This window comes from Thunnus maccoyii, chromosome 11 (genome assembly GCF_910596095.1).
Source record: "Thunnus maccoyii chromosome 11, fThuMac1.1, whole genome shotgun sequence".
NCBI lineage: Eukaryota > Metazoa > Chordata > Actinopteri > Scombriformes > Scombridae > Thunnus > Thunnus maccoyii.
The window spans coordinates 7,179,973-7,246,462 of record NC_056543.1 but is presented as its reverse complement, the minus strand read 5'-3'; the positions used below and the strand labels follow the sequence as shown (position 1 = coordinate 7,246,462).

The 66,490-nt window shown below is 39.7% G+C and overlaps 2 protein-coding genes across 2 annotated transcripts; one reads left to right on the top strand and one right to left on the bottom strand.

The window, feature by feature from the left end:
- Nucleotides 1-5,895: 5,895 nt before the first annotated feature.
- igfbp2b (insulin-like growth factor binding protein 2b) lies at nucleotides 5,896-27,988 on the top strand. The gene is made up of 4 exons (XM_042426580.1): nucleotides 5,896-6,256; nucleotides 17,724-17,875; nucleotides 21,528-21,668; nucleotides 26,436-27,988. Exons 1-4 carry the CDS (start codon nucleotides 5,896-5,898, stop codon nucleotides 26,589-26,591), a joined length of 810 nt encoding a protein of 269 aa, XP_042282514.1. The 3' UTR covers nucleotides 26,592-27,988.
- Nucleotides 27,989-32,940: 4,952 nt separating this feature from the next.
- On the bottom strand, nucleotides 32,941-48,973 carry igfbp5b (insulin-like growth factor binding protein 5b). Its single transcript, XM_042427294.1, has 4 exons — nucleotides 48,225-48,973; nucleotides 38,316-38,530; nucleotides 37,861-37,980; nucleotides 32,941-36,311 (listed from the first exon to the last, which is right to left on the bottom strand). The coding sequence occupies exons 1-4, from the start codon at nucleotides 48,556-48,558 to the stop codon at nucleotides 36,180-36,182; spliced, it is 801 nt and encodes a 266-aa protein (XP_042283228.1). The 5' UTR covers nucleotides 48,559-48,973; the 3' UTR covers nucleotides 32,941-36,179.
- Nucleotides 48,974-66,490: the final 17,517 nt, after the last annotated feature.

Genomic DNA, 66,490 nt, shown 5'->3' with positions numbered 1-66,490 from the left:
GTTTGTTTTTTGAAATAGCTGTTTCCCCCTAAAACAGCTGCCTACTGCAGCTGGAAACAAGGTTAATGAGACTGAACCAAACAGTAAAGATGTGGGCTGTAACACAGAAACAATGAGCCAAAAGGTGCTACAACGCTCTGCAGAGCTGAGTGGCATTTCTTCTAAATTAAAATATTGATTAGTGCATTTTTAAATACAACCTCAATCTTCTCATTTAAAGAATCAACACATTTTTTTTTCATTTTTTTCTTTCTATAAACAAAATAAGTTATACAAGTCAAATCATCTGCTATGATTGTAGCACCACAGAGTGTATCCAGGTAGTCACATAGATGATGGTGGTAAAATAATCACTGGATACAAATTCAGTCCCCTTGCTCTGCTTGTACAGCCACTGTTTCAGAGGATTAAGGATAAACAGAGTCATTGATCTTGCTGCAGAACTGTTTGGTGTTCTCTCCCTTCTGTTTTATGCTATCTCTCTAGAGTAATTACATGATAATCTGCTTCCATGAATCTGCTGTTGAGCCTGCTTCCACAAGCTCCCAAAGAACACTGCAGACAGTTTTTCTTTTACATGGATAAAAGATTTGTGTCAAATATATTCTAAAGAACAAACAATCTCCTGTATGGAGAATACATAGGCTACAGTGTGCTTTTGTTGAGTCAGATGAGTTTCTTATTTCAAAATGATAAATATATTTAAACATATTTAGCATCCCATTCATTTCAATAGGTTTTTTTTCACTGTTCTTTAAGGTTGTGCAAACACACATACAAACACAAAGCCTTTATATATTTTAACTGCTTTTCATCCAAACAAAAATTACAGTAAGAACAGTAGGACATGCAAGTCTTTTGTGCTAAACCTGCTATTTTATTGACAATTATTCCAAGGTTTTTTTGTTTTTTTTTTAAAATCCTGTAACCTTGAAAGTCTCTTGTTAAGTGTTGGATATCAGAATCCTCCCAAATATATAGGCCTCTTTTTCATTCCTCTCCCTTGTATACCCATGACTGAGGAAAATGACTGAGTGTGGAAAATTTGACCACCTTTCTGTGGTATTACATTTGTCTTGACTAAATGACTCTTTGAAAGATGAATCTTTCAGGAGTCCAGTTAAAATATCTCTCAGCACTGTACTATCAGCTTGTTCCGCTTAAGTGTAAAATTAAACGTTCCAACATTGTTCAGCTATTGCCCATTCATTTGGAGTTGCTGAGCAACGCATACCCACAATATAATCATAATGCATTTGTGAGCAGAGAAATGTTGAAGAGTGGTCATAAGAAAACATTTCCATTTCCCTAAATTGAAGGCATAATAGTGCAAGTGAAAGAGCAAACAGAGTACACAGCAGATAGGTTTGGTAAATGCTCTGAGCCTGTGAAAGGGAACACACATGCTGTTTGGACAGTGTCTCTCATATACTGTAATGGAAAATGTTTCCTCAGGTAGGAACAAGAGATGAATGAGGAGTCCATGTGCTGTAAACTTGATATTTGTCTTAGAAAGGAGAGGAAAAACAACATAAATCATTGTCTAGAAAATACACTTCACCCTGCTTCCAAACAGTCGTTACATGTTGTACATGAGGAGATGTGACATTTCATACGATTATATACCATATGGATAGGATATGATCACCCAGACAGTAGGGTGGACAAGAAAATAGAGAAATATATGATAAAATGATGTATCAAAGACACCATTTTTATTTAGAATTAAACTTCATAAATTGTAGAAAGTATTATATGGGTTTACAGGAGCATTTATATCTGCATCACTGGCCAGTTTAATGACTCTGTAGCTTGCACATTAGTGATGTCCAACAAACACCAGTGTGTTATGGGGGGAAAAAAAGCTGAACACATGTTTTAAAATAATTTGTGACCCTGATCATATTGAGCCTAAATTGATAATGAGATGTAATTTGTTTTGCTTCATTCATGAGTTGATTTCATCTATTTGAGTCGATGAATAAATCAAACAAGCGGGCAACAATTCAGGTCTGGAACCGAGCTACAACTCACCTGCATTCGCTCCACAATAACCACTCATTTAGTTGCAGTCAAGTGCATGGATGCTCTATAGTTAGTTGTAAATTTAGGGGAGGAAATTTTGCAATCACAAGGAAAGATTGCTGATGGATGAAATGTATATTACTGAAGCTGATCAACGACTGATTTTGTCGCTACACCATCAGATCTGTGCCCAGCTTGGACCAGTCCAGTGGAGAGAGAAGCAGAGCCAGAGCCAAGTCACTTAAAAATGCACTATGTAATCTATGTGAAATCCAGAAGGATGTGCAACATTATTGACTGGTTCCAGTCACACCACTCTCCCTAATTTCAGGTACGGTGGCCGGTAAGTGATAACGCAGTGAAGTAATGTTTTAAAAAGTAAAATTTTAACTACTTTAATAAGTAATTCATTTAATGGCTAATTCAAATGAATATCCAATATATACATGAGAACGCCTCACCAGCCTTTTGGGGCTCCAGTTGTTCACTGGAACAAGTGTCTTCCATCACCATGCAGCTGCATATATGAGTGGGTGGGAGGGAAAATGTAAGTGCCTAGAAATGCCAGCGAGTTGGAATTTCTCGTCCAAATTGGAGTTTGGGCCAGAAAGTTGGAAATTTAATCACTGTGCAAAGTAATGACATGCGTTATTGTCTGACACAAAGTCTTTTTGACACTACCAAAGTAAGAAATCTTCCAATTCTACAGCTGGTGACTTTAATCAAAACCAAAATTTAATAACCAGAGCTGCTCTAAACTCATACCGTCAGCCGCTCACAGTGTTCTTTACTTTTGTTCCAGTAATGAGTTACTGGCATAAAAGTGTTTTTCAACATTTTGTGTTGCATTTTCTAACGCTAGGTAATGAGAAGCACCAGTTTATTTTGTCAGGGACTGATATCATGAATTTGAACATTAAAATTAAGTTGACTCCAAAAATAATTAAACTTTCAGAAGCTTTTCTTTATTCCCCATTGGTCTTGTAGCAACCATTTTTTAAGCCCAGAAATCTTATGCAAGTGGCAGAATTAGGCCAAGTGAGGATAGATGGCCCTGACAGACATTACTTCATGCTCCCAGACCAGCTAAGTTGAAGCATGTTATACAGCGAGCCACGCTGACATCACACTGGAGTTGCACTGCAGGGCTGGAAACCCAAGCGTGAATCCTCGGGTCAGTCAAAGATGAGGAAATATCTTTCACACGTAATGGGCGAGAAGTTTCCAGGAGGTGCAGCACGCGCTTTATCATATGACTGTGTTCTAGTCCATCATTACATCATACGCCACTACGTAATCATTCATGCTCTTATGCTCCTCATTAGGCATGACAGTAAAATCCTATAATCCTAACTTTTATGTTCCAATTAATGGGGCAAAGTTAAAACAATAAATATTAATATTACTTGTAATTATCCGGTATTTCCTTACAAATTCCTTGAGACATTCAGCATGAAGTAATACAGAAACAAAATGACTGATTACATTATGATTTCCTTTATAAAATGAAGAATCTTAAGACTAAAATTGCTCGTCTGTTAGCCTGATAATCACACTGTATTAAAATTTTGTTTCACTTTATCATTTACCTTCACATTCAGTCTACTTGCAGTTAAATAATCGGATTGTAGTCAGCTTTCTGCAGTAACCTGAGTTCTTAAACATCACGTATCATTACGCGTAAACACAGGCACTGATTCTGTTGGTGCTCTTGCATTTGGGCACCCATGGGTAATGGTGAGCACACATGCGGAAATCTAGCAACGTCAGGAGATAGGACATAGCAGAGAATAGGCAAAGTAGAGTTTTAACTGTGAGCTAAACCTGGGGTCATTCTGATATTAAACTTTCTTGGTGTCCTGACAGCCTCCTTCAGGTTTGGACCACTCTGTTCTTTCTTACAGTACATTGATATAAAAGTGCATCAAATTGCATCAACTTGTGAACCACTGCTGTCTGACTTGACCTGGCTCTAACACGAGCACAATAACTTTCAAACAGAGGTTGTTTTGGCCAGTATAACACATTCAGTCTATTAACAACTAGACCTTTTAAAAAAAATAAGTTTATAGTACAAAGTAGTACCTCCAAGGCCCTGACTGAGCATTGGCCTCCACTGGTGGCTGAGGATACTCTATCTGTCTTTGTACCAGTCACCTTTGATATCGGTTTATTTAAAATCTATTATCAGGAGCTGTGCGAGATTTGCTAATTATTTCCTGTTAGATACACTGTCACAGAGAGTTTTGTCTAAGCTTATGCTGATTTGTTGTGCCGGGAGTCTTTGATTCAGACAGATCTCCAGCAAGAACTAAGTAACTACTGTACATCATAGGCTATGGGGGGTGTCTCCAGAAGTCTAAAGTTGTATTGCACTGCCGCACATTTGACTATTTGTAAAATTCAGACACATTCTTGCTGTAAGGAAAAGTTGTGTACTACAGAGTCCTCACAAAGCAGCTCATTGTACCACCAGTTAAAGTAAGTCAGTAATGCTTCTTGTGCAGCCAGATTTCTATGAGTAACCTGCTTTCTTGTATGCATGTAAACACACTGATTGTGTTAATGTGAGATGATTTCTACAGCTTCACCATTTTCACTCTCGACACAGTTTTTCATGGATGTAGCTAGATAGCTAGCCAACTATGTAGGAACATGATGTTCCCTATTCTTAATGCTGCCTCCATTGTTTATCCAAACATCAATGAGTGCAACACTAGACCTCTTTGAACTGCTGAACAAACTAGAGATATGGTTAGCGATTCAGAGTTTTGAGGGGATTTCTCTAGTACAAAGCAGCATGTAAATAACAGCAGCCACATTTTTATCTCTTAGCTTTTGTGTATATTTTTACACACAGAAGGATGACGTGCTGTGAGGCTATGAAAATCCAACCAGAAGCTCTGCTGGCTGGGAAATTTATATGGTTGAAAGAAACAATGAAATTCCTCCTATAATCCAAGGTAAACATACTATTTAGCTATATTCTTTGAAAATTAAAAATAGTCCTACTGTGGAATTAATGACAAAGTCAGAGAATACCAAGCGGGGAAAAGTGACACCACACTGAGGTCAGTTCTATGTCACAACTGTCCTATCACCATGGGGGGATAAGTCAACAATCACTTGTTTGGTGCTGAAGGACAACCAGGCCATCATCACTTAGGTTTTCCAGCTGCATTTGGTAACACAGCACATTATGTCAACTACCACCACCAGGTCATATGATTGGGCTATGTAGAAATGGAGTGCAATGATGGCCCCCCTGGCTTCACCTTTAACTGAGTGCCAGCTGACATTCAGCAAATGAAGGGGCCACATCACAGACACTCAGCGCTAACTTTAATATTCCCCAGGAAAGATCTGGTTCTCTATGGTTTGCTTTGATTTAAAACATTATGTTATAAGGGAGTGTGCATGGTGCTGAGTCAGTTGTATTTATGTTTGTCATTTCAGCTTAGTACTGCACTGGAAGAATAACAAAAGTAAAGTTCCCCTTCTTTCTCTCTGTTAGGACATTGAATGTAATGTAATTATGCGCTAATGGGAATACTTTGTGTTTAGGGATTTTGGGGATTCCACACTACATATCTTCCAATGCACTTTTTAACCTTGCATATATTTTTATTTGCACAAATATACCAAACTATAGTCAATCCAGGATTTAAAATTTGACAGTGAGAGTAATGGCATCTCTTGTTTCTAACATACAGCCAGACAGTAATATGAGAGCAGATAGGACCCTGTCAGTGTTATCAGAATGTTTACCCACACACAGTTGACTGTCAGAGGATCCTGAGGTTCACGCTGTTGTCCTCCAGGGGTCATTTGGGAATTCATTAGTCTATTATAAACATAGGAAACGTTAGAATGGTCATATATTTCAATTACGGGTTGCTGTTTGCATTATTTGTGCTACCTGGAATCTTACTTGGGGATTTGGTTTTTCGATGCCCAAGTTGCACCGCTGAGCATTTGGCTGCATGTCCCAAAGTCACAACAGTATGTACAGAAATAGTGAGGGAGCCGGGCTGCGGTTGCTGTCCGGTATGTGCCAGGCTGGAAGGGGAACTTTGCGGCGTCTACACACCAAGGTGCTCCAGTGGCCTAAGGTGCTATCCGAGCATGGATGCTGAATTACCTTTGCAACAGCTCATCCAGGGTTTAGGAAGATGTGGACAAAAAGTGGATGTGGATGTCACGGCAAGTCAGACCCACCAGGCTACAAATGGTAAGTACTTTAAAGGAAAGCATTGAAAAGTACTGAAAGAGGGAAATTAAAGCTGCACTTGAAGTTTTTTTTAAACGTTGGATTAAGTGACTATGTGTAATGTAAAAGGGGTCACCCATAGTTACAAACCCACAGAGAATTATCACCCAGCTCTGCAGTTCCCCTCAGCTCTACAGAGCATGTTAGCATCTTTTAGATCATTGTTTTGGTTTTTCAACCTTTACTGACACACTTGTAGAAACAATATTACCGTTAAGTTCAGTCTCATCACTCTCATCAACCTTGTTCCAGCAGCAGCAGTGTTTTCAATGAAAAAACTCTGATGAACTCATTGCTACATGCTAGGCACTAAGAGTTAGCAACTAGCTGGTAAACATAGTGGAGCATCTGGCAGCTATATAGCCAGAATTGGTGGAGACAAAAACAAAGTTAAAAGGAGAGTAAATATTGGACTAATATATGTCAGGTGGCCAGACACTCAACTCCAAATTAATGCCAATGTTGTTCTGTGTCTGCTGAATATTATAGACAATTGTTTGTTAACATGTTCGCTGTGTTGCGCTGTGTTTTCTTGTGTTTTGAGCTTGTTCTTCTGTCCCCAAATGGCCAAAAATCAATGAATGCATTCTGTGTAGTGGTTGTGATGCTTATTAAAATGTGGATGCAGGAGATATCACCTTTTTTCTGTTAGCTACTTCACTGTCTCTGTTTGTTACATTATTCACAGTGAGAGGATGCAGATCTTTTACTTTTTTTCTTTTTTTTTACAACTTCATTCTTTCCAGTGTTATTGGATCAACTATGACAGTTGTAAATGTTTATTTTTCCCACAAAATCAACGAACTACCACTAAATATCAACTCAAATGGTCCCAAGAACAACATCTTCTCACAGTCTGGGTTGTACTGCAAGTACACAATAGTAGTTTTTCAAAGGATCCTTTGACAATGAACAAAACATTTAAGATGTAGCACTGAGATAAAAATCAGATTTCCAAACAAGCATAAGCAGTTAATTGTTTACAGGTTCTGCAAGACTTAAAACATGTTCTTGACTGTCTGAGAGGCAATGATTCTGTTTTCAATAAACCTCTAAGTCTGTAACTTTGATGAAAGGATGAATATCAAAATATATACCCAGTAAGCTAACCATGCAGCATCCTGTAGTTTCCGTTGGTTTGAGTGAGAAGCAAATTGAACCTTCTCAGGAAATCAGCCCTTTTTTCCGTAAATGTACTTGAATTACAGCTTCACTCAGAGTGTTAATTCTTGGATCATGAGTTTTTTAGTGATATTAAGTACTGCATGTGTTCTTTCTGTAATAACTTCTTCTGTAGATTGTGAGTATTGGTTTACTGCCAAATACTTGCATACTATAATTTAATAGAAACTCCTCAGAATATCCATCAGGGACTGGGACATATTAAATAATATTTTTGCAAGCGTGCCAGCATCATCTAGCCAGCTAGTTCTGACCTGTCATCATACCTGCATATAATGTTAAATCCATTAGATTGAAATCTCACAGAGAGGTTGTGCACTGAATCACAATATTTTCACTGCGGGACTCTTTTTAAGTCAGAAAAACCCCATCTACATCAAAAGTATTTGGTCACAATAACTACCCAAAATAAATAACCCAGAAATCCTGCAGGGACATAGAAATGTCAAGAGCTGCTCTCCCACATTACAGTTATTAGGGACAAAGGGTCACTATTGATTCCTGAAAATGAATGTTGACATATGCAATGTGTTTGGCAGGCAGTGGCAGGCCCACATCTGTGAGTGCAAACAAGCAGTATCCCTCCGATGAACCCATAACATGTCTGTAATCCACATATCCTCAAAGCTCTCCTACTGAGAGTGTATTATTTTGATGTAGTCTATTAGTTATGGTACTTGAGGAAGGTGATTTAATAAACATTTAAAAACCTAAACATTTTTAAACGTTTACATGCAGTAAATATGGAGGATGCCAACCATAGACTCCTCAGAATGGCGTTGGGAAAGTTGCAGGTCTCCATGGCAACAGGTGCAGCCTAATTATTCAAATGTATGTATCTGGACTCAACTCAAAGAATTTGCTTGATAAAGGTCATGCACTGAAATATTTTCAGATGAAAAAAGACTCAGCAAAGGTGAATTTTGTCTGCAGGAATCCTCATTTGTTTTTTAAGAGTTTTAGCAACCACAGACTTAACGTTTCTGGTGGGAGAGGGCAGTAAAAACAAAACCAATTCCAGTCTCTGTAACTTTAGCTAAGCGTGATGGACTTGTCTGCGCTCTCTGCTGTGATTTACCGTCTTTGGTATTCAAACCAGTAAGAACACATAAAGGCAAAGCTGAAAATGAGCATCAGTTGAGACTGTGGTTTGCCCTCAGTTCACTGTGTTATGCTTGGCTTTCCAAACATGAGTAACTGCTGGCTATCAGATGTCAACATCTGTCTCCTCTGTACCCATTAAAATGCACATTTTGGGGTCGTTTCCTGCAGTTGGTTGGGAATACATTCTCACTCCTAAGTAACCTCAGCTAAACAACCTTACTCCTGTTCACTTGAAAAAGACTGGAGACTTTTCTGGCGTTTTTGGTGTGGTTATAGTTCAAATGCCATTATTCTCACCTGCCTGAACCAAACACAGGTAAACAGCATAGCAGCCTGAGTAAACAGGCCAGAGCTCAAATGAGTTACTCAAGCTTTGCATGGTGTGAGCACACTTCATATCCACTTACAATTTTGACATTATTCTGCATGTTTATACAGATAATCAAATTATATGAATCACCTCTGCCTGCCTACACTTCTTTTGCTGTCTAATCATTGCTGTCTGTCCTTTTTACAAATTTCCACATAGCAAAGGTGACGGATAATAGCACTAATGTTTTTAAATCTGTAATTTAAATTCTTCCATTCACAAAACCTTGTAATATTAGAAATGGCACATCTTCTTCCATTTCCACTTGTAGTATTTTTGCAATTACAGTGGACTTGGGAAAGTTCTCCTAGTCATGGTCCTCAAAGGTTTCAGACTATATGAGCAGATGAGTGTCTGAGCTTCATTCTCTAAATCAATAAAAACATCTCTCTTCTCCTTCTTTGCATTATGGCAGTTCCAGGAAAAAAGAAATTAATTCACTGTCTCTGAAGTCCAAAGCATCTGTCAATGATGTGGATGTCCCGTTATACAACAATGGTTGTATTGGTCATTAACATTTCAACATGTACTGTATTTATGCAGGGAAGGTCTGTTGAGCAATGCATGCTCTTTGTTCAGCATCACTGTATCCATTTGACATGACTCGATAAGTTGAAACCCAATACTTCTTTTCCACAGAATTATTTTTAGTCCACTGCCAGCAGCAGTTTGGACATTTAATTACTCAATTATTTGTTACAGGGAGAGTTGCTCTGAAAGCTTATAATCACATAATCACCTATAATCAGTTGGGCAGAATCAGCTACTCCTTGAAAACACCTGCAAAAAAAATATTTTTTCTGTCCAACCAAGACCACGAAATCATAAAAGCATTAAATTAATAATTTCCATTTATATACTGGGGTTGATTCACTGTTGGTAAAACACTAAATTAAGGAGGGAAAATAGCTTTGCACTTTTCACCCTTTGAATGATGGATATTAGTCTCTGATAGCTATCTGACCCAGTGGTCTCAACTGGATATCATTGACAGAACTTCCTTAAAATGGAAACACAAATAACTAATTTTCTCCATACAAATTCCTGTACACTTCCTGTATGTTTTCTTTTTTCTTTTTTATACTCTACACGGTGCATGACCATAAAGCGGTAACTGCAACTTCACGAAACAAGAAATTCTGGTAACAAAAACAGCAATAACTGCTTCAGGCAAAATATCAGCTGAGTAAATGTTATTATTTGGAAGTTCTTTAATCAGTCATTAAAGCAGCAGTTATTTTTTCTTTTTTTTTTGGCCACTTGGTGTAAGCTGGAAACACAACATTAACATACATGTTAGCAAACAGTGATTTTTTACACACTCAGCATACATAGAGCAACACTGGCAGTCATTTGGAGTCACATGGCTAATTACAGTCAAATAGTCTCCATCAGCTCCTTAGGGAAATACAGATGAGTGACAAATTAAAGGAAAAACCAACATAGAGTGTCTTAGTAAGGTGACAGACCACCATTTGCCACCAGAACAGCTTTGATGCACCTTGGCAATGTTGCTAAAAGTCTACAGAACTCTACTGGAGGGATGAACACCATTCTTCCAAAAGATATTCCCTCATTTGGTCATTTGGTGGTGGTGGTAGAGAGTGCTGTCTAATGTCCAAAATCTCCCATTGGTGTTCAAATGGGTTGAGATCTGGTGACTGCGAAGGCCATAGCATATGATTCACATCATTTTCCTACTCATCAAACCATTCAGTGACCCTTCGTGCCCTATGGATGGGGGCATTGTCATCCTGGAAGAGACCACTCCCATCAGGATAGAAATGTTTCATCATAAGATAAAGGTGATGACTCTTTGCAGTGACCCTTCCCTCTAAGGGGACAAGTGGACCTAAACCATGCCAGCAAAATGCCCCCCAGAGCATAACAGAGCCACTGAGTCCCCTCACTGTAGTGGTCAAGCATTCAGACCTGTACCAGTTTTTCCTTTAATTTGTCATCTGTCTGTATCTTGCTCTGATCCACAATGTTCACAAGCTAGTCAGTAACTTTGTCTGCTGTTTGATTCTGGGTAGGTAGCATACAGTGTTTAGGATGTGTCAGTGTTTTTTTTTCCTAAACCTAAAGCTAAAGAGAAGAGACTAAAATGCTCCATAGAGCTGAGGGAAACTGCAGCGTCAGGAGTAGTTTTGTCACTACTAGCAGCTCTTTTCACTTTGCCGAATAATTGATTAGTGCAACAAGTTGCAAATACCTTTCTGGCAAACCTTATTCAAGTATTGTTCATAATGGAGTTGACCATATTAATGGAATCAAGAAATGCAAAAATTTCATATAATGACTTTTGCTAGCTCACGCACTTTAGACAAATGTGTCTGTCTCACCACTAGCTGGTGATAGAGGGTCGATTGAGTCTTCTTTGCTATTTAAACAATGCAGACCACCAATCATTCTACTGACAAACTTCCTTCTCAAGCGAACCTTGTATAATCTTTTTTTACACTTTCCTAGAAAATCTCTGTTTCTCTCATTATCCTCCCTCTTCTTTCCTCATGTTGTCAATGGTCTAAGACTATTCTTGTTGCCCTGCAGGGGATCCTCTGCTGAGACTTGCTCCTTCTCCTTCACTCGCCCTCTGAGGTCTTTAATTACTCTGTGTAGATGTGTGTGCAAACAGTATGTGGGCGCCCCACATCCACAGGAAAAGGTGAAGCCATAAGAGATCACATTAGGTGGGAACTGCATGTTGGCACCTGCCATTCTGCGAAAACTCCTCTTGAGATATAAATAGGAAGCCCTCCCCCCTTCATGCTGATCTTAAAACAGTTCATGTTGAAAAGTCACATGTTGCATAATATGATTACAACATTAATGAGAAAAGATTTATTGTACAACAGTAGTAGTGCAAGCATATTTACTCAAGTATTGTACTTAAATACTATTTTGAGGTAGTTTTTAGATGGTAGCATAAAAATTCATTTTATGCTACTACATTTCAGAGGGAAATATATCATATGCATACTTTTAACTTCACTAAGTTTATTTGACAGCTAAGATTTTACACAAAAAAATCACATGATTAACTTATGAATAAAATTTCACTGTTATGGATTCTGTTTTACAACAGAATCCATCCAGCTTTACCACAGCATTAAAATTCTCCATCCATGTTAATGCATCAGTATTACGCTTCTGATTTTTTGGCCACTTGGGGGCAGCAGAAACAAGTTAAAACCCTATGGTTGAAACAAGTGAACACAACATTATCACTTTTTAAGTTGATACGGTGTTGTTAGAAACAGTTGCTTATTTAAGCATCCAGCAGTTATGGAGCAACACTGTTTTTTGTGTGGAGTTGTGTTTCTGGGCACTTGATGATAAGTTCAATATTTATATTTATTTACATATTTTTTTTATTATCAATTTGAAGTATTCTTGCAGTGTGGCATTGATACTTTTATTTAAACCAGGTTAGTTGCCTTTATTAATTTGTCACAGGTTCCAAAATGAGAAACTTCCTTGAAGAATAAAAATGTATATATATATATGTACTCTGGTTCTCTGCACTTGTGTCTATCAACAGAACACATGTATGATTTCTTATGTCAATGGCGAAAAGCATACATTTTGTAATAGAAAATCACCTTGACCGTAGAATGTACTTATTGTCTTTTAAGTTTGAAAAACACTGTAGGAACACAAAGTGGCAACAGTTTTCCCCTTAAACTGCAAAAGCAGCTTTATTTGGTTAGGATGACACACATGGCCACATGGAAGCATAGCAACATCAAGAGTTGAAAGAACTAGCTAACCGTAAAAGGTTTGAAAGGGATCTCTGGCTAGACAAAACCTTCTTTATTATTCAATTGCTTTTTGTCTGTTTGCCAGCTGTAAAATGTTTGAAGTGGGCGAGTCTTGAGAGGAACCATTTACACTCACAATGTTTTGAAGTATTGTAGGGTCACTTTCTTAGCCGTGGAAGCACATTGAAGTTTTTGAGACACGGCTCCAGTGTAAACGATAACAGGGCAAATACATTCATGCTAAGAAACTCTGGAAAGACATTACTCATTCTGTGCTATGAGAGAACTGTGAAAGCATTGCTCAAAGGCAATATCCAGACCTGACACTCCCAACAGCTCAAGGCAGGTAGTTTCTATGGTGATAAAGACAGGATAAACAACACAGCATTTAGATGACAGCTGTTGGCTACAGACATGTTTTTTTCTTCCTAGAAAATGCTGTCATGAGTTCCTATACGTTCCTATTGAAAACAAGGTCTTGAACATGGCTAGAGAAATAGTCTTTTTCAATTCAGTGTAATATTTTGGGGAATACCTGTCTATATTTGTACCTGTTGTTAGCTTGTCAATAACGTTAACCTTCCTGTGCTATCACCTTTTGTACAAGTGTCAATGCAGTATCCTCACAAATCTATCCAACCTCTGAAAGGGAAAGAAAAACTACAGTAGTCTTCCCTATGTTGTTACAAGTGAATATAATATAATAATACAATAATAGTGAATATAATCTGATCTTGAAACATAAGGTTGTTTGTGGGCACACAGGGTTTTGGGGTGTGTTGCCTATTGGGTTCATCAGATTGGAAAGATTGCCCTGTGGCTAGAGATATAAAAACATATAAAGGAACAAGGATGTTATCTGTGACTGAATTTTTGCCAAAGTAGCAGCATGGCTCTAGGGATGGGAAAGTCAGTCAGTACGCCAGTTTGGTCCAGGGTGAAATATAACGACTTATTGGATGCACTTTGAACAGATATTCATTGATTTTGTTGATCCCCTGGCTTTTCATCTAATGCCATCTGCACATTTTTTGGTTCGAGTGAAATGTCTCAACAACTGGATTGTGATGAAATTTAGGCCTAGTACAAACATCCATGTTCCCAACAGGATGATCCTCCGTGGTCATGAGGTCAAATGGTGACAATGGTAAATATTACCTGCTAGCATGCAGACATTAGCATTTAGCTCAAAGCTAATTGAACTCACAGCTGTGTCTGAGTACAGCCTCACAGAGCCATGCTAGTGGCTCTGTGAGGCTATACTCTAGTCTTCAGTCTATGCAACAATAATAACTTTAATAATGACTTTATTTATATAGCACTTTTCAAAACAAGTGTTACAAAGTAACAAAACAATCAAATACAACATCACAGTTAAAAGTACTGATAAAATAATAGGTAAAAGTAACAAAATTAACAGATAAAATAAGTAACATAATAAAAAATAATTAAGCAAAAGCCATACGGTAGAAGTAAGTTTTGAGAGACAATTTCAAAGAAGGCAGTACATTTTCTAGTCTAAGTTCTTCAGGTAAGCTGTTCCAAAGAGTTGGAGCCCTAACAGCAAAAGCCCTGTCACCCTTGGTCTTCAGTCTTGAATGGGGAATAGCTAACAGGGCCTTATCAGAGGATCTCAAGTTCTGGGCATATGAGTAATGATTTAGAAGCTCAGCTAGGCTCAGCCAAAAGTCAAGAGTAAAATTTTAAAACCAATTCTAAAACGGACAGGCAGCCAGTGAAGGGAAGCTAAAAAAGGGAGATATGATCATGTTTTCGTGATTTGGTTAAAAGTCTAGCGGCTGCATTTTGGACACCCTAAAGCCGTGCAATCATGTTTTGGCCAAGGCATGTAAACACTGCATTACAATAATCCAGATAAAAAGTGATAAAAGCATGAATACCTCTTTGAAGATCATTAAAATAGATAAAAGATCTAATTGAAGAGATATTTCTCAAGTGGAAAAAACACAACTGAGCTAGCCTTTTAACATTGGACTCAAGAGTGAGGGTTTGGTCTAAAATAACTCCAAGGTTTTTAACAGTGGGTACCACATGCTGGGCTAGAGAGCAAGAGCAGGCAGAACTTGGCCATAAGTGTACTCAGGGCCTATAATGAGTATTTCCGTTTTATAGGAGTTAAGCTGAAGAAATTTTACTGCCATCCAGTCCTTAACCGCAGCTAGGCAATTATGTAGGGAAGATAACTAACTATTTCATTTCATTGCTTCTGCGTAGCAATGAAATGAAATATCATGCTGTTTGATAATGTGGCCCAAAGGGAGTAAATACAGAGAAAATAAAACTGGTCCTAGAATTGAGCCCTGTGGCACCCCATACATAGACAATGCTTGAGAGGAGGTAAAGCCATCAACAGACACAATGAATTTTCTGTAAGAAAAGTATGAATAAAACCAATTGAGGGCAGTCCCGGGGATATCAACCCATGTTCTCAACCTTTCAATAATAATGTTATGATCCACTGTGTCAAAACGCAGCACTAAGATCAAGCAGGACCTGTACCGAGCGTTCACCAGCAGCCTTCATGAAGATATCACTGACAACTCTTACAACGGCAGTCTCTGTGTTGTGCTGCTGTCGGAAACCTGATTGAAATTTCTCAAAAATATTGTTGATCAGGACTTCCAACAATCAATTTGAGACAATTTTTTCTAGAATTTTTGATATAAAGGGAAGCTTAGAAATCAGTCTATAGTTGCTATAATCAGAGGGATCAGAACCAGGATTCTGAGAAGTGGCTGGACACATCCAGAAAATAAAGAACTGTTGATGATTGAGAGCAGGCATGGGATTACAGGATGAGTCTTTGATTGAATGTCCTCAGTCTTATATGAAAAAAGTTAAAAACCTTTCACAATCTGCATTAGAAGTAATAGGGACACCAGGAGAACCAGGATTGACTAATTGATCAAGGGTCTTAAATGAGAACCTGGGCTTGTGCTGGTTGGATTATGGTCAATGGATGGTCAGTGGATGGTCAGACAGTACTCAGGCATTACTGTTTAGTTGAAAAATACACAGACACCATATCACTTGGAGATTTCACAGCATATAACTTCCTTCAAGCATCCATTATTTGTATTTAATGGTTACAATCACAGCTTCAGAGGTTCCTGCTGGCATCCTTTCAAGTTCAAGCTTTCAAGTTTAATTCTGTTCAAAGTGACAAGATCTGGTTGCTCGATATAAAATAAGTTTAAAAATAATTTTTCAAACCTCATTGGCAGAATTATTTTTTTCCAATAAGCATTTATGGATGAATGTTGAGACAAGCGTTTGTTGCAATGTTGTGTCCACACTTGTTCACACTTCTACACCTGGCTAAGTACACTCACATGCATGTGCATTAACACATGAACATGCATAGAAACATTTCAGACAGTGTCAAAGCATGTGTAAGTAGCTCTGAAGATTCACTGGGGAACCTTTCCCTCTCAGGCATGATTTACAACCTCAAAGTTCTGCTCCTGTTTTTACAATTCTAATTACAGATGCACACACTCTCACACACACAGCCTCTGGCAGGTAGTTTAGGTACCGAAAAAATCCTTACTCAGCATGAAATGCCTCCATCAGAAGTGCTTCCTCACGAGTCTGGACTCAACTCCATAACTTGCAGGCAAGCTCAGCACTTTAATTCAATCTCTGCTTTTGTCTTGGTTTTCCTGTTGAAATAAGTCAGACTAGGATCTCAGATCATCATGACCCTGATGACTAACGCTATGTTGATAAATGTCTATGCAATATTAAACCTTCCATGTGTTTTTTTTGTTTTGTTTTGTGTTTTTTTTTTACAGTCACAGTCATCAGCAGCAATTAGGTCTCAGTTTCAGGACTGATGTTGTGTATTAAGCTGCTATTATACTTTGTCTGTGTCTGTTCTGAATTAACGTGTTAGCTTGTTGTTTGTGTTTTGTCTCTCCTGTCTCCAACAAAACGATGGGCATACTTTGGTATAACAAGCAGCAGGAAACACACTGAGCGCGACCCCACCGCTCAGAGGAGATCTGTGCCAACTGCGTCATAGGTCCGGCATTATAAAGCTACATGAGCTGGATGTAGCACTTTGCTTTTTCACAGAAAAGATCTAGTAGGTCTCTTCACACTGTCGCCAACGTAATTACAGCAATTGCAACGGCTGACTGTCCAGTGTAGAATTTGTGACATGAGGTAGGGACACAGGATGCCTTAAGGACACAGAATCACTTTGTCTTCTAATCCCAGAACGAGACTGACTTGTAAAAGGACCTGTTAGTAGAAAAATGCTTGCTTTTAATGGCAGCGTTTAATTAAAGAATAGATAAATGTATGTGTGTGAGAGTATTTTAGAAAGCAGTAAATATGATGGATGTTGTTTGTGTGTCTAACATCTGTTCATTAAACACACAAAAGTTATGTTTACACTGAGTGTTACTCACCAGAACACATTGGCTGTATCCTTGAGGTCTAGCAAATGTGGTGAATGCATTTCCTTCCTCTTAAAATCCTGCATTGTTTACATTCATGTTTACTGGCTCACAGTGTTTTCTTCCCTGCCTTTGCTAGCACATTGCTGCCTGTCTTGCACTGCATTGCATTACAGCCACCTATAGATCACTGGAATAGTGTGAAACCATTGGCAGACCATATGTCGTGTCATCAGCTTGCACGTAGGCGTGCATATACTGTACATCCTGGTGCGCATGCCCGAGACAAACAAAACGGGGATCCACACATAAAAAAACTTCTCCATAGCACAGCTAGAGGTCAGAAATTCCACAGGGAACTTTTAACTACATGCCTAAAAGACAAACCACATATTATTTCCATGCCCAAACAACTGACTTAAATTAAGCATTTTTGTAAAGAAAAGCTGCAGAATCCTTCTCAAAGCCAGAAAGTATGCCAAAAGGTTGAAGGTTTATTTTTAAGAAGGCAGAGGGAGATTTTATATACTGATGCTGCAGATCAACTGAATGTCTATGTTGTTTTCTGTGTTTGTTTGTTGCAGAAGTGCATGGGACTGCGAATCCACTCACCAAGAGACCTGCCATAGACACTTGGTTTTGGCAGGAGTCTGCCAGGAAGCAACACCTGAATGAGCGCAAAACCAAGATGAAGTTTAATCAGCTAGAGGACCCTCGAACCCAGAGAGTGCCTCAGGCAAGTGACAATTCATGATTAACTTCCTTTAAAAATACTAAAAAACAAAAACAAACAAACTACTAAATCCTAAAAATACTTGTTCCTATCTTGTGTCTAAGACCAAGGGCTGTTTTACACCATTCCAAGGACAAAAATACTAGTTTACACTCATACATCTGGATTGATTATCTGAATCTGAAATTCAGAACAGTGTCTGTCCTCATTCTAAAAATAAACATATTTACACCAGCAGGACTGGCAGCTCCCCCTGTTAGTTACTGTCTTACTCCTCTATTTGGCTCTCATTCAGATAACAAACAAATTAGAAATTTCAATAAAATCAATATTTAGAGCAATATCATTTTTTGAATGGATATAGTGCTGTTGTTGCTTATAGCTCCTGTTTCAGCAGTTATGTGTGGCAGAGTGCTGCGAAACGCTCGGTATCAACATCAAAGGCGAGCAAACAGTGACAAAAGGTCAACAACGTGCTACTGTGTGAACCACCTTGTCTAGTACAGTAGTGCCCTCCTCTGGGCACCCTTTGACTCAAACAAACAAACATCAACACATTCACACACTCACAACACTTTTTGTCACTTACATTGCCGTGATTTAAATTCCTTCCCAAGGGGATTTACCCTGACTTTAACCTCAGCTCCTACCATTACTTTAACTTAACCTTAACTCTGACCTGAACCAAGACTTTTAACTTTTATGACCTACCTGATGGGGACCGCATCCCCTCTTTCCCCCAGCTTGGAGAACAGATGTCTGTACCAACAACACAATTAATACAAGTACATACACATGAAGATGAAGAAGGATTAGTCATGTAGTCGTGACTGATCTGGTGTTTGTTGTTTTATGAAACTTTTATGGTATGTTTCTATGTGAGTTGTTTGTTGTTGTTCTTTTGCTGCTCTGTATGTACTTTGTTGTTGAGTTTTGTGCTTAAATGTATGTATATGTATCATTGAGGCTTGCACAGTTTTATGTGCATATTACCGTTGAGTTTTATGTATTTTAAAAGTGCATCCAGGGACGGGCATCGTAAACTAGACTATAAATCGTGTGGCGTAAGTTCAAGCTATATACTTTTCCCTTATACAAATAAACATTAAATAAAATGAGCTTTAATAGAACCGCCTGAAGTCTTCTACTGATACTTTCAATTAGTGTCCCAGCATGTGAATATATTATGTAATACAACAACTGTTATTATTGTTAGTCAGATTAGACTAAGATGGTGAAATCTTTCTTAGCCCCCCTTTTTTTTTAGCATTACCTCTGTGCATATATTGGAGCATTTTCAAATTATGTGTGAAAATCGCAACGTAAGCTGCACTAAGACAGTTTTCTTAAGCTTTAACACCGTAATCTGTAATATCGCTTGTTATGAACATATTCGTGATGAAAAGCGTTAGTGTTTCGTTCTCCCCTGTGGAATGCACGACAACAGTGAACCCAATCTATACATTACAACGCTGCCCCCTCCCCTCTTCATTCTTTAACACTCACTCAACATTTCACAGTCTCACAACAACAGCTTCACAAATAATAAAAACCGTTCCTGGAAATCCCTTAATGGGAAGGCGTACAAACACAGATATTCTTTCTGTTTCATGCAAATGAGCTTGGGCCCAGGGGGGCTACGCATTTATGTCACTGCTTGGCAAACAATGATATGCATTTACTCATTTTCTCCCTCACTTACTCTAACTCACTCACTTGCAGCAAAACAAAACAAAATGAAACAAAAAATCATAAGCGGGAGGGCACAAAACAATTGTCAAGATCATTAGAAGCAACAAAAGAGAGAATGCAGTAAAAGGAGTCGTGCGACTGGGCAGGGGGAGGGACTTCAGACGGCTGGTGTCAAGCATGGATGCACTTCGTTGTGGGTGGTCGCGTGAGGTCAAATACGGTATACAAAATGCATGCTTCGCTGTCGGAGCTGGGGTCATGTCAGATATGTTATCTTTGCGCCACTAGTATATATAGTTGTTTTTTAACAATTAAAAAAAAAGTCTCTCTGGCATCATATTCATATTACTGTTGTCATATTAAGATCCTATAATTCCCGTTGTCTTGATTTGCATTTACATTCAAAAGCTCTTTCTCTGACCTTTGGCCTCGTTTCGATGCTCCACTTGATAAATTGAAAAATGTGTGTATGGTAATGAAGCGAAAACAAAGTGTTGTTTTTCTTTTTCTTTGTTCATGAAAAACAGATTTTGGGGGGAAAAAAATATTTTCATGGTGATAAAATGAATAGTGTGAGTGTGAGTCACTGACACCGAAACATCATAATCTACTGTAAGGTTTCAGTGTAAGTGCTACTAATCATTCCTCCTCTCCATAATGCTCATGATGCAATCCCCTCCTAATAATGCAATCAAAACGGATTTTACATGAAGTGAAAGAGGTGACCAGAAGCAAATATGTCCATTCTTCAAAGAAATTCAGTGGGTTCAAACCATAAGAGACGGAGAACAAAATCCACAGTCTTCACTACGTGAAAAATTACATTCTAAACTTTAAATGAAGAGGCTTCAGCATTCAGTCTGAATTAACCAAATCAAACTCACATGTGACCACCGCTCAGCAAACAAACACTGTGGAAACACACAGAGGACATTTTTAACTAAAAGGACTTTAAATTTGGAAGATCTTTATTTAACTCATTCAGAGTACTAAGCTTTATATTAGCTTTCACAGAACCTAAAATTCCTTTTGTTCTGGAGTGAGGGCTGCAGATTTTATTCCCTATTTCTCACAGTAATTGCATAATGAAAGAATTTCTTCATGACCATTATAGAAAGGAGGAATAATTACAACAACTAATGACTCTGTAAGCGCACATATGGCATGTGAGTATTGTACTATAGAAAATGTCCAATCCTGTCCTTTACTGAGAGCAAGGAGGTGAACAGTGAAACTGCCGGGTGCATGCACTGAGGGGTTGGGTTTATGTGTGTCTTTATTATGAGAGCCAAAGAGTGTAAAAGAAAGTGTGAAAGAAAGAGCCAGAGAGAGAAAGAGAGAGACAGAGAGAGAGAGAGAGAGAGGGAGAGAAAGAAAGAGTACTTTTCATCCATATGTTCAGATGTCTGATAAGGTTCGTGGCAGACTGCGCCTCCTCCTGCCCTTCTCTCTCATCCTCAGCCAACTAATCATAAGACTGGACCTCTTTGATCCCACTGGCAGCCTGATACACTCTCTGTGTATGTGTGTTACAGTAAAGTGTGTGTGTCTTTGTGTGTGCATGTGTATATATATGAACATATGTCTGCATAGGTTTTTATGTGTGTGTGTGTGTGTGTGTGTTGGTGTGTGGCCATGGCCACCTGCTGAGTTAAGCAGTGAAGCCACTCATGTTCCTCTCCACCAGACTTATATCAATAATGTTGGCTGGGCTTTCTGCCTGCCTGACTGCACCTCGTAAAAATGTTAGCTTTAAACGTGTGTATTTGTGACGTTTTTACAAGAGTCACATAAGTATTTGATTTCTCCGTTCTTTTTCTTGAACAGAGCACATTGCTTGGCCTGAAACTTAAGTCAAATGTGACCTTACTGTATTTCTTGTCTCCTCGTAAGTCACTTCAAGCGTTTAAAGATTCACGATTAGTGTTGGTGTTAATGATTGTCTCCTTCCCCGTCGTTTCAGAATGCCTGTCAGCAGGAGTTGGACAAGGTCTTAGAGGAGATCTCTAAAATGACCTCTGAAGATAACAGAGGCCCACTGGAGAACCTGTACGTGCTCAAATTTCCAAACTGCGACAGAAACGGACAGTACAACCTCAAACAGGTGAGCCATGGACAGAGCGCTGATCTCGGATCGCCACCGCTTCACACAAACACACACACACCGTTTATTGAGTGAGACCATTGTAGTTGGTTGAATTCAAAGAGACGCTCATCCACGACACGATCTATGCATTGAGGGGCGAATTCACAAAAGGATTGCGCGGCTTTGTTGTCCGTGTAATTTACAAAGCAGCCGCAAAGGGTGAAATGCACCCCTAACTGTGCTGCCAAGCAAATAGCGTCTCGGTGCTCCTCTGCTATTTGCACGTATTTAAATTAGGTAATATGCATACATTTGGCGCAAAATTGGCCCCTTTCTATGCAAATGAGCCTCAATGCAAAAACAGTCCAATTCTAAAAGACCTGCACAAACAGCCACACGCAGTTAGAGTGAAATTATTAGCGTTGGTGATAAACTGAAGTGCATTTATAAGGGGTGTGACGTCCTGACTTTCCAGTGATCACTGCAGCAGTGATTGTAGCCAGATGAAGGAATCGTCATGCCAGGCGTGCTGGTTGAAATTCCTTGCCTGAAGTTTTGAGGAATACCTCTGCACCTCGTCGGTCAGGACCTTTCTCTCTCTCTCTCTCTGCCAACGTCCTCTCTACTGTGTTCTTGGCGGAAAAGGCAACATTTTTGCTTTGCCACTTTGATAATTGCAATCAGACGCAAGACAAGGGCAAATTGCACTCAACTGCAAAGCTTTATGGGTGTGTTATGGCTGTAATATCATTAGCACAATATTTCATGAATTGGACCTTGAGATGGGGCAGATAGTTGTTGCAAATGATACGCAATTCATGGTGCTATCAGCAGCCGCAATTCGCCCCTTAGTGTAGCTACTTAACTCTTCTCACTTGAACAAACTTTCATTGGGAATAAAGTCAAGTAATGTAGAGTATACACTGAACACTGGATTATAGGTCATATACTTTATTAGACTGAACGTTACAAAGTTTGAACCCTACCAGTGACAATGGGTGACAATATTTTCAAGACACTCAAAATACAATGTCAAAAAACATTATATTAGATTTAGAAGTTATAAATAAATGATACATAGAATAAAAAATATAAAAATATTTTAAAATAGGATGCAGCACAATACCACTACTACTAATACTTATAATAATAATGATAATGATAATAATATATTATCATATATTATATAATTTGAGCACTTATTAAGATGCTTTACACAACAAGATAACTACGAACACACAATGACAACTTTGTAGTTATTCAGATTCAATAGGGAACAGTGACTGGGAGGAAGGGAGATCATGTGACTACATGGAGTAAATGTAACTATTCAAAAATCCAGTAAATAAGGAAACATTTAGGACCTGCAGAAGAAGAACAGGATATTGAAGAGATAAATCCGAAACATTTTGTGTTGAAGAATCATAATCTCTTTCTAATACCTACACCTTCTCACTAACAACGCAGCATCTGTACTTACACACATTTTAACAGTGATGTCCAAATGATGTCATTAATTTTTACTGTATAGATACCTATTTATAGCTTGGGTCCCAAAAGTTCCTGGCTTACTGTATGTCAAATGGTTTCTTTTATTTTACTTGGAAATTTGTTTTGAGAATATGCACCATTAAAGTAAATTACATAAAGGCCTTAAGATGGGGTCATTGCATATTCCTAAATTCACATTTTGTTAGTCAGCCTTTCAAACAATCATTCACGCAGCTTATCAGAGCAGCTCACCTGCAGCCCATTAGACACACAGAGTCACAGCAGGTTCAACAGAGAGAGAGAGGGAGAGAGAGAGAGAGAGAGAGAGAGAGAGAGAGAGAGAGAGAGAGACATCTACAACCACTCACAAAGTGGCTTCAAGCTGCTCATAAGATGCACACATATACAAATAGTATGTGACAATATGACCTTGGGGTCGTAATGCCACACAGCACACTGCACATTCACTGTGCACAGTGAGTGGTGAGGAACAGGAGTTTATGGGGCCCCAGCTCATATTTACCCCCAGGGCCAACAGGCTGGTACATCCAGAAAAACCGGTAATGTCAAAATGTTGCTTATTCAATCTAATAAAGTTCAAGAAATATAATCCACTGTGCATATACACCTGGCCTAAGTATATAATTAGATTTGCACACAAGTATTCTTCTGTATGTAAAAATGACAGTGCTGTATTGTCTTGTGTAAAAAAAAAAGGTCAAATATGTATTGTTCTTGATATTTGGTTTGTTGAATTAGTTTTGATAGAATACTGGCCATAGAAATCAAATTTGGTTTGATCTTAAGGCCCATTGTTTGTCTTTCAAAATCAGGGATGCATTAACACATGGTGTTTTTTATTAGATAAAAATAAATAATTCATACAAATATCTGTCTGAAATATCACAATTGCTCTCTTCTTTCTAGCGGTGCACACTGTAAGCAGCTGATTTCTGTCCTCGCTGTCTATGAGCAGAGAATAGTCTGAGCTGCGTACGTCACAGAGAACCTTGTTTACTGTAAATTGTGGTCAACTGTGTTCTCTGTGGTTGGGGAGCACAAACACTTTAAGATTTGTGGAGACATAAAGTCCTGGTAAAAAAAAAAAAAAATCAGTTTAAACCAGTCTGGTTCTTTTTTTTTTTTTTTTTTTTTACAAAATCTGGACAATTTTTGATGAAGATTGACCAAAAATGCCTCCACCTTGATTACAAGCACATGTTGTGCAGACAAGCATCATTCAAACCGATTTGCCAAAGTTTCCAGAGATACCCAAATACAGTATGTCAGATGGAATTTAAGGAACATTTCTATAAAATGACGCACATCTTAAAAACTATAAACACTGTTTTGGTAATAGGGTGAGAGAATGTCCTTTGACTGAATTTGGCACCTGATACTAGTTTGTGCCACTGGAAAAAACATCTCTTTTTATTATTCACATTTTATTCAAATTCCATTACTCACCTAGATGGTGGTTATTTCATATCATGTATTATGTGGACATATCTGTTATTATTTATACATTAAATTATAAACAAATCACTCTGCAGAAAACGGCTGTTCTCTATGGAAGGAAACTTTCAGGAATGTCACAATACCGACCACAATCAGTGATATCACAGCAGGGGTTGAAGGCAAAACACCTGCTGTGCCATTACTCATTAGGTTTTTGCCGGTGACAGTGACGTGTTTGAAAGTTTCAGCTCAGCGCAGTGTGGCAGCAGAAGGATTCACTGGTGACTTACTGTTCGACGGTGAGCAAGTAACACAAGAGAGAGGAGAGAGGCTGGAGTGGTTGCAGATGTCATCAGGTTTTAAATTCTGCTGGCAGTTGTTTTAGGTTGGATTATCATGACCGCTGACTTTGATGTAGGAAAAAGCTTCTGTTGTGATCAGTATCAATGAAAGATTATTGTGCCTGCACATGCAACAGGTTTTGGTTCAGTCCACTTTTTCCCACTTTCCTTTTTCAAATCGTTCTCTCTGACTTAGTCTTTCTCTCTCTCTCTCACACACACACACACATATTTTTCTTAAGTTCTTCATTGGATTTCCCCTCTCTTCTTTTTCACACTCTGACTCACACACATGCACACTAACACACACACACATACACACACACAAAACAAATCCCTAGTATCAGCTTGGCAAAATCACCCCAGAAAAAAAAAACAAAAAAACATCCTCTCTCTTTTTCCCACCTGCCACCACTTTCCACAACAACCCTCCTCCCTCCTCCCCCTTTTTTTTTTTATAAACTCACACACACCCTCCTCCTCTTCCTTAGTACTCTGCTCTGAGACACACACACACACACACACACACATGCGTGGGGAGATGTCATCATGAATGAGGCAACAGCTTCTGAGCTCAAGGTTACAAGGCAATAAAACTGTTTGGCGTACTTCATGGGAAGACTTTTGTTAAGCCGAGGAACGAACTGTGCTTCCGACTGGGGCCTTGAATTAGAATTCTGCTCATCCATAGAAATCAGACAGAGGAGGACAAACAAGGTCACATATCCAGTGTTTTCTTACGAGGATAGTAGAGCAGAAAAGAAGATTTGAATAGGCGCCACCGTTTCCTAAAGCAGGGCTCTCAACCATTCAGCCAATTTTCATCACTGGTCACAAACAACAGCATTGTTTCGGACTGGAGTCCTCGGTTCCCAGGGAGGAACACTGTACCTCCTCAACACTCAGCTCCCTTTTGGAGTTGTCCCTCCTTGTCGTGGAGTAATTACTGTAACTGTCACTTTTTTGTTCTTTCTCATCGAAGGAAGAAAATGGAAAGTCCTTTCTTTCCCCCCAGCTCTTCATTCTTTTCGCCATCCCCTACATGGCCACCCCGCGTGCGCGGCGTAAACTGTGTCCACTTCAATTACGACCTCATTTCTGAGGAGAGGGGGGGCTCGCTGGGGGTAGGGGGGTGGGGGTGGTGGGGGGGACTGGTCTACTGGCATGCCCCTATGTGTTTGTGTGAGTGTCTGTGACGTGCATGTGTGGCTGTGGATGGGTTGTGGGTTGTAAGTAGGGGGCATGACCTGAGGATGGGCTATTATTGGGTGAGTGTTGTCCCACCCGAACCATGGCCCACACTCTCATCCAATGGCCCCCCAACTACCAGAAGACACACAAGTCCACACATACACAAGCACACATCTCAAGCCCATCTCGTACGCCATGGTTCATTAATGCACCCTCAACTTCCCACTGCGTATCTTTACCCCTCCCTCTTTTTTTCCAGTGTTTTCCAACTTGTCTAGTTTGTGTTTTTCTTCCCTCTTTCCAGTGCAACATGTCCACCCACGGCCAGCGGGGCGAGTGCTGGTGCGTTGACCCCTTAACTGGGGTCCAGATTCCAGCAACACCAAGAGTCAGAGGGGATCCCAACTGTAACCAGTTTCAGGAAGAGCTCAGAGTGATGCCCACCGCAGCCTTCCGCTAACAGTGTTGAATTTCCTTCAAACTTCAAAAATCTGGGAGGATTTGGCCATGAATAGGGTTTCTTCAATATCAACATGTAAAGAAGTCACTGTAAATAAGGGCTTTTTTAATTGACACTGTGTTTAAGGTTAAACTGGTTTAAAGGATAAGGCTGGTGTTATTCTCTATTTTTCTCAACACGACTGGCTTTGGTTGCACAGGTAATACTTGATAGGGGGATGAATTCATTGTTTATTTTTGGTCTTTTCATGGGATTTGATGAAGACAAAGCTGCAATCATTTTTTTTTTTTTAATTTAATTTAATTTTTGGGCCACCTGGGGGCAGCAGAGCAAGCTGTAAACATAGTAATGACATATGATCGCTATGGTGAGAGTGTCAGAAAACAATAGTCCACTGCGACAGACACAGAGTAACATTTGTGACAGTTGTGTTTGTGGCCAGCGGACATGTAAGTACAATATTCACTCTCTTTTAGCTCTGTTTTGGTCTCCACCAACCATCTCACTATGTTCATTAGCTTGTCGTAAGCTTTGACGCTTATTTAGTGTAAGGCAGGTGGTGTATACTGGATTTAACAGAGCTTTTTTGTTGGCACCTGCTGCTGCTGGAAATGAAACTGATGAAAGTGGAGTTGGGGGGCCCAGAAATCTAAAACAATGAGCTGAAAGACGTGAAAAAGCTCCATACTGTGGGTAACCGCCAAGTCAGGTGATAATTCTCTGTGAGTTTGTCGTTATGAACAACCTCTTTCACATTACATTTTGTAATTTGGTTCATTGTTAGTATAAAAATACGGATCAATGCAGCTTTAAGGTTAAACTTCATGAGGCTTTCATCAGCATTCGGAACTGTTTTGATTTGATATTTCTGGGTACAACAGATAAAAAATATCCTTTTGGCCTGCTTTGGCACATTTCTGTTCTTTAACGCCCCTGTTAAATAAATCCATAATTAAAAACATGTTCACATACTTTTTAATACTACTACTTTTTAGTGTAATTCCATGATTTCCTAAAACGAAGAACTGCAACTCCGGGAAAGCCTTGAACATTTGAATGCTCACATTCACATCTGAACATCTGTCTCCCACCAGCCCCAGTCAACTGATACTCATGCCAGATTTGATGCTATGCTAATGAACTGCCACTGAAGTCAGTTCAGGCAGACAAGCCTCTATTTTCTTGAAATGTGAAAGACTTACAGGTGCTCCTTGAAATCCTTTGACATATCAGATCTGTACACACAAATCTACAACTAAGTTGATGATTGAGAAGCTTTTATTTTTGTATGATTATATCTTGTGAATTTTCTTGGTGAAGTTTGCTTCCTACATTGTAAGCTGTATATGAATTAAATGCTGCTTTGCTCTGACAGTCACTGAATAGAGAAAGTTGTTCTTTTTTTTTATTGCCACTTTTATGACATTTCCTGGTAAGACCGTCATGTTAATTTAACGCTAAATTAAAAGCATCACATAAGTGTTTCCATGAATCCACACCCATCGGTTTGTTTAGCAGAGAGTTGTTGTTGTTGTTCGTCAGCAGTTTTCCTATCAGCACTATCCAAATAAGAGTCACTGGAGGAAAAAAATGCACTTACGGTAATAACGCTGGAAACTCTGTGGCATCAGTATTCTTATCGCTGTGCGTGCAGACATGCGTGTGTGTGTGTGGGTGTGTGTACAGTATATCCATGTGTTGCTTGGGTTACTAATGAAGTGTTGACATGAGGAGGGAATAGGATGGGGGGTTGACATTGACAAATGTGATACTAAGTGGGTAAAGATGTCTATAAATAAACCAACCACAAATACACAAACTCACTCATACACACATATTTGTGCTACAGATTATGGTTTAAAGAGAGGTAGCCAACATGAAGACTTCCGTTGCAGGGATGCTATTGGTTATTCTGGACGCCCCTGCCAAAATGGGATACTGGGACCATCTTCGTAATGAAGTATAACTTTGTACAGTGTCGTCTCACTTTTACAGGCTGAGCTGGAGCGGTTCTGCCATACATGGGCTGTCAGCGATCCAGTGTTACTGTCGCTTCGACAGCCAAGCGATTTCTCATCATCATCATAATGGATGACATTACATGATGCCACCATCATATTTCAAAAGTGTAGCTATAATCCATTGCAGCCACAGTACACACAATTGGATTATTCAGCAGATACAGCATCACCAAGAAGTTGCGTTATATATTTTAACGTCTGCTACAATTAAGGGCGTATTTGGAAATGCTGTGACTGACAACGATAACTTCATAATCTTCTGACATGTCAACAAGTCCTTTTTAAGTTTAGATGACGGTAACATTCTCAAGAATTTCAGTGATATAAAAAAAGATTTATTTGCTTTTTCATGACTTGTGTGTTAAGGTGATACTCTAGACCAGACCTCCAAGGCACCTACACTGAGTTCAGATAGATATAATTTTACGAGTATTTACATGTGTAAATCATCTGTACAAACCTGAACAGACCAAGAACTGTAAATATGTAACATGAGCAACAGAAAATGAGCAACTCTTGAGCATATAATGGATGTGAGACAAATACATATGTGTGTGGATGTATCTTTCAGGTTAAACTGACTGACACAGGTTCAAGATATTTCCAAGTCTGACATAATACAATACTCAATACTTTTTTAAAATGACTACACTGTACAAAGTAAGGAAGAAAGTCCACTGTCTTTGGTGATAAACTTTAAATCTCCTTCGAGGCTATTCAAGTGGGTTTGTTCCAAATGTAAAGTCTTTTTAGTACCAAATTCCCTTTGTGTTTCCAAGGACAGTGTTTCCTTGCTGAGCTGCAGCAGAGACACACTTCCCGGTAGTCACACGTAGGTTTGTTGCCGGGAAACAACACCAGCAATAAAACTACACACGACTGCCAGGGCAAAGATACCCACTCAATGTGGCTAACTCAAATTAGCATGAAAGTAGCTTCAGCGGTTTGGAATGCAGTTTTATAATACTGTTTTAAATAATAATTTAATACAGAACAAAATTTTTGTTACAATGTATTCACTTCAGGGACAGAAGGAAGGACTACAGCAAACCATAACTCTATCAACATGCATATGGAATATGAGTATTATATTCAGGAGGAATCCAAGTCTATCCTAAAGGTCGATTATGTCTCTTTTAATGAGATTTTTTATTATACAGGCCACGGTTAGGACATATGTTAAGTTTTTATATGTTTTATATTTATTAAGTAGATTTTGCGTAAGGCTGAAATTGCAACACTTGCAAAAGTTGCCAACAAAAGTCACCACTGATTTGTGATCAAAATTTTTCAAGACTTGGGTGTAAAGAGAGACTTCTTTGAAGTTCTGGCCAAAAGTGTATCATATGAGACCACTCCTGACTGGCTTTGGCCTTGTAACCTTATACATGTGCCAGTGTGCCAGTTAGGCGAGCACAAGTCCAAGAGTGCAATTAATCATGCTGTGCAAAATATGAACACTCTTTCAGCTACAGCTTTACAGCTTTGTTCAGTTTTTGTGACATGCTTGCTTTTTTTTTTTTAATTACTTTTTATTTTGTCTTAATGCTTGGTCTTTGGCAGGGAGTTTGCTTTTGAAAAAATGACAGTTTGGCTTGGTGTCACACATGGGACTCGGGTGTCCTTGAGTTGTTCAGCACATTTAATGATATTTCGAGGCTGGCCTTTTTTTTTTTGAAAACAAATCACAACAAGTGTCTTTTGTTTTAGGTTTGATAGATCAGGAACAATGGGCTGAGGAGGGTGGTTTAGCAATGGGAGTAAGAGTGGGGGTGCGTATCTGTGTGCAAGCGTGAGTGCGTGTGTGTATGTGCAAAAGCACGTGTATATTGGCCTAGAGAGCCAAAGATCCGCCCTACTTCCAGGCTACTATTTCTTTTGTTAGTATTCAACAACTTCCCTTGATATGTTGATGGTGGGTCTAAGACTCACACAAGCTGTACTTGTTGAATGTTAACAAAATAATTGTTGTTTTATCTTTGTTTAAATGACAAGGTATTTTCAAAGTTAGAAGGAAGTACAACAGGAGAGACATTTATCTTTGAATATGGACAAAAAAGCCCAGTATCAAATTTCAGCTTCATAGAAAGAGTGATGAAAAACCCCTCTATACAAACGTCACAGTGTAATTGAAGCTGGTGGAACACAAGCTAACCTGGAGGTTGGGGAAGACTTCACCTCACTGTAGTTCTAATGTAACAGTGTCGGTTATGTACTTATATATTTGCACTGTGCAAAAGGGGCAAAAATAGAAGAATATACTGGATAAGTTAATATCTTTATGTCTCCAGGGCATAGAGACACACTCAAAGTTAAAAACATTTATCTTAAAGGAAAATTATGGGTTATTACAACTTTAATTTTTGTTGTCCTGGCCATTGGTTAACACAGCGTTGTACTCACCAAAGTAATTGCATGGATCTCAACCCCTTTTATGGCTTGTGGGATGTCAAATCTTAATCTCAAAGTTAGTTTACTTAACATGCCGCTGTGGTTCTCACAGTCACATCCGATCCACGCTGAAGAACCCCTCATTTGGGATTCCGGGTCTAAGTCCATCTTTGATGAAAGGGCTTGAATGAAGACTAGCAGACACTTGTCTGCCGTCTTCTACCACCGGCATCGGAGGATTCAACCACTAAGTCATGTGATTTACTCCCAACTGCTGTACATTCTTTCAAATATCCTTTCATCTCCATCCCGGTGATGAAAAGAACCACTATTACCTCTTTAAGAGATAGCATTATACAAGAGCACAAGCAGTGATTTGCAATTATGCAGTGTAAACATCTGCATGCCATTTGCTTACGTCTTTAAATGCCCCATCATCATTTCTAAAAGTCACATTTAATGATATGAGCCACGGGCGAATCGATGCGCCAGCTAGTGAAAGCATCTACAAAGCTATTGCTTGTGATTTTACAGCCCTAATCATTTGTTAAATCACATGAGAGGAAGAATATCCAACCTTTGTGCAAGACCTCGAGGTCTGAGCAGCACAGAAACGCTCGACACAGCAGTTTGACTGGCTTTAGACGGGAGAGGTGCGTGAGTTGACGTTAGATGCAGCCATCCAACATCGTTGGCCTAATTATGTAATAAAAGGGGCATAAATGCTTTGAAGTCCTAAGTGCAGTTGTCAGTTTCTTTGAAGGCAAATAGTAATTGTCATGTTCACTACCTCACAAATCAAATCTTCTACACATGTTTCCTCCTCCCCGAAGTCAAAGTCTGTGCCCTCCCTACCACATACACGCATACGCACACGCACACACACACACACACATATGCACACACACACAGACATACCACAACAACCTTTACGGCAGCCTTGATCTGCTTACTATACAGGAACTGTGGGCCCTCCACTCTTTCATGCCCTGAATCAGTCACCCACATCTGGAGTTGGTCAAAGTCCTGAGGTCCCTTGGGAAAGATTTTGGTGGCCCCCAAAAAGGAAAGTCCCATTCTGTCACTTCCTGGAACTGATGTGGAAATAAAGATGACCAGACAACCCACTTCACAGATGCATGCACAGATCCTTAGATCTTATTAGATGTTTTATCCTTATGAATGTCAGTGCATGCTGAGGAACAAACTGCTGATCATTGTTGTTGATTTGTTTGTTTGACCTTTACTGACCAGGTCATCCCACTGTGTTACAGTACATCAATTTTTTTGTTTGTTTCTTTTTAAAGAGACCCAATTAAAGAGCTGCTTTGTGACAAATATGCCTCACGTCTGATTTCCTGTACTCTAAATAGCTGATTCTTGCCATGTTTACCAAACCTTCCACAGCTGCTCATATTCTCCTCACACTGTGTGAGTATGTCTGGATATGCACATATGCATTTGTGCTTGTATGTCTCCGTAAATGGAGGTATCTCTGGGGAGTTCATTCTGCCTGTGAGTAGTAAGAAAGGTAGGTTTTCCATAACATGATGAAGCCTCCTCCAGGCTACAAATCCCGTCTTCCCAGTCATTTGAAGAGTGAGCTGGTCCCACTAGATTTTATCCCCCCTTGAAGTTCAAACTCATGTTAAATGACTTCCTTGTTCCTGTGCAATCTTTTTGACTATGGTGTTGAAAACCAGGTGACTTGCCCTCGGGCGAGGCTTTATAAAGTCACATCCTGCATGCTGCATGAGATCCTGTAGGCTAGCCTGGGTGTCTCAGACTTATGTCTAAGAGGTTTATCAGCTCGAGCCTTGGAGATTAGTCAGTGCTTACTATCAGGATGATTCCACTTCAAACTGTACATTTCAAGTCAATTTAGAGGTTACTCATTCCTTTTACAAATACAACAATAAAAAACCTCACCAGAGTGATTAAATGAATACATAACTTTATTTAAATAAATGCTTTGTCATAACAAAAAAAGACAAAGGTTAAAAGAGTACATAAATTACAAGTTGAATAAATATTACACAGTGATATTCACTTTAATAATTTGAGATTTTTTGTCTTTTTTTCTTATTTGTCTTATGTAGTTCCAAATACTGACCATTTTATTTCCCACTGTCCTCCTGCCACCGATGGGTCTATTTCACAAGCCAGTGAACACCAAATTATGATAACCAATTTTATTGTCTCATTACATCCAGAAAGTGTTATGTATTCAGAAAAAAGCTGTAGTTACTGTACTACTGAAGTATGAATTGTGAAGATGAGTTCAAACCATGTAGGAGATGAGAAACCTGAGGAAGTCACTACTCGCAAACAGGTGTGGGAAACAGGAAGTCACTGACATTACTAAAGGAGAGACTTTTTTTTGTTTTTTAACCCTGAACCTCAACCTGCTATCCAAACAAAAGAAATGAATACCTGGAACTTTGAAGTATTCACACCCTTAATGAATCTAGACAATAACTGGTCCCAGATATCAGATATTTCACTGTTTTTGGACTCAAGAGTATTAAAATGAACTTGGAACTCAATACTCTCCTGGTTGCGGTCCATGACTCCTGGTAACTGTCTTGCTAACTGTATCTAATGTCATGCAATTGGTGACCCCGTATCGGGGAAGTGGCTAGGCCCTGATTGTGACCACTGCCCATGGCGCTCGCTCTTCCTCTTTCCTCTCTCCTCTATCTCTTTCCCCCTCTCTATCTTTCCGCTCATCTCTGTGCAATAGGCCATGAGAACATCTCTAGCTGTGTGTTACTTTCGATCTATTTTTCCCTAAAAGATGTTGCTGTATTGGAGGTCCCAGGCATGGGCTGCACAGCCCCTGTCAACAAATATTACCTCAAAGCACCACCTTTAACAGGTAAGCACAAAATAACACAACATTTAGCTTTTGTGGCTGTTTTTTTTTTTTTTTTTTTTTTTTTTTTTGTGTTCCACTAACTTCATGATACCACATCTTAGGACGTTGTTGTGTATCAATATCAATAGTGAGTAACTGAAATAAGTGCAAGCTGCTTTTTTGTTTCGAAAGTGGTAGTGTGGATTTGGTGTTGGAAGTGGGGCAAGGAGACCTTGATAATATATTCACAACCGGAAGCCATTTTGGATGCACATATCATTTCTCTTTTGTTGAAACAAAGGAAATGGTTCGTTTACCTCCACACATCCTTTGGACTCCCCTCTCTGGCAATCATATACATTGGCATTCACAAGAAAAAGCAAGAATCTTAGCTTATTGGTTGTCAAAGAAAGAGAAGAGGGAGGTTTAACTGAGTGCAGTTACACAACAGTTCCTCACAAATCATTCTTGATCAGAATTGCCCCCGAGGTACAGGTGGAGATCACAAATGGATTCGCAATGTGTTGCCGAAACCATTCAAAGGACCTACCACATTCATTGTTCTTCTCCTTATCAGAACTAAACCTAGACCTTTTTTATCGTCATAACACGTGTCAGTCCCAGTGAGGGGCTGTCTGAAAAAGGAAACTGCCCTGCGTCACTTTCACGTCACTATTAAAATGTATTTGCATGTAGGAAGGCACTGTGACTTGCACACAGAGAGAGAACAACTCTACTTAAATGACCCTGTTATAACCTGTAACCTTTTTGTTTTGATCATGATCCCCTTAATTGTACGTAAGCAGATAAACTTTGCATGGAGGCGTGTCGGCAGAAGGTTTCCAGAGAGTTAGCTTCTTTGACTGCCATAGAGTCAAATGACTCTGGGTCCTTCTCCAGACAAGCTACATGGAGGACCTATTGAAATCGTTTACAGGCTAAAATCTTTTTTTTTTTTTCCAAGCACAATTAAATTGTTGTCATACTTTGTTTCTACAGGAAAAACAACATTCAATTACTATATTTAAAAGTAATACACCATGGTTACACTGTAGTAGCAGTACTGAGGGGAAACCATTTGATAAAGGAACATGGCTCAAAAGTGGGCGGTCTTTACTTCACTGAAGGCAAAGAAAACAGCACAAACAAAACCATACAAAACTACACTTCACACAACTGAATCAGAGAAGCAACCGGCCTGACTTGGCAAGTTTGATTATGCACTCAACTCAAAAGATCAAAGTCAGAAGTGAGTCCCATCACTTAAGCTGAAAACTGTAATCTTTATTTCACCAGTATAGAGTCAGCGCTCTCTAAGCTCTGTGTCGCCCTGCATGGCAGTGTCTGTTCAAATAGGCACAGTTGGCATATCAGGCTAGCTACATTGTCAAAGAGCCACTTACATAGGTTCATCTGTAACGATCTGCTTACTCTTTTGTTTCTGAACGCTCCGTGTCCCGAGACATACTTTACATTTTAGAGAAGGCCAGCCCCAAGACCACCTCAAGCGCTAGCAATACTTGTTGTGACAAAATCAAACAAAAGAGAAAGAAAAAAAGGACATTCTTTTTGTAATAGGCTCACTCCATCGTACACCAACACAGGCTGATACCACGCATTCGCACTGTACACATACACTCATTCATGCACACATTATTTTGTGAAGTTACACATATCTTAGCAGGTTCCCCTATTTATAAGTGCTCTGACAGAACCACATACCCAGATAGAGTCAACTGTTACAGCATATCCCTATCTCTCATTTCTTTTTTTTTTTGTTTGGAAAACAGACAAAAAAAAAAAATTACTCTGCCAATCGTCAGTTCCACAGTGGCATCTGATTCAACAGCCTAAAATATAACTGTTTTCAATCAATGTGCCTTATGCTTTTTTCTTCACAATTATTTTATGTTAATTTTACATCATACAAAGTGTTGTATTGAAACCCCCAGTTTCTATAAAAATATATCCATTGTGTGCATATATTTTCATGGATCTGCAGCCAGGGGACCCGGCTCACACAAGGGGTCCCATGAGCAATAGTCAAGGGATCTAGTAAATCTTCTGGGACTTTTCCCCTCATTCGGAGATGAGTGCTTGGTCAACAACAGAAAAGAAAAGAAAAAAATACAGGTGTCTTTTTTTCAGCCTGTTCTTTCGTTTGGATTTTTTTCTTCCTTTTTTTTTTCAATTTGAAAAAACAAAAATCTTGTAGTGAGAGCGGCGCATACAGGTGTGATTCAGAGAGGAGGTGTGGGCCCTGGGTCACGTGGTGGTTAGGGGGGCGGGGGGTGGGGGTAGAGGGCGGTCCTCCCCTTTTCACTCGTTGTTGCTGCTCTCCAGGTCTTTACACTGAATGTCCCCTCCACTGTAATCTGTCCCCGGGAGCTGAACGCCATACTTGTCCACACACCAGCAGATGCCTCGTTTGCGACCGCGAGATGGCTTGCACTGTGGGCCAGAAAACAGGATATAGTTTGAGGGAAATAGATAAAAGATGGTAGGGGAAAGCTAGTATGACAGTAACAGGGGATGAAAGTAACAATGTGATATTCTCCGAGCCCATGCAAGCATATCCACATGAAAAATCGTTGATATGTCATAGTGTCGCAGTGTTTTACTTGAAAAATTGTTTTCAGTATTGAAGTAAGTCAGGTTTAACTGTCGGGAGTCATTGTCGGGATGATAGTAACAGCTGTTTCTTTTGTATGTGTGTTAGAGCAAGCTCTACTCTGATCAAAACACTGCACCTACAGTTTCCCAGGACAAGGTTGAGGAATGTCTTATGTGTGGGGAGACATTCAGCTCCTCCTTGCCTGGGGAAGTGTGGGTGCAGTGTCTCTTTTGTCTGCACTGGTCCCACCAGGCATGTACTGAGGGCGCAGAGCACTATATCTGTCACAACTGTGACAGAGAATAAAAAAAGGGAATTTATCTTAGTAAGACAGCAAACGAAATGTGTTATTTTTAGACTGTTATACTGTGAATTTTCTTTAAAAGTTATACTGTTCATACTGTTGTAAAACTTTTGATGAAATTGAAAATTTTGCAATTACATATTAACAAGAACACTGTCAGATATTTTTAACAAAACAAGAATAATTTAAACAATTCAAGTTTATAGCATTGTGTTACTTTTGTCCCAACTGACAGGGTTGAAAGTAATGTGCAACCTCTGTTCAAAGTCAGTTATACCGAAGTCGTTCCACATTTGTACAAAATAGCACCTGGTATTGATAGAACACACATGTGAGTTGTTGAACACAATGAAAATTAGTTTCTGTCTGTAACGTTATCTTTTAAAATGACGTTTATCTGAAAAGTGTTACTTTCATCCCAGTTTTCCCCTACAAAGGTAGGTGTAGGTAAAGGCCCCCGGTCAAGAGGCACAGTGAAGTTCATCTGTTTGTTGTCAGAAAATAGATGATGGGCTATCAGCTAATGTGCTAGCCAGCCAGGAAAATACTACCACTAGTCAGTCACAATCATTACCACTAGCTTGGTTGCTAATGGTACAATAAATTCAGACAGTTTTTTCAAAAGATGTATTTTAACTTCTTTCTGTAAACTATTCCTATTTTGTGACAGAGGAAGTTAAAAGTGAGTTGTGCAACACAGCTAATAAGCTATGATAGCTTCCTCCATTTTGGACAGTCTCCATTCCCTCAAAGGTCAGCACTGTCAACATGACTTGGTCAAGGTTCAAATTAGCATGTCAGAGTTCACCAATGTTGAACTTGATACAAAAGATTTGCGCAGATGTACAGTACTTCGCTCCTGTGAGCTAATCCACTAAATGTGGCAAATACATTAATTGACAGAGCTGCAAAATATTGCAGTTTTAAAAGCTAGTGTGACTTAGCCTTAAAGGTGCAGCACACGCAATGGTGGGGAAAATGAGTAGACAACAAAATCAAAATCACCCCAAAGTAAAAAAATATATATTTGAAGAGCCATCTTAATGTAAAATGCGCAAAAATCAAAGACAAAGCGAACTCACCTGCTTGCGTTTGAAGAATCCTTTTCTGTCACAGTTGGGAAGGTACAAAGACAGAGCCATTACACGAGAAGTGTCCTTCATACCCTGAATTATACCATCCAGTTTTCTCCTGCAAGGACCCTTTGGGGAAAGACAGCACAGTGTTACAACCCAGCAACACGATAATTAGAGGCCATTCTGTGTTGGGAAAGTGAGAAGTTAATTAAGTTAATTAAGACTGTTGAACAACAATGCAAAGGGACTGAAGTTCACAATCACTTCCTTCAATCTCAATATAAGTATATTTTAGTATATTAAAATTAAAATTTAACAATTGAGTAAGTTGCCACATGAGAGCAGCTTGAAATGCTCTCTGCCACAGTGCTTTTTACTACCACTAGTAGTCGCCAAAGTCAAAAATCTTCAATACAACAGTGCTTTCAAACTAACATCCACCACCAATATTCAATACTTACAAATTCAGGCTCGTGCTTGTCAATGGGCAGAGGTGAGTAGTCCATAGGGGATCCCATGGAGCGCTGCTTGCCGAGCTTCCTCTTTTGCTCCTTGCGCAGCGCGTGAACTTTTTTACTGTTCACAATGTCTTTGGGAAGGAGTGGCACTTTAGCTGGCTGCAGCTCCTCTGTAATCTCTGTGGTCAGTGTGTCCTCATGTTCTCGAGACTCACGATCTACACCGGAACAAATAAATATATGGTCAGTTAATATCACATATCACATTGAACAGGCTAAAGCTTTACATGAATGCATTGACATCTTAATATGGTATGTGTAAGGAAGGCAGCTCTGAGTGACGTTGTGATTAAATCATAAACTGACAATTTGTGACAGATCATTGATGTATATAATACATATAATATTATACATATATACATATAAGTCATCAAAAACAATGTTTTTATCAGCATGGTCGGATTAACCTCTTATGATCATATTAGTCATTTTTAACATGTGTAACGTTTACTTGGACTTCAGGGAATAATGATTGTAATTTTCACAATTTTTTGACACTTTGTACACCGAACAATCGATCGATTATTAAAGAAAATAATTACCAGACCTATTAATAATGAAAATAATCATTTGTTACAGCCTAACAGTACTCCTATGATAGAATAATACCAATTTGCCCTCATTTTTTGTCTGCATTCTGATAAAACTTAATTTTATAACAAATGAGAAAAATATAAACAAAAACAATTCAGGTCTTAAAACTAGATTTTGACACAGAGTCCCACCATAGTTGATATTATATGATAACAAATGTGCAATTAATCAAGCAGTTAGATTATGTAGACAGTGAACCTGGGCCTTTGGGGCCCCTGGACAGTTGTCCATTTTGCCCAGTTGTTAATCCGGCCGTGTTTATCAGATGTCTGTTTGCTAGTTAATTTACTTTTTAATCTTTTTTTGTTACATTACAGTAGAGAGCTGACAGGAAATGGGAAGAGAGAGATGGAGCATGGCATGCAACAAAGGTCACTGGGGACATTGCAATTACACAGTCTACATCTTAAACCACTACGCCCTTTGGTTAATTGAGGTGGAGTATGTGTTGTAAAATTATAAGCAACATTAATTGATTATTTGGTCACATTGGAGCAGCAGATCAATCTGTGCTCACAAAATGGACATATTATCAACCTCATAATGTTGCTCTGGCACACATGTTAGCAAGTGGTTGGCTATTTACAAATGTAGCAGCCATTAGCATCCATTTGGAGTCATGTTTCTAGCCTGAAACATATCTGGCTCTTTAGCTGCTAAATCCTCCACTATGTTCACCAGCTAGAGACTTCCTTTGTCTGTCTGGTGTTTGGGGCTGGGCTGGTAGTGTACAGCAGGTTTATCAGTAATTCATGACATTCACTATGATCTTGTGCATTGTTCTCTGTGTCTAGAAGTACTTGACTTCATGATAGACTCTAGCAAATAGTACCTGAGGACACTGCAAGTTTTAAGTCTGAAGTTTGATTCAGTTTTGGGCAAAATGGTGATTGACAAGGCAAAGACTGATTGCCCATGGGTTACACTGGCAGCAGCCTACACCAAACTCAAATTACTGTTCGTCGGGGTTATTTCGTGATGAAACTGCTCTTAAAATTTTATTGGAACTATGATGTGGAATTCAGGAATGCAGAATTGCTCTGTAAAGGGTAATACATCATCAAACATATTTCTAATCATGTATTATGATAAACTAGTCAAATTTAGAGATGTTATTTATGTTTGCAATATTTTACAATCAGTATTGATAATACTGATTGTTATGTTAATTTACTGACTGCATAATTTGTGAAGTTCTGTGGCTTGTTAGTCCTTCCAACATAAATACAATACCAGGTGCTTTTCGGGGGTTTGCACCACCAAATGTTGCTTCCCATATGTTTACAGAGTAGGGGAGGCTGGAGCTCAGTCAACAGCTGATGAACTCCTACAGCTAACACAGGAGTTTAAACTCATCTTTTCTCAGCCAACCCCACTGTCCAACCCTCAAATGCTCTATTGTATGGTTATAAAATCCATTCATAGACAAGTTACAGCTGATCTGTATCCATGAGAACAAGAAAAGTACGATATATTTTGATATTTGTCTAATAATCTACAAACAACAACTTGTCTGATGTATTTAAGTACAGTGTTTTTCAGTGAGAATTGTTGGTCTTAAAGTTAGTTGAAGTTACACATACAGTATGTGCAGATACACGAGGCAGCACATGTTTGTAAGGACTCTACAACTTGGGAAAACTGCATCAGATGTTGCATTACTGCCTACACTGTGCCTGGAAAATTTGCTAACACGTTATCTGGCCTGCTAAACTTCAGGAGGGACCAAGGCCTCTGAGTGCAGTAACTTTATAGCGACGTGTCCGTATTAAACCGATTCAAATGTCAAATGGAGGAAAATCCAGTTGCTCTGTGGACTCATATAAATGCTTGTACATTTCTGTCACATTTTATGCAGTTCTTAAACGTAATTATAACTCCCCCAGGGGGCACTATAGTCTCAGAGATCTGAAAGTCCATCTTGATAGGATATTCACAGGTTGAGGTCCTTTATCCTTAACCTAGCCCCTCCCTCCCCCCTCCTATCTTTGGGGCTCAGCCTCTTAAGCCAGGACCCCCAGCCAGAGGTGCTTTGAGGCCACAGAAAGAAGCCCTCTGCTCCCCCCTTGGCTTAGCTGTACCATAAGTACAGAGTTATTGTGGGGACTTTGCCAGGCCCCAACTGGCTGAAGCGATGGTGCCAGTGGATGACCCTGGTTATATTTATCTGACAAGGAAACCCGCCGTGGTGCACAGGGCCAGACGCACTGAACCAGAGAGGAATGTTGGCTACAGACTATAGGCCAACTGCTATTGAAAGACAAATCAACTTCCATACTTGTATATAGGCATGGAACTGAGAGAATACGTTGGAAAATATGATTTAACAAGATGCCAACTTAGCGGACTGGCCTGTTAGTACACAGCCACCATGGAGAAAGGCACTGAGACGTAACAAGGACACGAACTCCGAGAAACTGATGTTCAAAGAGCCTGACACAGCATGAGCGTCTGGAGTCTCTGGTAGGGGAGGGGGGGGCAGGGTGATTACCAGAATTGGGTCTTTGGCTTCTGCGCTGCACTGCCGTCTCTTTGAAATTAATCTCACAACTCATGACTTGGCAGGCCTTGGTTTGTGTTTAGATATGTCCTTGTGTCTCCCCGCTCAGACTACGAGGCTATTACTTGCTATAAATAAATACGTCAAACAAGCATTCCTATGTACACCATGCATGTGACCACTGTGGAAAAAACTATTTTTTTCTGCTGTACAGTCCAATAATTTCTCAGCGCACTTGATTAAAAAGCCACATATTTGGCAATGAAATATGCTGTTAAAGGATACAGACTGTGTTTTTTTAACATGCATTCTTGTTTCATGTGTCTCATATGAGCATAAAAATGCCCAGAGGTCTGAACCATGGCCCACAAGTCAGTCACTTTGAGAGAACGTCTGTCTGAGAACAGCGTTTGGGGTGGAAAGGGTTTTGAATCTACACAAAAATGAACCTTGAGTGCAAATGAAGGTATGAGCTGATGAATTGATATTGTAGTGTTGTCGATTGTGCCATCCTCAGCCGACAATATGGAGTGTAGCTTTTGTAAACACAATAGCGTCTGACTTCTTTTCTCTTCCACTCACAAAATCACCAAATTCATCTTTTCTGAAGTGGGCTCTTCGGTGCAGCTGCAGAATCTCAGTTTTTCCATGCTCAGGGTACCCAGCTTGTAAAGGAGGCTTAGAGGGTCTGCGTTTAACTCCTGAAACTCAGCCAAGATGCTGGACAGAAGCCAAGTGAGCCAAGTCATGTGCCGCTCTTCCATTCAGCTGAGCCCAAAGCTGTGCTGCTATCTCTCTCCCTCTGCTCGAGCTAAAGATTTCATTAGGACAAGAGGGGCAGAGTAGCCAAAGGAGGTGCACCTGATACTTCTCTGTTTAAAAATTAACATCTGCACACAATTATGCTTCATGAATATCCCAAGTTTCTTACAGGCAACGGTCCAAACATGAAAGATAAGCTACCCTTCTTTGGATTTTTCTCTCTACTGGATCTGTAAGACCATAATAATACCATTTAGAAAAAGCCTGGACAATAGATTCTTCCACCTTTCATTGGATTTCCCAGCATTACACCACATTTGTTACGTCCTGCCTTTGATTAAGTCAGTCTCAGTGCAGCATCTGAAATTACATCTTTACAAGATGTAAGAGAGTAGTGAATAGAGGTGCTGTTTAATCTCAACAGGGGGTAGGACAAGATAATTATAGGGATAAATGAGCCTGAGGGCCTGTGTCATATAAAGCATGACGTTAGTAAACCATCCTTCAGCCTTAGACTGCCTCCGCTACTTAATATTTGAAGGCAAGGCCATGGCCTGATAACCCTGCAGTTTCTAGAGCAGAAAGGGAGGGAGGTGTGAACAAACCAGGCCCGCTGTGGAGTTTTGCAAGTCACTGAGGATGTGTGTGTGCAGCAGCACAAAAGTTGGGTCCTGATGACTAAACGAATATGGGTCAAAGAGGTTTTTCTAAATTGTGGCAAAGTAACCACTGCTAGAACTCTGTGGCAGCAAAAGAATTTGCAGTTAAACTGACAAAGTCTGTATCACTGGAGTAAAAAAAAACAAAAACAATGACATGGACAGTCAGTTGCATTTTCATTTGGTGGCATTGGTTTTGATTTGAACAGCTGATAAATTACACCTTGTGCACATGACTTGACAGCAGTGCACAAAGACTGAGACTGATCATTGAAAAGAGCTCCATTCCAAACCAGTTAGAGAAGTAAGAAAATATGCATGTTATCTAATGTTATGTCCACAAGTCTAAGGGAATTATGTTTGGACCTTTATATCCTGTTGTTTGAATGGAATTTCTGTTGTTCGGCCCTGTACTTGGTTTCAATCAGCTTCTCAATATGCAGGAAATAACTCTTCCCATGGTATTGTGCATACAGAATATGTTTATTACAATCAAAAAGTTTCCTGCGTTTCTGAATGCATGGTATAAATAGCAACAAGAACAATTCAAGGATTATAAATTGCAAAACAGGACTTATGAGAGGATGCAAGAATTCCAAGAGGGAAATGCTGCTGTATGTAACAAACTGTCTGACCTGTTTACAGCTCCGGCAGTGCAAATAAATGCACAGTCCATGTTGCACGCAGTCATATGAAAAGTACATTATCAGAGTAATGCGCATGGCCGTTGTACTGTACATTCATAATTTTGGTCTGAGGTCTCATCCCACATCTGAGTTTGGGTTTTCAACAAGCCACATGGACGGACGCAACCTCCTTTTGGGTCACCAACACCACAACACAATTGCTGGGTGTGACTATGTTCTAACTCCTCAGTGGCAGAAGCAGCTATTTTGGCGAGAGTCGAACGCTCCTGGATGTACCGTATAAAGCTGATCTCCGAGCAGTATAAAAAGAAACATCACGGCGGTTGAAGAACTAGCTTCAACATTAATTCGTGGTTAACACTTGCTTTGTGGGGTTTACAGTATAATGGCATGATTCACAGCACACTCCGCGAAGGGTAAACTGCCTATTTATGTGATATAATAAATACATCATTTGAAGTTAACATATTTTTTTTATACTGAAATGCTTTTCTTCTCATGCTTCTAATGTTATCAACACTGTGAATCATTAATGATACAGTACAGCTTATATAAAGTTGAAACATTTCGCAGGAAGCACTGTTCAATGCCGAAGATGTGCTAACCGACCAGAACGGGGAACAATAAAACGTCCACCTGTCTCACATTCTGGGTAACAGCTACATTTCAGAAACATGACAAGAGCCTTTATTGTTTTCCCAATCCTCAGAAACTAAGAGGCCTATTTTATATCCTGCTCACACTTGGAAATTTCAAAGACTTAGACTCCTCTCTGGGGTGAGGACAATGAGATGATTTCAGCTGCTCAGTCCTTTCTCCCACTATGCTACATGTAACCAGATGTTAGTGGTGATATTACAGCACACAGGTCAAGTCTGATTTCATGTGATACCATTTTAAAGCCCAGCATGTGGCCCTCCATGATTTTTTTTTTTTACATTTTTTTACCCCATGCTCCTAACAGAGAAAGACTACAGTGAGTGCTGATTTCTTTCGCAGCTGTTGCCACTAGCAGGCTAGGTGTCAGTGACCAATGAGCTGTACAAATACCACTGTAAATTTTTACAGGGAGAAATCAGGCAAGTGTGCCAAAGAGGTTATTGGCTTTCCAACGACAGCTCCAGTGCTGTAGACTGTCCCTATGATCACACTGTACCACAAAATTTTATGTGCAGACAAAACCAGTTGTACATCAAGTATCTACCTTTTCTTGGCATCACATTTTCTTCGACTTGTGTGCTTTTCCTTGAAGTCCTCATGTGATATCTTGACAAAATGACCTTTCAAATATTTCTCCTAGCACCTGCAACAGATCAGTTGCAGCATGCTAAGCTTTCACTGCACTGTCTCAGATGTTCAAGGTGAGACGGATGGAAAGCCACATACAGTCTTTCCTTTCGCATGAGACCATCATGAAGCTGTCAGGCAGCTGGGACCACACGTGACCAGAGCTATATCTAACGTGGCATGTCTGTAGGAGCACGCAACGTCTACAGCAGACATGGTGGCTGGTTGCCATTAGTCTAAGTGTACGGTCAGAGAGAATCAACTTTTTACCACTTGCTTTAGTTTCGCGGCTACAACCCAATAACCAGCTGTGTCAGTGACATTGTGGACATGGAAAAAGCAGATGGTAATTCTCAAAGTTGAATCGCTTTCTAAAAGTATGTGATGACAAGTGATTCTGTATGGTGCTTACAAATGAGAAGGCAACAGTGTGACATATGTGAAGTTCTCTGGCAAACATGCATCAGAAGTCTGCAGTTGCTTGACTTGCTGATGATTGTAAATATTAATGACAAAGACATGTGACATGTGAAAAACCACTAACTATTAAGAATGTGGCTGAAATAACTCAGAAACTGTCTGGCAACAAGTTAAAACTGCATCTACACACATTCAAAGAGCCAAGACAAATGTAAAGTATTAAAGTTGTCAGTAAAGGCACCAGGTTTCCTGTTGCTATGCTAATAAGGGGCATAGTATTTCTGTTCATGTGTGAGTCAAGTATTCTGGATTTGGAACCACCCCCTAATCATCTTTTGTTTCTTGGCAAGGAGCAATCTGTTAGAACATAAGGCCCTTTCAGTAGCTTGAAGGACGAGGGGCCTGCTGCCATGAAGTCATATCTGTTGGCAAGCTTTCCAGGGTCTGATTCACTCCTAGGGGGCTAACAAAGTCTGAGTGCCCCCAAAGCATGTACCACCTCCTGTGCCTTACAATCCAAGCAACTCCTGGGATCACAGTGCAAGAGCAAAACATGAATTAATGTACTGCTGGGACCTGAACCCAGACACAGAGTGATGGTGAGCATTCTTTTTCTTACATGAGCAGTAAAGGGAGGGGGGGGAGAGAGAGAGAGAGAGAGGACTGTAGGATAGCAAAGATTCCTCGCTCCCATTGTTTGGCTGCCCCAGTCAATATTTAGTAGGCTGCAGCTCTCGTGGCCTCCTGAGTTGTGGACACATGAGCTCCTCCTCCCTGTGTTTGCCTTTCTCAGCTGATACAGCACACAGACAGCTGCAACCCCACACCACAGGAAACTAGAAGCTCACCTCACCAGCTCCCATCCGTGGAGCTGTTTGACAGAAGGCCCTTGAGAGGAAAGAGAGAGCCAGAGGCATTCTGCTGAATCACTGCGTTGTGACTGAGCGCCCATGCAATGAATGCACTGCCAGAGGCAGGAAAAGATGCTCTGATTACCTCTGTGGGCCAACAAAGAAGTCAAGTTCCCTCTCTGTCTGTCTGTGTGTGTGTGTGTGTATGTGTGTGTTTGTGAGACAAGACTGCCTGAGGTGTCATCACTCACAACAATCACACACAATGCACACCCAGACACCCACACAGCCCCGCCCAAGTATACGTGAGAGCACACACACACTCACTCTCACACACACACACACACACACACACATGAGCTGGACACAGACATACAGGATTGATATCCTATACCTCTAAATCATTTCAGTTAATGTTGCTTTGGAAACTATAAGGTTTGCAGGGTATTTTTAGAACAATGGTATTCATAGACAGAGGGGGTGCTGGTTGCTCACTGGGTGCAAATATCCTAATGACTGTCCGCAGCCAAAATGAGCCCAGTGGCAGCCTATTTTATAGAATGTGGCTCATAGCCAAAACCTTTGTGGTTACCACCTACTTATCTAGTTGTTGACAAGCTGCTAAACCTCTTGAGTGACAGTGAACCTCTCTGCTACACCAAGAAATGTCTTAAATCATTCAAAAACCATTGGCTCAACTCAGTTCTCCCTCTGTCTAACTATCTCTCTCTTTTCTCTGTCTCTCTCTCTCTCTCTCTCTCTCTCTCTCTCTCTCTCTCTCTCTCTCTCTCTCTCTCTCTCACGCATACAGATTTAGTAGTAATCCGACTCTAAACACCATCCTAGGGGTAGCCTGCAGCCTAAATCTACCATCTAAATTCCACTATGACAAGACCAAAATTTTGGGAAGTAGCACCCCATTCCTGCCCACATATACACTATATTTTTCCCTCGTGCCTGGATAGATTTCATGTCACCACTTAGGTACGATATATTGGAAAGGCGCAAAATAGAGGGAAAAAAATGACTACATGATGCGCTCCGGCATGAGGATGGAAAATAGTGGGTTTGACAGACACTTGTTACAGTGCTGCATATTAAAGGCTGCAATCTGCAGTAGCCTGTAAACTCCACTTTGGGGTTTCCACGCTTTTTTTCTCCCAATATTCCTCACATAAACAGGCAGCCCACAGACCCATTTTCATAAAGTTTTGAAAGCGTTTCTGTCGAGATAACAGCGGAGACGCACGGTGGAAACTATTGGAATAAATCCGTTTAACTATTTGCTCTACTTTACAGTAAATACAATCATAGCGAAACTGAACATTCTTAATTGCGGGCTGCCTGGATTCTTGTCAACCTCTTCCCGGGTGTTGCTGGATGACCACTACTGTCCCGCACAGGAGGCTCAACTCAGCCGGGACATACCATGTGCGTTTAGCGGAGCGGAGCGTCGAGCCGCTCGCAAACAGATTAACAGCCACCAATAAGCCCACAACCGGAGAGCTTGTTCACCCCGTGTGAGCTATTAGTGGAAGGATTCATAAAGAGCAGCCTAACGCAACAGTGTCATTACTGTGGGATGCTAAGCCTGCGACACACTCAAGGTGCATTTCTGTCTCCACAAAGACACGAGAGGAGAGGAGGAATAAGCTCCCGCAGCCAGTTTAATCAAGGCAGTGGATAAAAGTTAATCAGATGGCACCTCATACCATCTGTCAAACAAACGGTCTGTCAGAGAGCAGTGGATCTGGCTACTCATGGTGTAACAGCAGCGGGTCTTTATAGGGAAGAGAAGGGGGGCACCTGGGGTCCTCTGGTGATGGATCAAAATTGAGGAAAAATAATCAATAATGTGTAATAATGTGCTAATTTAATGAATTAGTTATGAAACACACTCTCACTTTGATTTACTCCCGCGGACATTTCAATACCACACATCAGCACACATGGATCCCCGCCTGGGACAAGATGTCATCAAACACTGATTAACAGCCTACAAAGTGGACACTCTGCTGTCCTGGTCTATATGAGACTTTGGCATCGCCACTAATCGCTGCACCATCACACATTTTCAAGGAATCGTTTGGATCCAGGCATGCATTCAGGCGGACAGCCGGTGCGCGTCTTACCTATAGGCGGGTGGACAGGTTTGTATCCTTTCTCGTTGGTGCACACTCCCCTGCCGTGGAGAAGGGCGTGCAGGGGTTTCTCCTCCCCGCTCCTCGGCAAACAGCGGAGGCCCTGGGTGCACGTCCCGGTGTAAACGCCGCACGCCTGTCCCTCAGACAGGGCGCATGTTAGGCAGCAGCCGCAGCCCGGCTCCTTGACCAGCTGGCAGCCGACCGGGACCGGAGGGCACATGGACAGCGCCTTCTGGTCACAAGGCTCGCACGGCACGTATGAGCCCAAGCACCCGGACAGCCCCAAGATAAATGTCACCAAGAGGCAAAAACTCAGAAACATCGTTGGTGTTCTCTTCAGTTATAGCATAAAACCTCAAATGCGAAGAGGAGGGGAAAAAGTGGACTGGTCTAATGAACACAATGCCTCAGTCAGATAATCCGATTTTTAAAGCTAAAGCCAAGAGTCTTTATCCAAGAGTGTTGCTATCTATTTAAAAAAAAAAAAAACATTAATTGCAGGCTTTTCGCCGTGCACTGTGAAAAAGTTCTTAAAATGACCAATTTAAAATATGTGTGCTATTTTCCCGAGATGTCCTCTGCAGGAGCAAGGCAATTCTCTGCACAAAATCTCAACTCCTCTCCCCCTTCAATTTTGGACTCCAGTACTTTCTCCAACAGAGGTTTCCTGAGCAGACTGATCAACTTGAGAGCTGCCTTGCCTTTTTAAAAACAGCCGAGCCCAAACCCCTAACTATGAATACGCTAAACAGCAGGGAAGGGAGGCGCACTTGTTCCACGGCTTGGCAGGCGGCCAAACTTTTTTTTTTTCAGCAGCAGGATCGCTCTTTCACCCTGAAGGCTGAACTGATGCCGAGGTGGAAGAGGCAACAGCAGAAAACCAACGCAGCCCTCATCAAAACATTTCAGCAGAACACTCCTCAAAAACCTGCAGGCTTTTTTTTTTTTTTACTGTGTACTGTGCAGCTTCAAATTCTCATTAAAGATACTGAAACTGCCCCAAACAATAAAACAAACAAAAAAGATTCTCAATCTTAACAAAATTCAGCAATAAAATCTTATTTTTGTGTCAAAAAAGTTTTTTTTTCTCCCTCTCAGCGTGTGAGATAAATCCCAAAGACATTCCCAGAAACAAATGGTTGTACATTTAAAGTCTGTCTTGATAAATTGCACGTAAAGGAAACTACTTTTGTCTAACTTTGACAGTTCACTGGATCACTGTTCAAAAATACAATCGTGCGAACTACAGATTTTGGGGATTTCAAAACTGTAGGCGATTCCTGTATTCAAGGAAAAATCATTTCCTTACACAATGATTCTTCCGTTGAAGTAAAAAAGAAAGAAATCATCGGTAACCCCCTAGTTGAGTCATAACTGCCTCATTGTCACGGCTTTAATGGAATATCCTCACTACGGGGAAAGTACGAGGCAGAGTTAATCTAAAGTGCTGCTTTGCATTCGTTGTCGGAACAGATAAAAAAGTTTCACGCCTCACACTTGACTTACGTGTTCATTATTTAATCACTCACTTACATAATGGTTTGTAAAAGGTGCATGGATTTGCAATTATTTCAGTTGCGTCCAATTTATAATTCATCCACAGTAAACTGTTTTTGTTTGTTTGTTTGTTTAGATAACAGGGATACCTGCCCTGGTCTATAAGTCACCTTTAAAGCCTGCACCTGTTGCTTCCATTGGACACCATTTGTGTTACAAATGTAGCCAGAAGGGAAATCCACCATGTCCCCCCTTTCTCCCTCTCTCTCTCTCTTTCTCCCTCTTTCTCCCTCTCTCTCTTTCTCTCTCTCTCTCTCTCTCTCTCTCTCTCTCACACACACACACACACAAGCACGCACGCACGCACACGAATGAGAGAGAGAGAGAGAGAGAGAGTCATGTGCAGAGGAGAAAAAGAGAAAGAGTGAAAATGGGGGGAAGGATGTCACGAACTCTGAGATTTGAAGCAACAGCCTGACAACTTAAGTGCAACTGGTCTCTATTATTTTATAGCCTGTATGCAGAATAATGCTTGATTGCTTCAGCGTGTGCTCTTGCTTGCACCACATATGCACTCTAAATCAGCCCCAACCAGGGCTGTTATTTCCATCTCTGCAGCTTTTAGGGAAGATTTTCTTCTTCCTTCAGTAAGAGAGTGTCAGGAAGCTGTACGGTTGTTCATAGCCACTCACTGCTTGATAAACGGCAACAGTCATTTCCTAAACGTGGCTATCATTTTATCTAACCCTGAATTTGCAGCATGAGGATCCATAGAGAAGTGATTTACTCACATTAGTTTAGTAGTTGACCACTAGAAGGCACTGTTAACAATGATAAACTCTGTAGTGGTGCTTACTCACATGTCCTCTATACTTCAGAAATCAGTAGGCTGGATACTGTACAGTAGAGTAAATGTTGCTGTTGGATTGGTCAGTATGAATGTAAAATTGATAACCGAGTGTTTATATTAAACCATGAATGTTCTCCATGGATAATAATCACAAAATCTCACTTGTATGAAGTTGAATTCACATGGGCATTTCTAATTTTCTTTGGAATAGTTGTCATAAATGTCATTTGTTTTCACCACAACATTGGTATGGCTCATGCTTAGTGTTTCCTTTACTTCAATTCAGCCGTGATTGTTTAAAACTTGGTTTACAGACGATGTGTAAGGGTTCCATAACCACCGTTTACATATCTGGACAGTTTCTTTTCCTCATGGCTTTTCCTCTGGTTTTGCTTACATGCCTCCATCCATGCTATCACTTCCCATCTTTTGCATTCAACCATAAACATCTGGAGCGGACCGATATATTTTTTTTTTTTTTAGAGTTTTGCACAAAGGGACAGGTTCTGAAAAAAAAAAGAGGTCGCAAATTAATCCAGCTGCCACAGGAACTGCACAGAGTGACTTGTGATGGTTAAACTTCTCATCAGACAACTCCTGAGCGAAGGATTGTGGTGAGTCAGTGTTCCCTCCAAAACCAATGGGAGCGGCAAAACCCTTCAAGAGCAAACTAAGACATAAATCTGAGCTTCTTTGGCCAAACCCGAGCAGCGATAATCAACAGGATTAAGACAGTAAAGTAGAATGGATTAATGATGCCTCCACCAAATCTTAGCTAGGCATGAGACGATGGATGAAGAGTGAGGATGACAAATTTCAAAGAAAATATGCTCATAATACAAATTCCAGTTAAGGATGTACAATATTGTACATGTTACCATCACTAAAGAGACATAATGTTTTGCTTTGTTCAATAAAAGTTCAGATTCCACAGAGATCTGTTCATGCATCAATCCATCTGTTCTTCCCTCTGTCCCGTCCCTCTATCCGTCCTTCATTCTGACTTAAAGGAGCAATAACTTTAAAGTTTCATGCTGCACCTTAGTTTAAATTCTTAACACCTATGACAGAATGATTTCTTTCTCTGGTGGTACAAACACAGAAAACAAGATCTGAATACCTGAGGACTCATCACCTGGCACTGCAATGTCCCTGATTCCCTGATTGTACTCAAATTCTGGCTCTTTCAACTGTTCAACAGTGGCGCCGTAGTTCAAGTGAGCTGCCAGCATCGTGACGCAAGTCGACAACAGAGATTAAAAAGCTCGCCTCTCACGCCAAAACAAGAAAGTGCTAGGCAGCGGTAGTTAAAGTAATTTATTGGTAGACGTTTCTGTTGGATCTTAGCTATGATCAAGGGGCAAGAAGATTAGTAAAAGTCACACCAGAATTTTATTGTTTGTTTGTTTTGTTTTTAATGAAGTCATAGATTCATTAAAGCAACAAAAGTCTGAAAATCTTGCTTTTGTTGCCATCTAGTGGTCGCATTGTCCAAATTACATAACTGATGCACTGCTGATATACAATATGATGCAAGGTAGTAGTGCGCTATAGTGCAGTGGGACATCGCTGATGGGTGTGGTTTCAAGTTCACCAACTTTAAACCAACCGGGGTCAGTACATCAAAGATTTAAAGTTAAAACCTGTCTAAAGTGACGCATTTTGAATCCTTGGCCATTGATTGTCTGTTATTTTAAATCTGTGATACCTTTAATTATCAGACTCGCTACACAAGAATATCTCATCCTATCTTTAGATTCAACCCTAGTGCAACGCAGAACAATATTGGACAATTCTGCAAAACCTCAGATTACATTCAGTGATATTTTTAAAACAGTAATCTTTCCACAACATCCATGCATATCAACTACAGTATGTTTAAAGTTAAGGAAAGATTGTGGTAAATAAGCTATGGTAAAGGTACGGTTAAGGTTAGCAAACATCAGTAGTGTAAACGTTGTCGTGTCCATGTGGAATTACAGAAGATTTGGGAACAATTTAGCAGTGTGTGGGTACTTTTTGTTCTTTTATGGTTAAAGTTATGCAACTAAAACGGCAGACAGAAAGTCAGATGCGCTACACCCCCATCCACCACACAATTTTACTTTACAACTCTCTACATGAAGGGCACACTATTTCCTGCATTGGGACAGACTGTAAATTGTGAGCTGCGAAATAGTCAGTATGAATTTAATTCCTTTGGATACTGGGCTTTTCATTTGTAATTCACTTAATCACTTTGTTGTTTTTCAGATTGGTTGATTCATGTATTCTGAGGGTTCAGCCATGTCTTTTTATGTTAATTAAATGAAATGGCGCCGCCTTCTCCCAAAAGGCTTTCATTGGTTAATGCAACAAACTGGTTAAGAATCCTTAATCTTTTCCAAAAGCTTTTGATTACTGATTTGTTTTTTAAGGCTGTGGATGCAGTTTCTCTAAGTACATATGGTTTAGATGTCACAACTTAGATCAACTGTTTTTTTGGGGGGGTTTTTTTGCAGAAACTGATTATCTATAATAAAGCTTAATAGATGGGTGGAACATTTTCAAGATCAATGTTTTATATAAGTTGAGTTGTGTACATGGTAAGTAGCTGTGTAATATGCAGGACAACGTATAGGATGTGTAACCAAACTCATCCTTTACTTCTTCTCCTCTCCTGAAATATACTGTAAGTTCACCGATGATTCTTCAACACACATGTGAGTGTTTTTGAAGAATTTCAAACAATGCTGGTAAAAGAGAACAAATTTTTCTTTCAGCTGTGGCTGATAAGTTTGTTCAGTTGGTTGGCTTTGTTTTTCTTTGTTGACAGGTTGACAGTTTCAAGGCATACAGTGCTGTTGAGAATGTCTGCTTTTTATTTAACTAAGCACCAACAGGTATAAACTACTGATTTGATTATGACAATCGCAGCAACATGTGCCAAACTTGCTAAGCTCTACAGTATGTGCTATGAGAACAAACATATGTACGTGTGATGTGCAATGCTTACTGTACGCATATGTGTGTGTGTGCGCTTAATTGCATGTTTATGTATGTGTGAGAGAGACGGCACATTTATGTTTATGTGTTGTAATGAGCTGTTTAATTGTCAGTGTGTGTGTGTGTGGGTGAGGGGTTTGTGGGGTGGGGGGGCAGGTGTATTTGTGTTTTATGTCCTTGCATTCCCCATAGATGGAAAATAAAGAACACCAGAAAATGCAGCTTGTGATTTTTCTTCTTCCACTTTGTCAAGTCGTCACTTTACATATACACAAGAGGAGTGTGTGATACACAAACACTCTAGGGCACGCAAACATTCTCATTTCCAAGGACATACGGAAAGGTGTTGTTGTGTATATCTGTTGAGACCAGACAGCATGGCTCCAGGAATTACATCGTTAGCAGTCTGCATTCTTTCATTTAAACTGTGGAATAAAGCTCTGTGGAGTCAAAAATATGTTTAAAAAGTGTGAAAAAGACACCAGGAAGTGTTAATGTAAGCGTGCACGATGGAAACAAAGAAAGAGATTCGACCAGTACACTACAGATAAAGAGCTTCGACTGGATATATGAGAAATGATTCAGGATGAGGTTTCCTAAGATGCAACAATAGTGGTTGAAAGTGGTTTCATTCTTTGTGAAAGCAATGGATCTCTGTTACAAGGAGCTACTAAACTAAAATTGTTTCATTTGTGTGGGGGTCACTGGAGAGCCTTAACATCTTATTATGGTATAAATGCTGCTTGAGTCTTTTCTTTGCTGTCAAGAATAAAAAATATTGACTTTTTGGAGCATGACTATGGTTAAATCTTAATGAACTGTATTGAATATCATTGAAAATTATGAGCTATGGACAGCTTCAATAGAAAAACAATGATATCAATATCAGCCTTGAAACATTTGAAGTTCACCACTTGAGGCCTTTTAAAACTCGTTTTCTAAATGACTGGGAAGAGAACTCGGTGGTTTCAGCTGTATATGTGCATTGGCTCAATGAAAGCAATTCCAAACTCACTTCTGAATGAAAAAAATAAATCTCACAAATGTGGTTTATTTCTCTAAAACATCAGATCACTCCTGATCATTCGGGGAGCATGCGCGAAGCTTTTAATTCGTTAAATAGTGAGAATTACTCAGCTCGCTCCCACATGGATTGCATCTCCCTAGTTGACAGTGTTGCTATAGTGGCATTGTCAACAGCGCGGTGAACTTTCTGGTGATGAGCGTCCTGCGGGTTTCCATTGACATCGAACCGCCTCGACGTGACCATGAGAAGACCTGCATGATCTTGTAACGTGAGCCGGTGCAAATGCTTATCTGAGCGTTGTGATGGAAACTCTGCAGACTGAGATAAGCTGGCTGTTAAGTGTAAAACCTTACACAAGTGGTAGTCTTTTTATAGTCTATTAATGTATGGTTGGCCTAAAGCATTTCCAAAACAAAGCCCATTCAAACACAAAGCCATATAGAGACGGAGGAGGAGGAGGAGGAGGAGGAGTGTGTGAGCACCATCGGATGGTTTTGCTTTGTGGCCTGGTCCCTGGCCAAACCTTTAGCTTGAAATGGCTAACCCTGGGTTTTGTTAAAAGGTGATGTATTTGTGGTTTGTCTTCCCTGCTGTTTCACTCCTTCAACCTCAAGGATGATTTACTTAAGGCTACATTTCTCTTTGCCTCCTGCATATTTTCCTTTCTTATTCCTTATGCTTGTAATTGACAGTCCACCTTCGACAATCAACCTGACAAAAGAAATTTCTTTTTGTTCTGTGTATATGTGTGTGTGTGTGTGTGTGTGTGTGTGTGTGTCTGTAGGTGTGGGTATGTGTGTTCCTGGAGGCAGCACGCCAGGTCAAAAGTGACTAATCATACTTACAAATATTTGAATTTTTACATCAAGTACTCCTCAAGTATTCTTTAAACACTTCCAAACAATGTCTTCAATTTTTCAGTTTAGGCATTTAGCCAACACTTTTATCCAGAATGTCTTACACTAAGATCAACATTAGAATTCCTCCGCTATAAATTAAACTAAATTCCTCCGCTGGCAACATTTGAAGAAAGCATCGAGTGCAAAACAACTATATACACAGTAGAAGAAAAAAAAAAGTAGCCTACAATTATTCATTAATCAGCAGTATTAAAGAAGCGCAAAAGCAGAAATGAAGAGCTAGACAAGAAAGTATCAAAACTGACAGGACATAACTTGTAGTCCATTTTATGTAACAAAGCTATGTTTTATTAAAATAGCTAACTTCAAATGTCAGGGTGGAAACTGAGTACAAGCAGTCAGTTGCATTTAAGTAATAAAACGAGCATTCTAGAGAAATGGAGAACAGTCTCAAGCAAACTAAGTTCCTGTCATCTCTTTTTGGGCTAAAGCTTGTGTGCACTACTTTTATCCAACATACCCCCCTTTCCGTGCCAGATGCTGCATGGTGCAGAAGACTCTGATAGCGGGCATCTCACGTATGGGCCAATCTTTGAGCATGAATGGCATTTTGGACAGCAGTGGCTGAACCTTGGTATCAGGAGAGAAGATCAAACATGATATGCCAGGCTCAGTGCATGTGTGTGCGTGTGTGTACTTGTATTACTAATGATGTGGGGACATAAATCTGCTAACACAGTCACATTGTGGGGACTCGTCTTCCTTTTGGAGACAAAAAGAAAGTCCCCGTTACATAAATCATAACATTTTAAGGTGAAGTCTTGGTTTAATGTTAAGGTAAAGTTACAGTGAGGTTAAGGTGAATACAATAGCATCACTAGAGAGTCAATGGAGCAACCACATGAGTAACCTTTGACCCCTTAACATCCAGGTTTGCCCTTTTATTGACCCCTTAAGGCCCCTTTACACTTTGCGATTTTGGGCTGTTTTGAGATGAAATCTGACAGTTTTTGAGATGAAATCTGACAGTTTTTGAGATGAAATCTGACAGTCGTGTGAGAAATGTGGTGAAATCTTTGGTCATCAAGCCAAAATGGAGCTCCTAGATCTCACTGTGAGTCTCGTCCACTGAAGACCAATTTGGAGCTTTGGTGACCAAAGACAGTTTTTGAGGGAATACTCTGACAGTGTCACACCAACCAATGAAATTTAGGGAGAAAACACCCTCGTCCTCCTTGTTTAGCTGGGCACTAATATTTATCTGCAGATGAAAGTTAAGGTGAATATCTTATGTCCTGTATCCCTTGTAACTGCTTGTGCTCACAAACAGAGCACATACCGTGGGTCAAAGTAGAACCAGGAAATAACAACATGTAAAATCTTATTTTTATTTCATGTTAGTATCCCTTAGCATCTATTTCCCCACAATATTAGAAGTTATATAAACTAATATGAGCTCAGGTTTTGTAAAAGTACAACACTGAGTATTTTTTTTTCCTTTCTCTATTTTCTGTCTTACCTCTTTAGCATCACCTGTGCAGATTTACCAGCTGTTATGTTGTTTTTGGATGTACTGTCAAATTCACAGAAAGCAGTGAAATACAGATGTGTGCAGAGACAACGTGCACGCAAGTGTTTTTTTCTTCTTTTCTCTATGTTCTGTCTTACTTCTTTAGCATCACTTGTGCAGATTTACCAGTTGTTATGTTGTTTGTGGCTCTACCATCAGATTCACAGCAAGCAGCGAAATACAGATGTGTGCAGAGACAACATGCACACAAGTGTACACCATGGGTGGGCGATATTATGAAATCTGATTCCGATCTGATACTAATTAACACCAGGGCCAGGATTACTAATGTCAATACCACCACTTTTTATTACTAAAGGCAGCTAATGTACTTTCATGTTTTATGAGTTTAATGCATCATAAACAAGCTTGTGAGTACACATTCATTATCACTGAGTGATCTGCCAAACATTAGTCATTTCTTTTTCCTATTCTACTCTCTGTTAATGACTTGATCACATGCATGCTAAAACACAAGACGGTGTTTAATGGTTAATAAATTGTGTGAATTATTTGAACTAACAAGGTGATCACTGCACACATTCACACAACAGCAGAGAAGTGGAGAGTCTATGCACTAGAAAGAGGATTCATGTGCCCAGGACGCGATCTAATGTGAGACAGATCCATTTTGTTTTGCATCGATCCTACTGATGATAGTAATGATCATCAAAAAAGGCATAGTATTGCATCAATACTTTAGGTATGTATCAATCTACCTATACCTAGTGTGTAAAAGTACTTTACAGTGGATAACTTGATCAGGTCACACAGGTTCACACACTTTAGAAACAAATCAACCACAGACCTCAGAAGGCAAGTGATTTAGTGAGTGAAACCCTCCTTATCCAACAGCCTTTTTATATTTAAAAAACAGTCCACATGTGTAAATCAACAGCAGTAACAGGTTGATATGTTTATAATTTAAAATACATGTGCATCAGTGATGGTGTAAGTCAAACAGGCTGTGTTTTACAGATCAAATATCTCTACATGGCACACGAAGGATACAGAATGGATGAACATTGTTGCTAGCCACAGTGTCAACCCGAGGCAGGACGTGTTAACTAAGCGCTACATAGCCAGTGTGTTTTCCCTGCTGTCCCTGGGATTCAAACAGATCAAACCTAGTAGTTATCAGTAGGGTTGGGAACCGGAAGGCAGTTCCAAATAAGGACTGAATCCAAAATGCCACAGACAGGGTACCCATAAAAAAAATTTGAATTCCGGTTATGCTTATCGGTTCCTAAACGCGATAACCTTTTACTATTGCAATCAAATTCCACATATCCGGAAAGACCTGGCTACCTGCCAGGAACTGTCTACGTCATGCATCAATGCAACAGCGTGTCCATTTGTTTAGATATGATCATGAATGGCTAACGTCACACCGGTAGCGGAAGGTGGACCACGGAAAATGCTCAAAGGTGTGGCTTCACTTTATTAAAGAAAAAGACAAGGCAAAGTGCAATGCATGTGGGAAGCTAATTAGTTATAAGTCAGGTTGCACATCAAATATGACCAAACAGTATGGCAGTATGGAGTCAATCTGAAAGAGTTCAGTGTTTGATGTCTTGCAGTCTCCTAGCCAAGATGTGTCATCAGCCAGCAAGCCATGACATCAAGTCTCTTTGTCAATAAAGGGAAAGGTGACCAAAGAGAAAACTGAGGAGTATCAAATACCACAGCAATCACAAAAAAAATGTTTGTACTGACTGTGGATCATGCGTTTTTATAGTATGTATTGTACTTTGTGAATGTCAGTTATTTTAATGAAACAATAAAAGTCAAAGTAAACGCTTAAAAGAATAAAAATATTTTTGTTATCTAAACATTTGACCTCTTTTTTTATCATATTGGAATTGAAACTGGGAATCGATGAGAATCGGAATCGATTCAAACGATACCCAACCCGAGTTATAATCCTACCTCTCATGCCTTTTTGAGTACGAAAAGGCTAAAGGCTGTGCTGAGAGCTATAATACACATGATCTACCATCAAGGCAACCTTACCCCCCCATTCTTTTTGCTGTCTATTTTTGAGTCTACGGTCTAAACAATCATGCATAAACCTGTGTGACAATGACCACATTCTTGAGAGCAGTTTTTTCCGTGTTTTTTTTATGGGTACTTCCCATCAGCCGCAGTGGTGACTTTGCTTCAATATATTGAGATTTTTCTCAGCGAATCTCATGCCAACTGTAATGACGGGACATGTTTTGCAAAAGCGCTTGTGCAGACTGCTACGTTTCAGCTGAGTGCTGGTTCGCAGTGGCTCAAATGAAAAAAAAAAAAAAAAAAGTTTGGCTAAGCTGCAAATCAGAAATTACACCCCAATTGTTGGTGTAAGGGTATTTAGCAAAATGCAGACATAAAACTTTGCCTCTGGATGTGTGTTTTCCAGTTTTTTGATTAGAGAGTGGGTTTGAATTTTGATTTGGTCAAGGCTCTGGTTGTGACTGCAATGCTACAGAGAATCCCAAACGGGCCTGAGTGGACACAGAGGCTTTTGCAGAGTATGTAATTACATAGTAAATTATTCAGTTGGTCCAAACCAAAACATAAAGGCATTCATTTTCAAAACCAGCTTACAAGGAAGCTTCTGGCAGCATAGAGCCACGCTATTTAAAAAAAAAAAAAAAAAAAAAAAAAAAAGAGAGAGAGACCTTCGACGCATGCTGGAACGATATACCTGGAAGTGGTTTATTGTTTTTGTAAAACAGGATGTTTTGCATTTCTATTTTCACGTTCCCTCTGAAATACTGTCAAGAAATATGAACTACACATTCATATCTGCAGGAGGTAACAGTGAGTCTCATTTTTGTTTTAAACATGCAGAAATTTAGCGGTGACGACAAGAGGGAGAGAAGAAGAGGTAGTTATGTAAGTGTGATGTGTTTGGCCATGATTTTGATATTGTGTAAGCAGATCCAACGAGTGTGTTTATATAGGCAGGAAGTATCCAATGGTTCCTATATCTTAAAAACCTAATAAGAAGCACAATTGACTTCTGCAGTGAGTTCAGCATTCCTCTTGTGGAAAGTGGAACGTTCCCTTTCACACACAATAATTAATGTGTGATGGAGTGACTGTATTTCAACACATATTGCCTAAGTCGCCGAAATAAGTACCGTTTAAAGCTCTCCTTATCGCATTTGAGATTTCAAGGTTTGTGTTTATGCTGCTAATTCCTCACCTTTTAGATGACCTCTACTGCCCAAATCAGTTTTTCTGCCATAAAATAAATGCCACAGATAACAAAGGCATCACTGTTTGAGGAGGTTACACTCAGTACTTGCTCAGATATATGGGAAGGCCTGTTGGTTTTGACTGAAAATACATTTTCATTGTTATAAATGGTGATGTTGAGGGGAAGAGGACACATCTAGTTCACGCTTATCATATCCAAGAGCAGTATTTCTTCGGTTTGGATGTGGATCGGGCGGTTTGGGAGAAATCCCGGTGGGTCGGTACCGTTCTGGGCTGATTATTGTGGGTTCACCCCTCTGTAGACTGAGCTGGTGGAACTTAGTGTTCACGGTCTCCTGATACAAATAACTACACACACACACACACACACACACACACACACACACACACACACACACATTTCTTAATGTCAAAAACAAGTCTGCAGTTGAGCAATAAATGAGCCACCCCTCCTAAAGGGGTACAATCTTTCCTTGACCTATAGACAGTTGGTGCCCTGGTCAACTTCAGCAGTGTTACACCCATTGTCTGAAAGGGAAAATTGTGGAAAAAGTGCTGCTAACCACCTCAGCAAGGCTTCAGTGCATGTTATAAGTGTAAGTGGAAACTATGCATTGTAAAGCAACAGTAAATCAGCAGAAAAATACAAATTTCACAGTCTAGATTATGTCATGCTTTAAATTAAGACCTTTCTCCAATTTTCATGTTGGCTGTTTAGCCATCGCACTGTATCAAATAAGTGAGAGTGGATATTACAGGCATCCTTGAAAAGTAGTAGAGTTGTGGAGGCTATGTGACGTACTATAACAGCTCATGTTTTAAATGGCAGTTTCTATTCTGTCATGATTGTGTTGAGGAGATACAGACCTACACCTGTTTTTGAGAAACAAGGTGAAGTTTCAGGTAAGAAAATAAAAATATACACAGCACCAGTCAAAAGTTTGAACACACTTCCTCCTTCAAGTGAATGAGAGGGTGTAGGTTCAAATGGTCCCAGCATTCATTCTTGATGAAACATGAGGTTCTCCCTGATTTTTGTGCACCTTACTAGTTATTCTGTCACATGTTTCCACTCAGATGGAAAGAAAAAGATAGAGAGAAAGAGAGGGAAAGAGAATGAGATCTGGCCTCATATGTTAAAATTTACGCAGTGTTCTCCAGTGTTGTTATCATGCATTTATGTGCTTTGTTACACAGAACCTTGCGGCAACCCTGGTTTTAAAAGCACTTCATAAATTACAACATTGACTGGACCAGACATCTCTCCCGTCTTACTCTCCGCACCATATGAACGGCTGGAGATAAACTTGAGTAGGTGCAATCAGTCCAACAAATAAAGTGGCTCCATCTGGTTTTGTGAGGACTCTGGTGTTGACATTAATAAGTCAGAAAAACCTCCAGTGTGTTGAGGCTATTTTGGACTCTCCATAATGCATCTGCTCTACCTCAGCTCTAAACCAACGCCATAGATTTGTCACGAGGCAGCAAACCTTTATCATAAATCACCTCAAAGACCCTAATTAGTGATTAATATCATTCCACCTTCATGAATGTATATGAGATTTGGAAGTTTTTCTACTGTCAACTAAATAACCATTGAAATTGCAATTTGGCGACTGCTCCCATTCAAACGTTACAGCAGTTTTAATAGAGTGGAAACCAAAGAGATGTCTCTAAAGAAAAATGATTAGCCATGGTCAAAAATTAGACGAGGTCCATTATGAAATGATGCACCAATCTACGTGTTCCTTTGTTTGCAAAACAGTGGTTGTAGAGCTCAAATGCTCTTTAGACTCAGTGGTTGTCAAATTACAGCATTGGAATGAGATATAGGTTGGTGCCTGGAGCTTGCAAAGCATTTATCATCATTAACTTAAAAGTAGATCTAAATCATGTCTACTTCCATTGTAAATCAAAATCAAAGATTAGTCTTCTTACAATCCTCATCCAGGCCAGGACCCAGGCTTGCTTGATGGAGTCCCCTAATTACCCAGGAGCCTCAGGGGGTTGTTATCCCAGGAGAGTCTCCGTTGCCACACGTCCTGGCCGGGGCAGGGGCTAGGTTTGAGGCAGTAGGGGTCAAAGGGTCTTTGTCAACATGTGGGCCTACTTTTAACATGTGACTGCTGACCCATGCATTGTATCACATTGCACTCATTTAAAAGGTCAAGACTTGTGGAAACTGGTGCCTTTTGCCTAATGTGACATCTGACCTGGTGTGGACACTTGCTCCGTCTTAATCCCCAACAATAGGGCCCATTCAGAGCTGGACAACCTGTAGAACATCTGTTTCTGTGGCCTGGAATAGACCATTGATCAGGGAAGGAGTCGGCTATAGGTGCTGCTTTATCAGGAGAGGTTCCTCAGAGGGCTGATAGGAAAAAAATGACCAAAAGACGACATTTTATCTGTTTCTATATAAATTATTCAAACTCCTGTTCTTCCTCCACCAGTTACATGTGAAATAGCCCATACTGACACAATTACAAGCATAAAAATGTACCCTCAACACAGTAAAGCCTGTTTCTGGTATTAAAACGACGAAATGTTTGCAGTGGTGCTAACATACTTGTTCTAGTTACAACAAGTTTCATTTTATAATTGCAGATTTTTCTCATTATTTTTCACATACCAACATGTACTGTTATAAAAATGTTAGAACATTTTATACGCACTTATTATGAGAAAAAGACCCAGTAGAAATAAAAAAGAAAGTAAAAGTTGTACCGCATAGAACTTGTTTATGTGTACATGGGCATGGGAGGTCCACATACTGTTCACAATTCAAGAATTCTCCAGCACTGTTTTTATCTATTTTCAATTAAATTTATTAAAAACAACCATGTCCTCTAGACCTTTTATCTTTTGAGGACTACAATAGAGACTTAAGCAATACAGTGTGTGTGTGTTTGTGTGTGTGTGGTTGGGAGGTGCCCGCTGATGTGTGTTTATTTTTCCAACTATTGATGTTTTTCTGTACTTTTCCATCTGTTAATAATTTTTACTGAGCAGTAAATGGTTTAATAGAGGCTTGGTTGGAGGTACACTACAATGAAATGTGATGAGTGTTGTCATTTATTGAAAATTTAGAACCTGTTTTGACCTTCTTCAGATAGGGAGGTCAGAAATTATTGAGAAATGAACAAACACATTGTTGGTTTTGGTCCCTTCATGGGATTTGTCGACAGCAACAAAAAAGTCGTTTTCCAGGTCTATCACTTGTAAACTTGTAGCCTTCCATGTCTCTCCAGATGAATAAAGACATATGACCTCTAAGAAGTCCTTTCAAAGTATAAACACACCTAATATGTAACACCTTGTCTCATCCAAAGCATGGAAAATGTAATCAAGTCATTGTTAATGTCTTCAATGTATTTAATTATAGCAACACATAAATGTTTTTTTATAAGGACATACACACTTATCTCATAAGGAGAAACATTTGTTTTTACAACAAGATAAGTTGCTGTGTAATAATAACAAGAAAATATGACTTGCTCACATGCAAGTATTTTGTGATAATGAGGAAAAGGTTTTATGACAAAAAAAATGTTTCTTTCTCATAGTGGCAGAAATACACTGCTGTATAAATTAAAGTGAGGAGCATAAATCTTGAAATCTTGGCCTAATGGTGCATATTGTAATAGAAAGCAGGGGAGAATAAGAAGAAAATAAGAAAAAAAACATAGATACAGATCCAGCAGATGTAGTTTGGATCAGCATTAGTGCCTCTGCTACTCAAATTAAACAATTGCATTTGCTTGAATTGCTTCGAATGTTGGGTCAAGGTTACTGGTAAATGTTTTGCACACTCCTCAGTGATTTTGAACTGTTCACAAAACGACCTTTTTTTTTCTTTGCTGCTTCTTTCTCAGTGAAATATTATTTTGACTTCACTGATTTGAAATGAGTATTTCTCTCTGCTATATGGGAATAAATTTACTTACAAAAACTCAGCTGTCCTTGCTGGCGGTATTTTGGTCAGAACCTTAACCACTAAGTCACCAGGGCATGTGATATTCAGGTTTATAGGCTACCAGAATTGTGACATTTTACTTAAACATATGATAGATAACTGTCAAAGTTTGGTATCCATGTAACTTTTATTCTATGTAATGATTGACAACATAAACAGGCTGCCAGCGCAGGCCTGTCTGCCATTATTTATCTCTTGCAGTGGCATTTTCATCAGGTCAGTTCCTGTGATGTTTTTGCCAGTGACCGATGACCACCTAAATGCGAACACCTGCTAAACGTTGTCATATAATGTTTACCCAACTTTATGAGCCGATGAGGACTGCCTGAACGCACCATTGAACAATTGTCTTTTGGGATACTGAGGGCTGAAGGAATAAGGCAGCTGTGTCACAACGTCACAAACAACTGTTTGATTTTTCAGCTGCATTTTAAGTTTTAGTAAGTTTTTTCTTCGCTGTGCATTCGCTCGACAACATTTTTGAATTTGTACTCAATGCAGTTTTTAAACCAGTCCTGAAAATGAACAAATGAAGCAGCATATGATCCAGATGTTTCTATGTGCTATGCTTAAGTAGATCCAGAAAATCTAGTCTATAAATCCTTAGCCTTGTCTTAATATTTTACCAGGTATTGACATATATTTGGTGAGTGATCTAAAGAAACACACTGGTATGTATTAAAGGAGTCACACTCCTGTGCGCCTCACACACACACACACCACAAGTCTTTTTGGTTTTACTGGTATAAGTCTCATATACATAAAAGACACGCACACAGAAACTTTCTATTCACATTCAGTAGTGCACAGTAAGAAAAAAAAAACTCATCACATTATTCCCAACAGACATGCTCCCATACTGTATACATTATTCACATATGCATTCACAGTTTGACTGTTAACAGCCACTTACTGAAGCTGAAGTAAAAGGGGTTTGACAAGATTTTCATGGAAAATAACAACCTTAAATTTGTGCTATGAGGACAAATAAATACCACATTTTATCATTCAGTAGTTTTATTGTATTTTATGATTTGAGTTGCCCTGTTGAACCTGTTTAAACTTTGATTTCAAAAATAGATTTCTATCAGTGACGGAAAAAAAAAGTGCTTTCGTTTCTCTTTCTTAACAAACATGCTGTTGCAGATGCATGTTTTTACCCAGCAGCAGCAGCACTATGCAGATTCTGTGCCATGCAGATCCAGTTACACATGTGAGCCACTATCTACTTCTCTCGTGACAGCCTCATAGCACCTCAGGCGCTGCGATGTTGGCAAGCCACAACAAGATGTGATGAGCCACTCTAACAAAAAAACTGCTGACTCGCTCGCTTCTCTCTCCCTTCTTCAGTCTTTCCCTACAAGTTACTCTGTTGTGTTAGTATTCCTCGAACAGTCGTATTGTGGGTTAGGTTAGATTTTTTTTTTTTTTTTTTTGAGGGGGGTGGGGGGGTATGTTTTTCTTTTTAAATTGATTCAGTAGTGGTTGAGGAGTTGGCTGCTTCACTGATTTAAAGTGCATGAAAAATAGGACTATACTGTATGTATTTCTCCTCAGCAATTAAAGGAGAAACAAGAAGAAAAGCTTCAACCAGTTTTACTTTTCTGTCTCTTTGCGTGCGCTCAGGACCATGGCAAATCAAGCCACATGGACACTAATCAAATGTCACAAATGATTTTAAGCATGAAGTTTCTTGTCAAACTTCATACCCTTCCTATATTTGTGTGTTTTCATCAGTTCCAATGAGTCTTTTTCATCAATCCAATGAAAAAGCGTCACAAAATAAAACAATAAATGATAAAACTGACACCAATGAGACATAGATGGCTCCTGCATATTTCAGTGGGTTTAAAGTCTTTAATATACTTTTGCATATATTAAGAAATGAAGAAAGGGGACAATAAAAGATTTGTGTATGTACAATACGTGTGTCTGTGTGAGAGACTGTGCATTTGTAGTGTGTATTTTGTTTGTGCACAAGCATGCGTGTGTAAAAGCCAGCATGAGGTAATACCAGTATCACATGCCTGTTAAGTATAAGCATATTCCAATGTCTTTTGCTATGGGCGTTTGTATAGTAAGATGTTCCATGTGTTGGGAGTTTCATAGAACATTTCATCAAGTGAAATGATGCACAGGTACTCTGAGGTAATGACACAATGATGCTAATCTGATTAGCCATAATGATAGCACCAAGAGGGAGTCACATTGCGATGACGTGCTAATGATTGCCTCATGAATAATCTGATTGGTTTTCCCTCTGGCTGAGATCGAGTTTT

What these genes read in the sequence shown, in the direction of transcription:
- igfbp2b (XM_042426580.1), top strand. Translation starts at nt 5,896, where the DNA reads ATGGTCATATATTTCAATTACGGGTTGCTGTTTGCATTATTTGTGCTA. An exon ending in GACCCACCAGGCTACAAATG is followed by an intron (nt 6,257 to 17,723) that starts GTAAGTACTTTA and finishes TGTTTGTTGCAG; the next exon opens with AAGTGCATGGGACTGCGAAT. An exon ending in GACAGTACAACCTCAAACAG is followed by an intron (nt 21,669 to 26,435) that starts GTGAGCCATGGA and finishes CCCTCTTTCCAG; the next exon opens with TGCAACATGTCCACCCACGG.
- igfbp5b (XM_042427294.1), bottom strand. Translation starts at nt 48,558, where the DNA reads ATGTTTCTGAGTTTTTGCCTCTTGGTGACATTTATCTTGGGGCTGTCC. An exon ending in ACCTGTCCACCCGCCTATAG is followed by an intron (nt 38,531 to 48,224) that starts GTAAGACGCGCA and finishes GTTCCGGTGTAG; the next exon opens with ATCGTGAGTCTCGAGAACAT. An exon ending in ACAAGCACGAGCCTGAATTT is followed by an intron (nt 37,981 to 38,315) that starts GTAAGTATTGAA and finishes CTTTCCCCAAAG; the next exon opens with GGTCCTTGCAGGAGAAAACT.